At 41.2% G+C, this 72,089-nt stretch overlaps 2 protein-coding genes across 2 annotated transcripts; one reads left to right on the top strand and one right to left on the bottom strand.

Annotated features, from left to right (window-relative positions):
• The first annotated feature begins 42,427 nt into the window (after positions 1-42,427).
• LOC111887399 (40S ribosomal protein S5) lies at positions 42,428-43,203 on the top strand. The gene has a single exon (XM_023883572.3). The coding sequence runs from the start codon at positions 42,629-42,631 to the stop codon at positions 43,097-43,099; it is 471 nt and encodes a 156-aa protein (XP_023739340.1). The 5' UTR covers positions 42,428-42,628; the 3' UTR covers positions 43,100-43,203.
• A 22,140-nt stretch (positions 43,204-65,343) lies between these two features.
• Positions 65,344-67,033, bottom strand: LOC111887381 (uncharacterized). The gene is made up of 2 exons (XM_023883552.2): positions 67,023-67,033; positions 65,344-65,880 (listed from the first exon to the last, which is right to left on the bottom strand). The coding sequence occupies exons 1-2, from the start codon at positions 67,031-67,033 to the stop codon at positions 65,355-65,357; spliced, it is 537 nt and encodes a 178-aa protein (XP_023739320.1). The 3' UTR covers positions 65,344-65,354.
• Between the last annotated feature and the right edge of the window lie 5,056 nt (positions 67,034-72,089).

The following is a 72,089-nucleotide window of genomic DNA, read 5'->3' as shown; positions in this document are numbered from 1 at the left end:
GAGTAGGGTCAGTCAGGGGTTGACTTTGACCTTGTCTTTGACCAAGGGTTGACCAGTGGTTCCAGGGGTATTTTGGTAATTGTTGTTTATTGGTTGAGTTTAGTGCATTGGTGGCTGTCCAGAGGTGGAGATCGTATCAGTGATCGGAGCAGCTGGAGCTATCTGTTCAGTCGGCAGTTTCGAGGTGAGTTATCCTCACTATATCGCTAGGGTTTATGGCACCAAGGCCGACCCTTTTATCGTATGGAAATCCGGGTAGTTGTCATTTGTTATGATATGGGCCGGAAGGCATTATATGTTGCAGGCCGGAAGGCATTACATGTTATGGGCCGGAAGGCATTGCTATGTGGACCGGAAGGTCATGGCCTGGAAAGGCGTATGTATGCATTTAGTATGTTGACTGATTCGTAGGGTAATGTTATGCTAGTGACCGGCTAGACCGGTATCTTGTTTAGAGTAATGCTATGATATGTGATCTGTTGATCGATTGTTGTCTGTGAACTGCTATATGATTATGTGTTATGATTGCTAGATCTGGAGTGTGACCCGATATGTAGGGTCGTTCTATGATTTGTTATGTTATGTATGCATTTTATGCTATGGGCCGGAAGGCAATATGTTATGGGCCGGAAGGCAATATGTTATGGGCCGGAAGGCAATATGTTATGGGCCGGAAGGCAATATGTTTGGACCGGAAGGTCGTGGCCTGGAAGGGCGTATATGTGGTTGGTATTTTGGGGGTATCTCACTAAGCTTTCGGGCTTACAGTTGTGGTTTTTATGTTTCAGGTTCTCAGGAGTCTGTGGCAAGGCACAGGCGTGATCGTACCGTTCCTCGCGTTGATGATTTATGATATGAACCTGGGAAAATACTCTGTTAAATAATGTATTGGAAACCTTTTGTAACAACGTTATTAAAATGAGTGGTTTTTCGAAAAGTTTTAATTGTTTTGAAATTTTGGACGTTACAAGTTGGTATCAGAGCCTTGGTTTGAGTGAATTGGGGGAACATTCGTGTGACTCCAGTCTCAAATCGAGGAGGATTTTAAAAAAGAGAAATTAAAATAGTTTTCAAATTAAGTAAAAGGAGAACGCGGAGGTACGATCAGCCGGAGCCAGTAAGTAACCCCAAGATACCATACATGATATTTGTTTTATTGAGCTTGATAGAACAGCATGCTAGAGCTAGGCTAGGAATCTTCAGGAATTCATGATAATGTTGCCTGATTTGTGATGCCTGTAGCCTAGGGTCCCTTATGGGAGATTCTCAGTGTTCCTCTAGTGGTGAGGGTTGATAGTCGTTATGCATGTTCTCTAGGGTATTGTGGTAGTACTTCATACAAATATGGGTAGGTGTGGAAGGTAGTATGGGACCGTACTACTGAAAGCACAGGACCCATACGCGTATCAGGGAAACCATGATCTCTAGGATTGGGTTGCGAGGGTTGGATCATAGGATTGTGGGAAGTGTCTGAGATTGGTATGGTGTCTTCGGTATGGAGATTTCGAGGCATGATGATAGTGAATCCGGATCAGGATCGGGCGCTGGAGAGCGAGTTCTGGGTGGATCGGTGCCGTCTGAGGTTATCGATCAGACGAGCACGAGCGAGTTGGATGCGAGGATTCGCGAGATCCTGCGTGATGGGGTTGCTGCACTGTTCCGCGCTGAGTTGCCGGAATTGTTCGGGTCGATCAAGACCGCCATGATTGAGTATTTTGATGAGCGATATGCGGCTCTCGCAGAGACGGCTGCCGCGACGGCTACAGCGGCTGTAGCAGCGGCAAGGGGAGGAGCTAGTCGGGGTTTTCAGTATCGGGACTTCTATTATACGAAGCCTCCCACATTCGACGGGGTTCAGGACCCGATTGTTGCTATGAGATGGTTATCAGACGTGGAGGGATGTTTCTCCACGAGTTTATGCCCTGCTGATCAGAGGGTGAGGTGTACTCTGAACCTATTGAGGCTCGGGGCGAAGGATTGGTGGAGATTGACCACGGGGTCATATTCCGATGCACAGAGGGCTGCGGTTTCATGGGATCAGTTCAGAGAGATGTTCAGTACTCGCTATGTTCCGCGAGATGAGAAGGAGAGATTGGCTCGGGAGTTCCTTGAGCTGAAGTAGGATTCGGAGTCGGTGACTGAGATCACCAGGATCTTTACTGAGAGGGCGATGTTTTGCCCTGAGTTCGCTTCGGAGCAGGCTCAGATGTCCCGATATCTGAGTGTGCTCAAGGGGGATATCAGACAGTTCGTGTCTGCGCAGAGGTGCGAGACCTTGTTGGAGTTGCAGGAGGCCGCCATGCGGCGTGAGTTAGAGGTTGAGTTGCAGTTGCGTGAGTTGAGGCAGGCTTCGATGCAGTCGCGCCGGCGCCGAAACGGTCCAGGACCGTTGATGCTAGAGTGGGGGATCGGAGCGGCCACACCTGTGGGAAGTGTGGGAGGGGTCACACCGGAGTTTGTTGGTCCGGTGGTGCATGCCGCAAGTGCGGAAACGAGGGGCACTATGCGCGGGATTGTCGGCAGTCAGTGCCGGTTCGGGATTTGAGGATTTGTTATCATTGTCGGCAGGTTGGACATTTGAGGGTCAACTGACCACAGCTTTCTGCAGGACCGGTGCAGGCTCTAGCACCGGCCACCTTGAGGAGTTCAGGAGGAGGACAGGATGGAGCGGAGCCCAAGGGCTCAGGGTCGTGCGTATCAGCTTGCGGCAGAGGGAGTCGGAGCAGTGCCGGAGGCAGTTGCGGGTATGTTGCCTTCTTGATGTCTTGTTATCTTGCGTTTATTGTGGCGTATTGTTTGTGCTGGTATCTTGTGTGGATTTCGATGCGGTATTCGTTGTTTCGCGGGTTTGGCATGGTTATGGATTGGTGTTTCGGGTTTTCGTTTTGGTATCCGTTGTTCCCTGAAGGTTGGTATGGTTATAGTTTGGTGGTTGTTAGTCAGTACTTTAAGTGGGGGAGAATTGGAGAATTCTCCGGGAGATCGATGAGTATGTGAGGGTGCTTAGCTATTGGGATTCAACAGTGTTCTGTCAGCTCAGAGAATAGGCTGACGAGGGCGAGTGTCGGGTATGCGGGGCGGGATACAGACCTAGGGCATTTGATTGTGGAGGCCTGGGAGCAGGCCGGGATCAAGTTTGAGTAAGTAACCGGGGTTATGTGATCAGAGTATTTGTATGCTTGATGTACGTGATGGGTTGTACTGCATTAATCCCACTGTATTTATGTTGTGCATGTTTCTAGAGTTGGAACCGGAAGGTTCCCAGAGTTAGAACCTGAGGGTTCACAGAGTTTGGGTGTACGGACCCACAGAGATATAGCCTCGAGTGACTAGTTTGTGTTATGAGAGTCGGTCTAGTCATGCTGGGGACTCTGATGGTATTGTTGGATCAGTTTGAGATTTCGGATTTTGTATGTTGCAGTGTGATTATATTGGAAGGTCTGGCCCCGGGTTAGTGATTGTGTTTAGTTGAGGTAGTGATTTTGTGGAGTGGAGAGAGTGCATGGGCTTGAGAGCCCCTGCAATGAGAGCCAGAGTATGTGAATAGCGGTTATGCAAAAAGGGTGGTGTCGCTTGGGGCGAGCACCGTGGCACCGGTTGGAGTGGCATTATGGCCAAGAGGGTTCCTTGGAAAAGGAAAAGAGAAAGGTGTGTAACTCCGAGGGGGAGTGCAAGTTCACGAAAGTGAAAGCTGCAAAGCAGAGTTATGGTTAGAGTATTTTGAGTATGGTTTTGAGCATCGTGTTCGCGGCAGTGAAGTAGGAACTCATCCGGTTTGGGATGTCTGTTGAGGCTCAGAAGGGATGCAGGGGGAGAGAGAATCTTGAATTCTTAGTGTGATTCTGATCAGGGTATAGGGTGGATATTAGTGGTTCATCCTGGGAGATGTTCGAGGATATCGTCAGTGTATCGGGTCTTCCAACCTGTGGGTGTTGGGGGCTAGTTCAGCAGGTGTATGTGATTGCAAGAGGAGAACTCGTGAGAGTTGTTCTGAGAGTGAGAATGGGTCTCTCAATCGGTCCGGTATGGGCAAAGTGGGCTTTGGATCGGGGATCCGGTGGTTCATGGTTTCCTAACCCTTATGGGTCGAGTGATTGTTGAGGTTTAGAGTAGAGTTCCATCTTGGGTAATTCTCGGTTACAGAGAGTGATGGGCAGTACAGAGATCGTGCTTCAGTCGACAGAGCAGATTCAGCAGGTTAGACAGAGGTTATTGACCGCCCAGAGCCGACAGGAAAGTTATGCAGACAGATGCCGGTCCGAGCTTGAGTTTCAGGTCGGCGACTTCGTACTCCTGAAGGTCTCTCCTTGGAAAGGAGTGATTCGATTCAGGAAGAGGGGCAAGTTGGGGCCCCGGTATATTGGGCCTTTTCATATGATTGCGGGGGTAGGCCGAGTGGCCTACCGTTTGGAGTTGCCAACGGATTTGAGACAAATCCACGACATTTTTTAGGTGTCGCAATTGAGAAAGTGTATAGCCGATGAGTCGGCAGTGGTCCCATTAGAAGACATTCAGGTGGATGCAAGCCTGAATTATGCCGAGAGACCAGTGGTCATCAGAGATCGGAAGATCGAGGTTCTGAGGAATAAGGAGATACCTCTGGTGTTAGTTGAGTGGCAGCACCGGATGGGATCGGAAATGACCTGGGAGCCGGAGCGTGAGATGTGGGAGCAGCATCCGGAGCTATTTTCAGAGTGAGACTTCGAGGGCGAAGTCTAGTCCTAGTGGGGGAGAGTTGTAACAGCCCGGAATTCCAGATATTGCTATAATTATGATTTTGGGTGTTTTAAGAGGGGACTCGGCGAGTTGGAGCTCAGACTCGCCGAGTAGGATCGCGGATCTGGTCGCGGGTTCGCGACAGGACTCGACGAGTCCAGATATGGACTCGGCGAGTCCACGCTGTTTAGCGAAACCCGAACTGTCCAGGTTTGGGGACATATATAAGGGGCCTTATGGCCGTCATTGATCACCCTAGTCCTGTGAGTGAAGCCCTAATTCGATTGTGAGCATCTGGAGCAAGGTAGAAGGCCATCATTGATCTTGGAAGTGTTATTTTGCAAGGAGGAGGAGGCTTGGTCAAGGGAACAACAGGAGAAGCCATATTCTGAGGGTTGGGGACACAGAGCGACATTATTCTGGTAATATTTCGAATTGTTCCCTTCTATGTTGATGTGTATATGGATTTAGGGTTTATTGAACCCTTTTGTGGCTAGATTGAGTGTTTCCTTGGTCCCCCATGCGATTGGAACCCTATATTGGGACCCTTGGAAGTCCAGAATGTCCCATGCCTGAGTTTTTCGGGAATCAATGGAGGTTTTGGATTGGAATCCTTATGCCTTAGGTCAAAATGTAAATTATGAGTCATGGAGTGTATTATGAGCACCGAAATGAGGACTTTACGTGATGAACCAGTCTAGGAAGGCCAGACCTATGAATTGTCGGAGCAGATCTGACCTTAGAAAGCAGTTTGAGCGGTTGCATGGCATGGACTCGCCGAGTCCGATGAACAGACTCGGCGAGTAGCTTGAAGATTAACTGGGACTCGCCGAGTTGTTCTTCAGAATCGGCGAGTTGAGTCGGGGTGGCCCCGCGATTCTTCCAGGAGGAACTCGTCGAGTCAAGGGGGATACTCGACGTGTAAAAAGGGAATCTAAGAGAATCGGTGAGTTGATGGCGAGTGGACTCAGAGTTGTTGAACTCGGCGAGTTAGATCGCGGATTGAGTGAAGTTCTGAGTATGGGGACTCGGCGAGTCATAGGGTTGACTCGGCGAGTAGGGTCAGTCAGGGGTTGACTTTGACCTTGTCTTTGACCAAGGGTTGACCAGTGGTTCCAGGGGTATTTTGGTAATTGTTGTTTATTGGTTGAGTTTATTGCATTGGTGGCTGTCCAGAGGTGGAGATCGTATCAGTGATCGGAGCAGCTGGAGCTATCTGTTCAGTCGGCAGTTTCGAGGTGAGTTATCCTCACTATATCGCTAGGGTTTATGGCACCAAGGCCGACCCTTTTATCGTATGGAAATCCGGGTAGTTGTCATTTGTTATGATATGGGCCGGAAGGCATTATATGTTGCAGGCCGGAAGGCATTACATGTTATGGGCCGGAAGGCATTGCTATGTGGACCGGAAGGTCATGGCCTGGAAAGGCGTATGTATGCATTTAGTATGTTGACTGATTCGTAGGGTAATGTTATGCTAGTGACCGGCTAGACCGGTATCTTGTTTAGAGTAATGCTATGATATGTGATCTGTTGATCGATTGTTGTCTGTGAACTGCTATATGATTATGTGTTATAATTGCTAGATCTGGAGTGTGACCCGATATGTAGGGTCGTTCTATGATTTGTTATGTTATGTATGCATTTTATGCTATGGGCCGGAAGGCAATATGTTATGGGCCGGAAGGCAATATGTTATGGGCCGGAAGGCAATATGTTATGGGCCGGAAGGCAATATGTTTGGACCGGAAGGTCGTGGCCTGGAAGGGCGTATATGTGGTTGGTATTTTGGGGGTATCTCACTAAGCTTTCGGGCTTACAGTTGTGGTTTTTATGTTTCAGGTTCTCAGGAGTCTGTGGCAAGGCACAGGCGTGATCGTACCGTTCCTCGCGTTGATGATTTATGATATGAACCTGGGAAAATACTCTGTTAAATAATGTATTGGAAACCTTTTGTAACAACGTTATTAAAATGAGTGGTTTTTCGAAAAGTTTTAATTGTTTTGAAATTTTGGACGTTACAAGTTGGTATCAGAGCCTTGGTTTGAGTGAATTGGGGGAACATTCGTGTGACTCCAGTCTAAAATCGAGGAGGATTTTAAAAAAGAGAAATTAAAATAGTTTTCAAATTAAGTAAAAGGAGAACGCGGAGGTACGATCAGCCGGAGCCAGTAAGTAACCCCAAGATACCATACATGATATTTGTTTTATTGAGCTTGATAGAACAGCATGCTAGAGCTAGGCTAGGAATCTTCAGGAATTCATGATAATGTTGCCTGATTTGTGATGCCTGTAGCCTAGGGTCCCTTATGGGAGATTCTCAGTGTTCCTCTAGTGGTGAGGGTTGATAGTCGTTATGCATGTTCTCTAGGGTATTGTGGTAGTACTTCATACAAATATGGGTAGGTGTGGAAGGTAGTATGGGACCGTACTACTGAAAGCACAGGACCCATACGCGTATCAGGGAAACCATGATCTCTAGGATTGGGTTGCGAGGGTTGGATCATAGGATTGTGGGAAGTGTCTGAGATTGGTATGGTGTCTTCGGTATGGAGATTTCGAGGCATGATGATAGTGAATCCAGATCAGGATCGGGCGCTGGAGAGCGAGTTCTGGGTGGATCGGTGCCGTCTGAGGTTATCGATCAGACGAGCACGAGCGAGTTGGATGCGAGGATTCGCGAGATCCTGCGTGATGGGGTTGCTGCACTGTTCCGCGCTGAGTTGCCGGAATTGTTCGGGTCGATCAAGACCGCCATGATTGAGTATTTTGATGAGCGATATGCGGCTCTCGCAGAGACGGCTGCCGCGACGGCTACAGCGGCTGTAGCAGCGGCAAGGGGAGGAGCTAGTCGGGGTTTTCAGTATCGGGACTTCTATTATACGAAGCCTCCCACATTCGACGGGGTTCAGGACCCGATTGTTGCTATGAGATGGTTATCAGACGTGGAGGGATGTTTCTCCACAAGTTTATGCCCTGCTGATCAGAGGGTGAGGTGTACTCTGAACCTATTGAGGCTCGGGGCGAAGGATTGGTGGAGATTGACCACGGGGTCATATTTCGATGCACAGAGGGCTGCGGTTTCATGGGATCAGTTCAGAGAGATGTTCAGTACTCGCTATGTTCCGCGAGATGAGAAGGAGAGATTGGCTCGGGAGTTCCTTGAGCTGAAGTAGGATTCGGAGTCGGTGACTGAGATCACCAGGATCTTTACTGAGAGGGCGATGTTTTGCCCTGAGTTCGCTTCGGAGCAGGCTCAGATGTCCCGATATCTGAGTGTGCTCAAGGGGGATATCAGACAGTTCGTGTCTGCGCAGAGGTGCGAGACCTTGTTGGAGTTGCAGGAGGCCGCCATGCGGCGTGAGTTAGAGGTTGAGTTGCAGTTGCGTGAGTTGAGGCAGGCTCCGATGCAGTCGCGCCGGCGCCGAAACGGTCCAGGACCGTTGATGCTAGAGTGGGGGATCGGAGCGGCCACACCTGTGGGAAGTGTGGGAGGGGTCACACCGGAGTTTGTTGGTCCGGTGGTGCATGCCGCAAGTGCGGAAACGAGGGGCACTATGCGCGGGATTGTCGGCAGTCAGTGCCGGTTCGGGATTTGAGGATTTGTTATCATTGTCGGCAGGTTGGACATTTGAGGGTCAACTGACCACAGCTTTCTGCAGGACCGGTGCAGGCTCTAGCACCGGCCACCTTGAGGAGTTCAGGAGGAGGACAGGATGGAGCGGAGCCCAAGGGCTCAGGGTCGTGCGTATCAGCTTGCGGCAGAGGGAGTCGGAGCAGTGCCGGAGGCAGTTGCGGGTATGTTGCCTTCTTGATGTCTTGTTATCTTGCGTTTATTGTGGCGTATTGTTTGTGCTGGTATCTTGTGTGGATTTCGATGCGGTATTCGTTGTTTCGCGGGTTTGGCATGGTTATGGATTGGTGTTTCGGGTTTTCGTTTTGGTATCCGTTGTTCCCTGAAGGTTGGTATGGTTATAGTTTGGTGGTTGTTAGTCAGTACTTTAAGTGGGGGAGAATTGGAGAATTCTCTGGGAGATCGATGAGTATGTGAGGGTGCTTAGCTATTGGGATTCAACAGTGTTCTGTCAGCTCAGAGAATAGGCTGACGAGGGCGAGTGTCGGGTATGCGGGGCGGGATACAGACCTAGGGCATTTGATTGTGGAGGCCTGGGAGCAGGCCGAGATCAAGTTTGAGTAAGTAATCGGGGTTATGTGATCAGAGTATTTGTATGCTTGATGTACGTGATGGGTTGTACTGCATTAATCCCACTGTATTTATGTTGTGCATGTTTCTAGAGTTGGAACCGGAAGGTTCCCAGAGTTAGAACCTGAGGGTTCACAGAGTTTGGGTGTACGGACCCACAGAGATATAGCCTTGAGTGGCTAGTGTGTGTTATGAGAGTCGGTCTAGTCATGCTGGGGACTCTGATGGTATTGTTGGATCAGTTTGAGATTTCGGATTTTGTATGTTGCAGTGTGATTATATTGGAAGGTCTGGCCCCGGGTTAGTGATTGTGTTTAGTTGAGGTAGTGATTTTGTGGAGTGGAGAGAGTGCATGGGCTTGAGAGCCCCTGCAATGAGAGCCAGAGTATGTGAATAGCGGTTACGCAAAAAGGGTGGTGTCGCTTGGGGCGAGCACCGTGGCACCGGTTGGAGTGGCATTATGGCCAAGAGGGTTCCTTGGAAAAGGAAAAGAGAAAGGTGTGTAACTCCGAGGGGGAGTGCAAGTTCACGAAAGTGAAAGCTGCAAAGCAGAGTTATGGTTAGAGTATTTCGAGTATGATTTTGAGCATCGTGTTCGCGGCAGTGAAGTAGGAACTCATCCGGTTTGGGTTGTCTGTTGAGACTCAGAAGGGATGCAGGGGGAGAGAGAATCTTGAATTCTCAGTGTGATTCTGATCAGGGTATATGGTGGATATTAGTGGTTCATCCTGGGAGATGTTCGAGGATATCATCAGTGTATCGGGTCTTCCAACCTGTGGGTGTTGGGGGCTAGTTCAGCAGGTGTATGTGATTGCAAGAGGAGAACTCGTGAGAGTTGCTCTGAGAGTGAGAATGGGTCTCTCAGTCGGTCCGGTATGGGCAAAGTGGGCTTTGGATCGGGGATCCGGTGGTTCATGGTTTCCTAACCCTTATGGGTCGAGTGATTGTTGAGGTTTAGAGTAGAGTTCCATCTTGGGTAATTCTCGGTTACAGAGAGTGATGGGCAGTACAGAGATCGTGCTTCAGTCGACAGAGCAGATTCAGCAGGTTAGACAGAGGTTATTGACCGCCCAGAGCCGACAGGAAAGTTATGCAGACAGACGCCGGTCCGAGCTTGAGTTTCAGGTCGGCGACTTCGTACTCCTGAAGGTCTCTCCTTGGAAAGGAGTGATTCGATTCAGGAAGAGGGGCAAGTTGGGGCCCCGGTATATTGGGCCTTTTCATATGATTGCGGGGGTAGGCCGAGTGGCCTACCGTTTGGAGTTGCCAACGGATTTGAGACAAATCCATGACATTTTTCAGGTGTCGCAATTGAGAAAGTGTATAGCCGATGAGTCGGCAGTGGTCCCATTAGAAGACATTCAGGTGGATGCGAGCCTGAATTATGTCGAGAGACCAGTGGTCATCAGAGATCGGAAGATCGAGGTTCTGAGGAATAAGGAGATACCTCTGGTGTTAGTTCAGTGGCAGCACCGGATGGGATCGGGAATGACCTGGGAGCCGGAGCGTGAGATGTGGGAGCAGCATCCGGAGCTATTTTCAGAGTGAGACTTCGAGGGCGAAGTCTAGTCCTAGTGGGGGAGAGTTGTAACAGCCCGGAATTCCAGATATTGCTATAATTATGATTTTGGGTGTTTTAAGAGGGGACTCGGCGAGTTGGAGCTCAGACTCGCCGAGTAGGATCGCGGATCTGGTCGCGGGTTCGCGACTGGACTCGACGAGTCCGGATATGGACTCGGCGAGTCCACGCTGTTTAGCGAAACCCTAACTGTCCAGGTTTGGGGACATATATAAGGGGCCTTATGGCCGTCATTGATCACCCTAGTCCTGTGAGTGAAGCCCTAATTCGATTGTGAGCATCTGGAGCAAGGTAGAAGGCCATCATTGATCTTGGAAGTGTTGTTTTGCAAGGAGGAGGAGGCTTGGTCAAGGGAACAACAGGAGAAGCCATATTCTGAGGGTTGGGGACACAGAGCAACATTATTCTGGTAATATTTCGAATTGTTCCCTTCTATGTTGATGTGTATATGGATTTAGGGTTTATTGAACCCTTTTGTGGCTAGATTGAGTGTTTCCTTGGTCCCCCATGCGATTGGAACCCTATATTGGGACCCTTGGAAGTCCAGAATGTCCCATGCCTGAGTTTTTCGGGAATCAATGGAGGTTTTGGATTGGAATCCTTATGCCTTAGGTCAAAATGTAAATTATGAGTCATGGAGTGTATTATGAGCACCGAAATGAGGACTTTACGTGATGAACCAGTCTAGGAAGGCCAGACCTATGAATTGTCGGAGCAGATCTGACCTTAGAAAGCAGTTTGAGCGGTTGCATGGCATGGACTCGCCGAGTCCGATGAACAGACTCGGCGAGTAGCTTGAAGATTAACTGGGACTCGCCGAGTTGTTCTTCAGAATCGGCGAGTTGAGTCGGGGTGGCCCCGCGATTCTTCCAGGAGGAACTCGTCGAGTCAAGGGGGATACTCGACGTGTAGAAAGGGAATCTAAGAGAATCGGTGAGTTGATGGCGAGTGGACTCAGAGTTGTTGAACTCGGCGAGTCTTGGGGTGACTCGGCGAGTTAGATCGCGGATTGAGTGAAGTTCTGAGTATGGGGACTCGGCGAGTCATAGGGTTGACTCGGCGAGTAGGGTCAGTCAGGGGTTGACTTTGACCTTGTCTTTGACCAAGGGTTGACCAGTGGTTCCAGGGGTATTTTGGTAATTGTTGTTTATTGGTTGAGTTTAGTGCATTGGTGGCTGTCCAGAGGTGGAGATCGTATCAGTGATCGGAGCAGCTGGAGCTATCTGTTCAGTCGGCAGTTTCGAGGTGAGTTATCCTCACTATATCGCTAGGGTTTATGGCACCAAGGCCGACCCTTTTATCGTATGGAAATCCGGGTAGTTGTCATTTGTTATGATATGGGCCGGAAGGCATTATATGTTGCAGGCCGGAAGGCATTACATGTTATGGGCCGGAAGGCATTGCTATGTGGACCGGAAGGTCATGGCCTGGAAAGGCGTATGTATGCATTTAGTATGTTGACTGATTCGTAGGGTAATGTTATGCTAGTGACCGGCTAGACCGGTATCTTGTTTAGAGTAATGCTATGATATGTGATCTGTTGATCGATTGTTCTCTGTGAACTGCTATATGATTATGTGTTATGATTGCTAGATCTGGAGTGTGACCCGATATGTAGGGTCGTTCTATGATTTGTTATGTTATGTATGCATTTTATGCTATGGGCCGGAAGGCAATATGTTTGGACCGGAAGGTCGTGGCCTGGAAGGGCGTATATGTGGTTGGTATTTTGGGGGTATCTCACTAAGCTTTCGGGCTTACAGTTGTGGTTTTTATGTTTCAGGTTCTCAGGAGTCTGTGGCAAGGCACAGGCGTGATCGTACCGTTCCTCGCGTTGATGATTTATGATATGAACCTGGGAAAATACTCTGTTAAATAATGTATTGGAAACCTTTTGTAACAACGTTATTAAAATGAGTGGTTTTTCGAAAAGTTTTAATTGTTTTGAAATTTTGGACGTTACAAGTTGGTATCAGAGCCTTGGTTTGAGTGAATTGGGGGAACATTCGTGTGACTCCAGTCTCAAATCGAGGAGGATTTTAAAAAAGAGAAATTAAAATAGTTTTCAAATTAAGTAAAAGGAGAACGCGGAGGTACGATCAGCCGGAGCCAGTAAGTAACCCCAAGATACCATACATGATATTTGTTTTATTGAGCTTGATAGAACAGCATGCTAGAGCTAGGCTAGGAATCTTCAGGAATTCATGATAATGTTGCCTGATTTGTGATGCCTGTAGCCTAGGGTCCCTTATGGGAGATTCTCAGTGTTCCTCTAGTGGTGAGGGTTGATAGTCGTTATGCATGTTCTCTAGGGTATTGTGGTAGTACTTCATACAAATATGGGTAGGTGTGGAAGGTAGTATGGGACCGTACTACTGAAAGCACAGGACCCATACGCGTATCAGGGAAACCATGATCTCTAGGATTGGGTTGCGAGGGTTGGATCATAGGATTGTAGGAAGTGTCTGAGATTGGTATGGTGTCTTCGGTATGGAGATTTCGAGGCATGATGATAGTGAATCCGGATCAGGATCGGGCGCTGGAGAGCGAGTTCTGGGTGGATCGGTGCCGTCTGAGGTTATCGATCAGACGAGCACGAGCGAGTTGGATGCGAGGATTCGCGAGATCCTGCGTGATGGGGTTGCTGCACTGTTCCGCGCTGAGTTGCCGGAATTGTTCGGGTCGATCAAGACCGCCATGATTGAGTATTTTGATGAGCGATATGCGGCTCTCGCAGAGACGGCTACAGCGGCTGTAGCAGCGGCAAGGGGAGGAGCTAGTCGGGGTTTTCAGTATCGGGACTTCTATTATACGAAGCCTCCCACATTCGACGGGGTTCAGGACCCGATTGTTGCTATGAGATGGTTATCAGACGTGGAGGGGTGTTTCTCCACGAGTTTATGCCCTGCTGATCAGAGGGTGAGGTGTACTCTGAACCTATTGAGGCTCGGGGCGAAGGATTGGTGGAGATTGACCACGGGGTCATATTCCGATGCACAGAGGGCTGCGGTTTCATGGGATCAGTTCAGAGAGATGTTCAGTACTCGCTATGTTCCGCGAGATGAGAAGGAGAGATTGGCTCGGGAGTTCCTTGAGCTGAAGTAGGATTCGGAGTCGGTGACTGAGATCACCAGGATCTTTACTGAGAGGGCGATGTTTTGCCCTGAGTTCGCTTCGGAGCAGGCTCAGATGTCCCGATATCTGAGTGTGCTCAAGGGGGATATCAGACAGTTCGTGTCTGCGCAGAGGTGCGAGACCTTGTTGGAGTTGCAGGAGGCCGCCATGCGGCGTGAGTTAGAGGTTGAGTTGCAGTTGCGTGAGTTGAGGCAGGCTCCGATGCAGTCGCGCCGGCGCCGAAACGGTCCAGGACCGTTGATGTTAGAGTGGGGGATCGGAGTGGCCACACTTGTGGGAAGTGTGGGAGGGGTCACACCGGAGTTTGTTGGTCCGGTGGTGCATGCCGCAAGTGCGGAAACGAGGGGCACTATGCGCGGGATTGTCGGCAGTCAGTGCCGGTTCGGGATTTGAGGATTTGTTATCATTGTCGGCAGGTTGGACATTTGAGGGTCAACTGACCACAGCTTTCTGCAGGACCGGTGCAGGCTCTAGCACCGGCCACCTTGAGGAGTTCAGGAGGAGGACAGGATGGAGCGGAGCCCAAGGGCTCAGGGTCGTGCGTATCAGCTTGCGGCAGAGGGAGTCGGAGCAGTGCCGGAGGCAGTTGCGGGTATGTTGCCTTCTTGATGTCTTGTTATCTTGCGTTTATTGTGGCGTATTGTTTGTGCTGGTATCTTGTGTGGATTTCGATGCGGTATTCGTTGTTTCGCGGGTTTGGCATGGTTATGGATTGGTGTTTCGGGTTTTCGTTTTGGTATCCGTTGTTCCCTGAAGGTTGGTATGGTTATAGTTTGGTGGTTGTTAGTCAGTACTTTAAGTGGGGGAGAATTGGAGAATTCTCCGGGAGATCGATGAGTATGTGAGGGTGCTTAGCTATTGGGATTCAACAGTGTTCTGTCAGCTCAGAGAATAGGCTGACGAGGGCGAGTGTCGGGTATGCAGGGCGGGATACAGACCTAGGGCATTTGATTGTGGAGGCCTGGGAGCAGGCCGGGATCAAGTTTGAGTAAGTAATCGGTGTTATGTGATCAGAGTATTTGTATGCTTGATGTACGTGATGGGTTGTACTGCATTAATCCCACTGTATTTATGTTGTGCATGTTTCTAGAGTTGGAACCGGAAGGTTCCCAGAGTTAGAACCTGAGGGTTCACAGAGTTTGGGTGTACGGACCCACAGAGATATAGCCTCGAGTGGCTAGTGTGTGTTATGAGAGTCGGTCCAGTCATGCTGGGGACTCTGATGGTATTGTTGGATCAGTTTGAGATTTCGGATTTTGTATGTTGCAGTGTGATTACATTGGAAGGTTTGGCCCCGGGTTAGTGATTGTGTTTAGTTGAGGTAGTGATTTTGTGGAGTGGAGAGAGTGCATGGGCTTGAGAGCCCCTGCAATGAGAGCCAGAGTATGTGAATAGCGGTTACGCAAAAAGGGTGGTGTCGCTTGGGGCGAGCACCGTGGCACCGGTTGGAGTGGCATTATGGCCAAGAGGGTTCCTTGGAAAAGGAAAAGAGAAAGGTGTGTAACTCCGAGGGGGAGTGCAAGTTCACGAAAGTGAAAGCTGCAAAGCAGAGTTATGGTTAGAGTATTTCGAGTATGGTTTTGAGCATCGTGTTCGCGGCAGTGAAGTAGGAACTCATCCAGTTTGGGATGTCTGTTGAGGCTCAGAAGGGATGCAGGGGGAGAGAGAATCTTGAATTCTCAGTGTGATTCTGATCAGGGTATAGGGTGGATATTAGTGGTTCATCCTGGGAGATGTTCGAGGATATCATCAGTGTATCGGGTCTTCCAACCTGTGGGTGTTGGGGGCTAGTTCAGCAGGTGTATGTGATTGCAAGAGGAGAACTCGTGAGAGTTGCTCTGAGAGTGAGAATGGGTCTCTCAGTCGGTCCGGTATGGGCAAAGTGGGCTTTGGATCGGGGATCCGGTGGTTCATGGTTTCCTAACCCTTATGGGTCGAGTGATTGTTGAGGTTTAGAGTAGAGTTCCATCTTGGGTAATTCTCGGTTACAGAGAGTGATGGGCAGTACAGAGATCGTGCTTCAGTCGACAGAGCAGATTCAGCAGGTTAGACAGAGGTTATTGACCGCCCAGAGCCGACAGGAAAGTTATGCAGACAGACGCCGGTCCGAGCTTGAGTTTCAGGTCGGCGACTTCGTACTCCTGAAGGTCTCTCCTTGGAAAGGAGTGATTCGATTCAGGAAGAGGGGCAAGTTGGGGCCCCGGTATATTGGGCCTTTTCATATGATTGCGGGGGTAGGCCGAGTGGCCTACCGTTTGGAGTTGCCAACGGATTTGAGACAAATCCATGACATTTTTCAGGTGTCGCAATTGAGAAAGTGTATAGCCGATGAGTCGGCAGTGGTCCCATTAGAAGACATTCAGGTGGATGCGAGCCTGAATTATGCCGAGAGACCAGTGGTCATCAGAGATCGGAAGATCGAGGTTCTGAGGAATAAGGAGATACCTCTGGTGTTAGTTCAGTGGCAGCACCGGATGGGATCGGAAATGACCTGGGAGCCGGAGCGTGAGATGTGGGAGCAGCATCCGGAGCTATTTTCAGAGTGAGACTTCGAGGGCGAAGTCTAGTCCTAGTGGGATAGAGTTGTAACAGCCCGGAATTCCAGATATTGCTATAATTATGATTTTGGGTGTTTTAAGAGGGGACTCGGCGAGTTGGAGCTCAGACTCGCCGAGTAGGATCGCGGATCTGGTCGCGAGTTCGCGACTGGACTCGACGAGTCCGGATATGGACTCGGCGAGTCCACGCTGTTTAGCGAAACCCTAACTGTCCAGGTTTGGGGACATATATAAGGGGCCTTATGGCCGTCATTGATCACCCTAGTCCTGTGAGTGAAGCCCTAATTCAATTGTGAGCATCTGGAGCAAGGTAGAAGGCCATCATTGATCTTGGAAGTGTTATTTTGCAAGGAGGAGGAGGCTTGGTCAAGGGAACAACAGGAGAAGCCATATTCTGAGGGTTGGGGACACAGAGCAACATTATTCTGGTAATATTTCGAATTGTTCCCTTCTATGTTGATGTGTATATGGATTTAGGGTTTATTGAACCCTTTTGTGGCTAGATTGAGTGTTTCCTTGGTCCCCCATGCGATTGGAACCCTATATTGGGACCCTTGGAAGTCCAGAATGTCCCATGCCTGAGTTTTTCGGGAATCAATGGAGGTTTTGGATTGGAATCCTTATGCCTTAGGTCAAAATGTAAATTATGAGTCATGGAGTGTATTATGAGCACCGAAATGAGGACTTTACGTGATGAACCAGTCTAGGAAGGCCAGACCTATGAATTGTCGGAGCAGATCTGACCTTAGAAAGCAGTTTGAGCGGTTGCATGGCATGGACTCGCCGAGTCCGATGAACAGACTCGGCGAGTAGCTTGAAGATTAACTGGGACTCGCCGAGTTGTTCTTCAGAATCGGCGAGTTGAGTCGGGGTGGCCCCGCGATTCTTCCAGGAGGAACTCGTCGAGTCAAGGGGGATACTCGACGTGTAGAAAGGGAATCTAAGAGAATCGGTGAGTTGATGGCGAGTGGACTCAGAGTTGTTGAACTCGGCGAGTCTTGGGGTGACTCGGCGAGTTAGATCGCGGATTGAGTGAAGTTCTGAGTATGGGGACTCGGCGAGTCATAGGGTTGACTCGGCGAGTAGGGTCAGTCAGGGGTTGACTTTGACCTTGTCTTTGACCAAGGGTTGACCAGTGGTTCCAGGGGTATTTTGGTAATTGTTGTTTATTGGTTGAGTTTAGTGCATTGGTGGCTGTCCAGAGGTGGAGATCGTATCAGTGATCGGAGCAGCTGGAGCTATCTGTTCAGTCGGCAGTTTCGAGGTGAGTTATCCTCACTATATCGCTAGGGTTTATGGCACCAAGGCCGACCCTTTTATCGTATGGAAATCCGGGTAGTTGTCATTTGTTATGATATGGGCCGGAAGGCATTATATGTTGCAGGCCGGAAGGCATTACATGTTATGGGCCGGAAGGCATTGCTATGTGGACCGGAAGGTCATGGCCTGGAAAGGCGTATGTATGCATTTAGTATGTTGACTGATTCGTAGGGTAATGTTATGCTAGTGACCGGCTAGACCGGTATCTTGTTTAGAGTAATGCTATGATATGTGATCTGTTGATCGATTGTTGTCTGTGAACTGCTATATGATTATGTGTTATGATTGCTAGATCTGGAGTGTGACCCGATATGTAGGGTCGTTCTATGATTTGTTATGTTATGTATGCATTTTATGCTATGGGCCGGAAGGCAATATGTGATGGGCCGGAAGGCAATATGTTATGGGCCGGAAGGCAATATGTTATGGGCCGGAAGGCAATATGTTTGGACCGGAAGGTCGTGGCCTGGAAGGGCGTATATGTGGTTGGTATTTTGGGGGTATCTCACTAAGCTTTCGGGCTTACAGTTGTGGTTTTTATGTTTCAGGTTCTCAGGAGTCTGTGGCAAGGCAAAGGCGTGATCATACCGTTCCTCGCGTTGATGTTTTATGATATGTGATGAGATTAAAACAACTTTTAATCTATGAAGATCGATTAGATCTTGAACAAGTATATGAATATGAAACTGCAAGAACACAATATTAATAACAAGGCAGAATGCAACAATAAGAACAAACAGCTTGAATCAAACGTGTCGAATGATTAAATAAAATCCTTAGAAGAGCTCGATTAAGAACATCAACTGTAAAGGATTGGAAGATTACAAGAAAGCAATATCGTAAAACTCTGGAATGCTAAAACAGAAATCTTGAATCTTAACCTAATATGCATGCAAGTGATAACTATATACTATACATAAAAGGCTCTCGGTTGGACAGGCCCAAACCGGAGAATACAAGGCTAATCTACGAGCCCAAAAGACGCAACATAAAACAGAACTTCAGCCCAACAATCTCCCCCTTTGCATCAATTTGGAGCGAGACCTTCACTTCTTACTTGGGCCGGTGGCTGAAGCTGGTACCTTCTTCTTCACGGTACTAAACAGACACTTGGTTATGGAAAGGATGGTCTGTCTAAACCGGATGTACCAATTGATCATATCTTCAAAGTACTTGATGTCATCAGCCGAATTGTCCTTACACCGCTTGACGATTGATAAGATGTGTTCCAAGCAGGTAGTGGTGTAGAGGTGCTTGTCAGCTAACGCGAACAGACATTTATGTCCTTCGGCTCTGGTGAACATCACAGAGTTTCGCCTCGAATCTATCTTGCCCATTTTCATCGTGTTTAGATCACTGGCCGATCCCACAGGCTTGACTTTCGGTTTCTTCTTAAACACTGTGGCAACCTCCTGATCCATTAGGGCCACCTCCATGATATAGCATGCCAGCATCCTTTTGACATGGTCTAAGATGGGACCATATTCGGCTTCGTTTGTCAGCAAGATGTTGTACAAGACTATCCAATCATGAGGGTTCAGATTGGGCAGATCCGCCAGAGAGATCATGTGAGTAGTTCTTGCAGATCCTTGGATAAGCTTGAACTTGACGTTTATGAATCTCCCCACGGCAAACGGCTTCATCACCCGAACACTGACAATCTTCTGGGCGCTCCATGTAAGGTATTGAGGGCGAGCGGCCTCCAGGTAGAAGTCAATGAGCTCCCTGTCAAGCTCATCGTTCGGATGCGGGACTTCGAAAATGTTGGAGAAGGCGTGGAAGATGAACGCCTTTCAAGTCAGCGGCATATCGAATTGCGAATCGACCGAGTTGTTGCAGTCGAATGATATCACCGGCTCGAGCCATAGTATGCTTGGAGTCTCTATGGCCTCTTTTATCAGACGATCCCTGGTCCAGGCAGGGAAGAGCAGCTTTCGGCTCTCAAGGAGATCGTTGGCTTCTTTTTGTTTACGTTCGGCTTCTTCAGCTTCACGTGCCACACGACTGACATCGTTATCAGTGTTGCGACTGTTCTTTCTCTTTAACATGTCCGCAATAGTCTCCTTGTCTTCATCTTCATCTTCATCTTCATCTCCTCCCTCTGCAATGTTTTTGCCCTTGTCCTTCACACCCGAACCCGAGGCATGACCAGTTGGGGTTGGTTCGGTTGTGTGAGTTGCTTTTGAGGAAGGAGGTGGTTTCGATCCTTTCTTCTCATCTCCCCCTTGTTTCGGAATGGACACGAAACTGGGTAGGCCTTCAATTTTACTCAAGAGGTCCATGGTCGGAGAGAGTTTCTCAGCGAGGGTACGCCTCACTGAGTGATTGAGGATGGGGTCGTGTGCTTCCAGGATGTTGGATAGAGCGGCGTGGACATCCGAAACACATGTCTTGATGATTTCCCTCTCGGATCGAAGAGCCTCCAGTTGTTGTTCGGAGTTGGAAAGTTGGGTGCTCTTGACCTTAAGGGCAGTAGTCTTACTCGCCAGGACGTCCATCAGTGAATTTTCAGCCGCAAGATCCTCTTGTAGCTTTGCCAAGCGGGCATCGATGGAGGCACGGAGTGCCGAGTTGTCGTCGCTAAGGTTTTGTCTGAGGGTAGCGAACGAGGATAACTCCGTCGTTACAAACTGGGCCAATTGATTAACAAGTGGTTCCAGAGTTGTTTTGGTGGCTTCGGCGCTTTCCTGCATAGACTGCAGCAGGATTGTAGCATCATGGAATAGTTTATCGACTTTTTCGGTCGCAGCCTCACAAGCTCGGGTGGAGGCGTCTATCGCAGCAGTTGCTGAGGCCATTGAATCATGTTGAGCCCTAGAGAAGGCATCAACTATCCTCTGAAGGGCAGCTTCAGATAAGGATGACTGCTGGTTGGAAGAGGAGGCGAGAAGTTGATCAACCTTCTCGTTAAGCTCGCGGAGATGCTTCTTTGTGACAGGAGCATCATCCTCCTCATCACTCTGAACTTGAAACGGACTATAGTAGACCGAATCAAAGTTCAGGTGATCACCACCAAGGTATTGATCATCGCCATCGGAGGCGTCTTCTGGAGATTGAGGTGGTGGTGGTGAAGCTGGGGGTGTTATGGGTTTGGTTGGTTCAGGTTGAGTGGGTGGGGGGTTAGTTTCGGGTGGTGGTGGTGTATGGGTTTCGGTTTGTGGAGGTTCGGTTACAGGTGGGGTTTCGGTAGATGTGGTGAATATGGGTGGTGGTATAGGGAATGAGGTTGGTGGTATAGTAGGGTTTATGGTGGGAATGGAAATAGGAATTGTGGGTGGAGGGGAAGGAACTGGGGATTGGTGAAGTTCCATCTCCGGGGTTGGGGACCGAGGGGGAGTGTTGCCTCTTTGTGGAGATTCGTCTCCTTGTGATCCCTCAGAGTCCGAACTCCCACCTTCGGATTCACTGGAGGTTGAGGGAAGGACGAGCTTTCGCTTCGGTTGGGTCTTCCTCCTTTTCGGTTGTGGGGAGGAAGCAGCCTTCGGTTGTTTGCGTTTCTTGGGAGTAGGTTTTGGGGCTTTGGATGGTTTCTTCCCCTTGTCTGCCTTCTTACCCCTGGCCACCGTTTTGTCGGCATCATGAATTGATCGCAGCATGTCCGGTGTCAGTTCCCTCGGACCAGATGGCCCTAACTCCTTGATCGCCTTGATCATACTGCTGTCTGATGGCACACTTCCATACATCGACTCCGGGATAGAGCCAATGAAGGAGAACTTCGATGCATCGGATACGATGATCTTCTTGGTATGGAACGTACCAACAGAAGACATCGGTGCACCGTCAGCAGTTGGGACCTCAAACCTGTCCATGGCCCATCTTGTGATCAAGATCCAGAACCGGGCCAGCGACACTTCAGAGTGTCGAGAAGTGGAAGAAAGGCTCTGAATCAGTTGTTGCCAAAGGACAAACCCATAATCGAGGTTGATCCCGTTGTACACCCCATACATGATTGACAGGAAAAGACGACTGGCCCCGTCCGATCCTGAGCTCCTCTCAGACAGTCCCTTGAAGAGAACTGTAAATAACCCATTCCACAGGGGCGGTAGGCATGACTTCTTGAACCTGGCGACAGAGGTAAGAACTTCCGTGTAGCCCATGTTGTAGAACATGCTATATAACATTCCAACCGGAATCGTCTCTGGGTTAATACGTGATGGGTCTGCAGCAAACCCAAGCATGGTGCAGAAGCGGGGACGAGAAATCGACGTTTTGTGTTCCGCCACTTCGAAAAATATCCTGTCGACGCCCTTGTCGTAGTGGGCCGTCGCATAGACCTGAGATAGAGCCACCATTGGCACCGTTTCAATTCTGGACAATGCCGGAGCTAGCTGGGAGTACTTGAGGCATTCGATAACCGGTGACATATAGGGATCATAGGCTAGTGGGTTCAGATCAATGACAAGGCATTGTTGAGGTCTGATGGGAAGAATTTGAGAAGTGGCATGAACGGATGAAGATTCAGCCATTGTTGCAGGTGTGGAGAAGAAGATGACCGGGAGAGAGTTTTGGGAGTAATTCTGCTTTGGGAATTATGGGGGCAGTAAAGAGGTAAAAGGTGGTGTGGATGGCTTTTTATAGTAGGTAACAGGAGAGAGAAAGATCGTTTCAAATCTCTTATTGAAATACGGAAGGGTTTTTGAGTGACTGATTGGTGACAGTTGGGACGTGCGATGATCACGTAGGAGAGAGAGTGTCAGATTCCTAGGATCACGCCGCCCAATATGCGCCGGTTCAGAGAGAGGAACCGTTTCCATTTCCACACGCGCCATTAATGCCAGATGGATGACGCTTCAATACTGCACACGCGTCCAATAGTGTCAGAAAAAGCGCGGCCTCTTCAAATTCACGCGCCCGCCTTTTTACCGTCGTTTGAATATCTATCCTTTGAACTCCCGCCGTGTCAGCAACCTTTTGAACTTATCCCATTTTTAAACGCCATCTTTTGAATAAAACACCCACGTGGATTATTGGTAACCACAACTTCATTATTAACCATCCATTAATTATCCAGCCTGTAAAATAATTAGTAACAGAATTTTTGAAAATCTAGGATTTTCGTGCAAAGAGTGTAAAAAAAATAAAGAAATAAAGCAACTCTTTTTAGGATAATCTGTGATGTCAAGAATGACACGAAACTGATGATCCCGGGCACGAATCTCTTCCTTCAAGGTCAAGAGAGACCTCAAAGTGTTAGTGTGGAATCCCGTTGAATTACGATCAAACATTCATTAATAAATGTTGAAAGGCTTCTATTAAAAAGGCAAATTAAGGGTGGTTTCGCTTTGATTCAACATTTCAATTCTTGATATAAGAACGAACATGAACAAAGTACTTGTGAGACCAGTGTAGTCTGTTGAACAAGTAGGTTGGGATGAATTTTGTAGTGGCTTGGATTAATATGAATTCTCAGATAAAAATTTAAAACTGGATCCCTTGGGAAGAAATGTTATGGTGTGTAACAATTTCATTGGAATCACTAAAAAAATTGAGAACTCATGAAGGTACATTCGTCAATTCATTGGTGAAAACTTGATCAAGTTAATTGGTCACCTTCAATTCGTTGGTGTTGAATTTTGGGTTTCACTCAGCGCGTAGTGGCACGAAGCTAAGATCATAAACACAGATGTTGTGTAACCATAAACCTCAGTGGTAGTTGCTGAGAGTCTCAAGGGTTACAGTGATGATACGAATGTTATGGAGAAGTATAATGGGGATGGTGAAAGAAGACATAGTACCTCTGCTGCGAACATAAGGACCAAGCAGGAGACTCTAAACTCATGTGAGAAAAGAGTGAGGTAGCTCATGATTAGAATAAATGAGTTAGCCTTATTGGGAAGACAAGGTTTGTGTATACCAGGTCATGAAGGCTATTATTCAAAATCTTATGAGGCTTGGGACACATACAGCAGCATGCTTCTAGGGACACTTAAGTAAGTTATCAAATATATCCCCATAAACGAATGAGCACACAAAACAAAAAATTAAAATATTTTTGGAGTTTTTGAAATTGAGAAGAAAAAAAAATTAAAAATTAAAATTAAAAATAAGACGTAAAAAAAAATTATAAAAGAGTTAAAAGAAAAGAAGAGAAAAAAAAATACGATAAAAAAAACTTTGCAAAAAAAATGGAAAAACCGAACTCGAGCGTTCGGTTGGTTTCGGTTGATGAAAATTTTGAAAAACCGAACCCGAGCGTTCGGTTGGTTTCGGTTGAGGAAAATTTTGAAAAACCGAACCCGAACCTTCGGTTGGTTTCGGTTCAGAAAAATTTTGAAAAACTGAACCCGAACCTTCGGTTGGTTTCGGTTCACTAAAATTTTGGAAAACCGCACCCGAACCTTCGGTTGGTTTCGGTTCAGAAAAATTTTGAGAAACCGAACCCGAACCTTCTGGAGGTTTCGGTTTTAAAAAAATTTTTAAGAAACCAAGAAGTTTAGATATACAACAAGGAGAAACTACCTTTGAAGTAATGAGCGAGTGAAATGGTTGAACCGAACCCGAACGTTCGGTTGGATTCGCTGCTTACGTTTTAGATCGAGAGGTAGTGTGAGGAACTGACTCTGATTCCATCATACCTAGCCCTTGCAAAATTTTATTGAATGATGCTTCTGGAAGAGCTTTGGTGAAGACGTCAGCCAGTTGATCAGTGGTTCTTACGAAGTGAACTTCGACATTTCCATCTTCCACATGATCTTTGATGAAGTGATACCTCAGTGCTATGTGTTTGGTTTTAGAGTGTTGCACCGGGTTATGACAGATCCTAATTGCACTTTCAGAGTCACAATATAGAGGGATCTTCTTCATATTGAGTCCATAGTCTCGAAGTTGACTCTGGATCCAAATCACTTGTGATGTGCAGGATGCAGCAGCAATGTATTCCGCTTCAGCAGTAGACAGCGACACACATGTTTGTTTCTTGGATTGCCAGCTGACCAACTTCCCATCAAGAAATTGACAGCCACCAGTTGTGCTTTTGTGGTCGAGTCCACAGCCTCCAAGGTCAGCATCAGAATAGGCTTGAACGAAGAAGCCAGAGTTGGATGGATACCATAGACCTAAGGAGGTGGTTCGCTTGAGATAGCGTAGGATGTTCTTCACTGCCAGCATGTGAGGTTCGCGTGGGTTAGCCTGAAATCGAGCACAATAACATACAGAAAACATGATATCAGGCCTGCTAGCAGTTAGATACATCAGTGAGCCTATCATTTGACGATAGAGCGTGATGTCGACAGCCGGTTTATCCAGTGAAGGGGTAAGTTTGGTGCCGAATGCCATAGGGACTTTGACTTTTGAGTCTCCCATCATGCCAAACTTTGCTAGGAGAGTCTTTGTGTAAGCTTCCTGATTGATAAAGATGCCTTCGGGTCCCTGTCTTATATTTAAACCAAGGAAAAAATTAATAGGACCCATTGAGCTCATTTCAAACTTAGTTTCCATCAACTTTCTGAATTCAGCTGTTAAGCTGGGATTCGTAGAGCCAAAGATGATGTCATCGACATAAATTTGAACTATCATAAGGTGGTTACCTTCCTTTTTGCGAAAGAAGGTTGGGTCAACCGAACCTTGTTTGAATTTGGACATCTTTAAAAATTTTGTAAGCGTTTCATACCAGGCTCTCGGAGCTTGTTTGAGGCCGTACACAGCTTTATCCAGAATGTAGCAATGATTTGGATACTTTTCGTTCACGAACCCAGGAGGTTGCTCCACATACACAGTTTCTTCAAGTTCTCCATTGAGAAATGCGCACTTGACGTCCATTTGGAAGACCTCAAAGTTTTTGTGAGCAGCATAGGCCAGAAATATTCTAACCGATTCTAGCCTAGCTACTGGAGCGAACGTCTCTTCGTAATCTATCCCTTCCTCCTGACAGTATCCTTTGACAACCAGACGAGCCTTGTTCCTTATAACATTACCTTCCTTGTCCATTTTGTTTCTAAAAACCCATTTGAGACCAACAACTGAAGCATCCGGAGGAGTTGGAATGAGGCGCCAGACTTTGTTCCTTTCAAACTCGTTTAGTTCGTCTTGCATTGCTTGAACCCAATCAGAGTGATCGAGGGCAGTGTTCACTGTCTTCGGTTCAACTTTTGATACAAATGAGTTAAACATACAAAACTCAACCTTTGAGAATAAGGATGTATGTTTTGCCTTCAGTTGAGATCGGGTCAGAACCTTCTCAGATACATCACCAACTACTTGAGAGATAGGATGATCTCTGGTCCATTTGGTAAGAGGAGGGTAATTCGGATCGAAGGTTGGATCTAGTTCAGCGTTGATCATCTCTTCAGGCTCAGATTGGTTATCGAAATCAAGTGTCATATCATCGTGCTCCCCCTCAATTGATGAGTCTTGAGAAACATGAGGTTCAGGGGTTGCTTGTAGTGCTGGATTTTCAGGCATTGAAGCACCTTCGTTTGGAGGGGCACCTTCGGTTGGAGAGTTACCTTCGGTTGATGAAGGACCTTTGGTTGAAGTAGTAGAGCTTGGCTCCCCCTGGACTTGTGAGCTAGGCTCCCCCTCGACAAGAGAACTTGGCTCCCCCTCGACTGAAGCATTGTTGGGTGGAGATTCATCAGTAGGCGATTCTCCTTCATGCATTCTTCTTGCAGCATCTTCGACAATCTGCTTCATATGATCTATTTTGTTGTCGGCTGCACCTGCTTCTGAGAGAGAAGATTTTTCCGGTTCGTCAAAGAGATCCAGAAAATTCTCGTACATATTGGCGATTGAGACTGTGACTTGACCAGTTTGAGGAAAGATTTCCCTGGCAGTGTCATCTATGGCCTGCAGCTTTTTGACATAGTTATCGTCGAAGGTCACATAGTATGTCTCTTCAATCCTTCTTGATCGTTTGTTTAGGACCCTGTACGCCTTTGAAGTGAGTGAGTAACCCAGAAAGATTCCCTCGTCGGCCTTGACGTCAAACTTGTTGCGGTGTTCTTTAGAGTTAAAGATGAAACACCTTGAGCCAAAAACGTGGAAAAATTTCACATTGGGCTTCCTGTTGTTTAATATCTCATATGGTGTGAGTGTGAATCGCTTGTTGAGATAGGACCTGTTTTGTGTATAACAAGCAGCAGAAATAGCGTCAGCCCAAAAATAAAGAGGTAAGGAAGCGAAACTTAACATAGTTCGGGCAGCTTCACTCAGAGATCGGTTTCGTCTTTCGACTATTCCGTTCTGCTGTGGTGTGTAGGGAGCTGAGAAATTATGGTTAATTCCCTTTTCTGCAAGAAACTCTTCAAACTCCCTGTTCTTGAATTCGAGACCATTGTCGCTCCTAATGTTGCGAACGACCTTCTTGAGCTGAACTAATTTGCTTGATAAACACTTTCAGCTTTTGAGTTGCTTCAGATTTGAGCTTTAGAAAGAACACCCATGTAAATCGAGAGAAGTCATCAACGATAACAAGAATGTACTTGCTACCACCGATGCTTTCAATAGATGAAGGACCACACAAATCGATATGAAGCAATTCGAGTGGTTTAACAACTTTTGTGTTAATTATGGATGGGTGACTTTGACGACTCTGCTTTCCCATTTCACATGCAGCACATAAATGCTCTCTGTCAAACTTGAGCAATGGAAGACCCCTAACATGACCTCCAGTGACAAGTCGGTTGATATCCTTGAAATTGAGATGAGAGAGTCTTCTGTGCCACAACCAGCTTTCGTTGGATTGAGCTTTTGATAGCAGACATATTGCTGGGTTTCCTTTGATGGGTTTCATGTTCAACGGAAACATTTCACCCTTTCGCTCTGACTTCAGAATCACTTTCTTTGTCTTTTTCTCTATGATTTCAGAACCTTCATCATCGAATAAAACTTTGAGACCTGTACCTCCAACAAGTTGAGATACACTGATGAGGTTGTGTTGAAGTCCTTCCACATAGGCCACCTTCCTTATGGTAAAATCACCATTCGTTATCATCCCATATCCCTTTATGGTGCCGAAAGAGTTATTTCCAAACTTAACGTTGCCACCATTTGCAAGAGATCTGTATTCCCTGAGTTCCTCTTTCCTTCCTGTCATGTGACGCGAGCAGCCACTGTCGATGTACCATTCTTCGTCAAACTGCTCGTCACTTATAACCTGCAAAAATTAAGCAGATTTAGGAACCCAAAGTTTCTTGGGTCCATGTGAGGTTTTCATGGGAACAGGAATAGTTAGAGAGATGTCAACAAGATATGTTCTTTTAATTAAAGTTGTTTCATCTTTCCTTTTAATGGTGAATACTTTTATTTTGTTAGGATTGGGTTTGTTCGCTTTGGACTCAGGTTTGGATTCATCGACCTTCTGCTTTCCCTTCTGTTCAGCAGATGGACGAGGTTTTTGAGAATCAACGGAATTAGCGTTAGAGCAAGATGGAGATAAACGAGAAGAATTAGGAAGAGAGGATTTGGATTTGGATGGTGATGTCTTCCTTGCTGATGACTCTAGGTGACCTTTTTGCTTTTGATCGTTGGTGGGTTTAACCTTTGAGTCTTGTTCTCGTCTGACTTCAGAGTCGAACCTCTGAGTTCGGTTGGAGTTGTTCTTGGAACCGAACCTTTGGTTTCGGTTGAAATCCTTTTCAGAACCGAACCTTTGCTTTCGGTTGGTATTTTCATGCGAACCGAACCTTGGCTTTCGGTTGGTATCTTCTTGTGAACCGAACCTTTGGTTTCGGTTGTTGGAATTATCAGGCTTTCTTACAGACTTATTTTCATACTTCAGATTCTTGTCCTTGTGCGAATAGTATGCATTCTGGGAGTGCCAGAATTGTTTTCTTTCAGAAAGGTTTTTCCTGTATCTTAGGTTCCTTTCGATCTTTTTATCCCTCATCTGTTTAGGTTGATGATGAACGTTCGCTTTCGCTTTTGATGTCACCTTGGCTTGTTCCTTTTGAACTTTAGGAGTTTTTCTTTGAGCCGAGGAAGCAGCGGGAATATCTGAGGAAGATTCAGTTTGCCCTGAGGAAGTGGAAGGAGTATCTGATGAAGTTTCACTTCGAGCTGTTGGCGTTGAAGGAATGTCTTCTTTTGCTGAACGATCAACCTCTTGAGGAGTATCTTTTGCACCACTTGTGCTTGGTTCACTGAAATTATCAGGCTTGTTCAAGGGTTCAGGTATGTATCTCCCTTTCTTCATCCAAGAGGTTCTTTCAGATAGGCCAACGGTTTCGTTTCCATTGTCAATAGGAGCTTCCCAAAAGAACTCATCACAGCCATCAGCATTGTCTTCGTTAATAATAGCCGTGAGTTCAGCTGTTTGATATTCGGTTACTCCAGTCACTTTGTATACCTGATTCGGAGTGGTTCTGACCTTTTGATACACAACAGCCTTTTCTACTAATTTTGGGGACTTTTGTTGGGACAATCTAGCGAATTCCACAGAATTTTCAGAAATAAGATTTTTGTGGTTTTTAGATTCGCTTTTAACAAATTCTGAGCAGTCAACCGTATCATCTACAGAAATTTCACTCATGTTTTCGTCCTCGTTAAGCTCAGATGCATTTTCAACATCGATTTTATTTTCTGAGCTTACTTTGGCATTTAGAGAATCAAACTTTTGTATGGTTTCGGTTCTCAGTTTAAGTCTGTCATTTTCGTCCAAAAGATTTTTGAGCATGTCCTTATGGTCTTTGGATTTAATGAAGGACTCAATTTTGTCCAGTCCAATTTGATAAGTTGGGTTGACATCATCAGACGAAATCACACTCTCACAATTGTAAGCTTCGGCATCGATTTCATCCTCCTTAAATTCAAGGAATGGTAAAATCATACGGTGGATCTTTTTGCCTATCTCACAGTCCAAGTGAAGCTGAGTAATATTGGAATATAAACGTTTAGCTATTAAACAAAAAACATTTCGTTGTTTTAACAATTTCAAATTGTCTCTCTGCAAATAAATGTTTTCGTCTTTGACTTTAATTAATTCCGACTCTTTTAACTCAATCCACATACGCCGCTCCTCACTCTTCGACGCCACCCTGCTTAATTGATCAGTCAGGTTAGAATTGGTGACTCGAGTTTGAGTTAAGCTACTATCTAAATGAGAAATTCTTGTGTTAACGTTTTTTAGTTCTTTCTCATATGAGGATGATGGTACTTTAAATGAAATAAAAACAGATTGTACCTTCTTTATCAGTTCATCAAGCTCATTGAACTGTTGGCTGAGTGGTTTGGCCGTGAAGCACATATCTTCATGCACCTTCGGTCCATTGCTTCCTCCATCGGTATTGTATCCCCTCATCTGAGATGCGCTAGACACCATGAAGCATTTTCCACCACTGCTTTCCTCCTTAGCCATATAAGCCTTTCCATGAGTAGGCTTCCTCACTTCTTTGTCTTCTGAGTCAGTAGACCAAACTTCGGTGCTACCGAACTCATCGTCATTAACCGAACCCTGCACAATAAGAGCATTAATAGAAGGGTTAGAGGTAGACTTTTTCTTTCTCAATTCATCCAATCTCTTCTGCAGCACGGTCCTCATCCTTTCCGTCATCCTTTTCAGCCATCTTTTTAAGAACACAGTCCTTAGCATAGTGATTCTTGCCACCACAGTAGAAACAGCTTACTCCGGAATCACCATCTGCCTTCGGTTCCTTCTTGGACTCCTCAGCCTTCGGTTCATTGTTCGCCTTTTCAGAGCTGTAACTCCCCTGCCAGTTTCGGTTTTTGTTGTTGGGGAATCTCTTCTTTATGAACCTCTTAGGATTGGATACCATCATGGCATAATCCTCAGTTGAGAGGTCATATTCTTCTAAATTGAGCTCTTCATCCTCCATCACAGCTTTACTTTTAGATAGGAGGGCCAACGAACCAAGACTGGAGACAACATTTTTCTCTTGAACCACAATCTTTTCTTGGGACTTTAGAATACCCACCAGTTTCGCCAAAGAATATGATTTAAACTGTTCATGGGCTTTGACTGTGGAAACAACTGCTCTCCATTCAGATCGCAGTTCGTTCAAGAAAGTAACCTTTTGTTCGATGAGCTTCCTTTCAATGTCGTGTTTGATCATCTTGCTGAGAAGATGATTGAAGCGATCAAACGTCTGGGTCACAGTTTCTTCTGCCCCTTGCCTGAATTCACCAAATTCAGATAGAAGCAAGGTTTGGATGGAATGTTCAAGATCTTCGTCTGTTGAATACAGTTCGCGAAGTCTATCCCACACTTCCTTCGCCGTAGTGCATGAGCTGACCAGTCTGAATGTGTCGGACTGAAGGGCGAATCTGATCAACCTTAGTGCCTTAATATTGCACTGGAATTTGTCTTTTTCATCTTGCGCAATATTCGTCACGTCCTTAAGCAGATCGTTGTATTCTTTTTGCGTCTTAATAACTCTGGATGTCGCGGAATGAGAAAACGGTCCATTGATGATAGCTTCCCATATAAGAAAACCATTGTCTTCCGATCCAATCACATAGTCTTCAAAATGATGTGCCCATACTTCATAGTCATGGGTGTACAAGATTGGAATCTTTGTCGTCGAACCGATGCTGTTGGAAATATTAATAGAGTTTGATTGCGTTGCGTCCATAATGATCGAAATAACCTGTTCAAAGATCAGACTTGTAATAAAGCAGATTAGGGCAAAACAATAAATACTAAGATACGTCAATTAAGATGACGGCTCAATAAATATCGATGATTGCGGAAAACCCTAATGGAAATCTTTTTCACAGAAAAGATGTGTATCGATTACACAGCCTCCTGCTCTGATACCAATTGATGAGATTAAAACAACTTTTAATCTATGAAGATCGATTAGATCTTGAACAAGTATATGAATATGAAACTGCAAGAACACAATATTAATAACAAGGCAGAATGCAACAATAAGAACAAACAGCTTGAATCAAACGTGTCGAATGATTAAATAAAATCCTTAGAAGAGCTCGATTAAGAACATCAACTGTAAAGGATTGGAAGATTACAAGAAAGCAATATCGTAAAACTCTGGAATGCTAAAACAGAAATCTTGAATCTTAACCTAATATGCATGCAAGTGATAACTTATATACTATACATAAAAGGCTCTCGGTTGGACAGGCCCAAACCGGAGAATACAAGGCTAATCTACGAGCCCAAAAGACGCAACATAAAACAGAACTTCAGCCCAACAATATGAACCTGGGAAAATACTCTGTTAAATAATGTATTGGAAACCTTTTGTAACAACGTTATTAAAATGAGTGGTTTTTCGAAAAGTTTTAATTGTTTTGAAATTTTGGACGTTACATGAAGCGAATGTACCACTGGATCATATCATCAAAGTACTTCTTGTCATCAGCTGAGTTTTGCTTGCAACGATGAATAATCCCTAAGACATGTTCCAGACATGCAGTGGTGTAGAGATGTTTGTCTGCCAAAGCGAACAAGCATTTTTGGCCTTCGTTTCTGGTAAACATAACAGAATTTCTCTTCGGGTCTATCTTCCCCATCTGCATCATATTTAGATCACTTGCTGAGCCAACAGGAGAAATAGTAGGCTTTTTCTTGAGGATACTAGCGATCTCCTGATCCATCTTGGCAACTTCCATGATGTAGCAGACAAGCATCCTCTTGAAGTGGTCAATGATCGGACCATATTCTGCTTCGTTTGTAAGAAGGATGTTGTGCAAAATTATCCAATCATGTGGATTTAAATTGGGAAGATCAGCAAGCGAAATGGCATGTTTGGTCTTGGCAGAACCTCTCAGCACCTTGAACTGAACGTTCGTGAAGTTTCCTTCCCGATACGGTTTAAGGACCCGAACATTGATTATCTTCTGAGCGCTCCATGTTTGATACTATGGTTGAGCAGCCCTTAGATAGAATTCAACCAAATCCCTGTCAACCTTAGGATGAGGATGAGGGATATCTTCAACGTTGTCAAATGCATGGAAGATGAAGGCCTTTCGGGTCACTGGCATGTCGAGCTGAGAATCGACAGAATTGATACGATCAAGTGAGATCACCAGTTCGAGCCACATGATGCTTGGGGTTTCAATTGCTTCTTTCAGTAACTTCTCAAGAGTCCAAGGAGGAAAAAGGGTTTTCCTACTCTCAAGAAGGTCGTGAGCCTCTTTCTGTTTTCTTTCAGCTTCTTCAGCCTCTCTAGCAACCCGAGCGCTCATATCAGCATCCTTATCTCGACCTTGCTTTTTCAAGAGATCAGCAATCGTCTCTTTCTCGTCGTCACTATCTTCAGCAATTTGTTTCCCTTTGTCTTTTACACCCGAACCTGAGGCTTGGCCTGTTGGAGGAGGTTCGGTTGTTTTTGTTGTTGTAGAAGTGGGAGGCGGTTGAGCTACATTCTCTCCCCCTTGTTTCGGAATGGACACAAACTCAAGGAGCCCTTCAAGTTTGTTCAGGAGAGAAAGAGTAGGAGCAAGCTTTTCCGTGAGAGTACGCCTCACTGAATAGTTTAATATTGGATCATGTGCTTCTAGGATGTTTGAAATGGCTGCGTGGACATCCGAAACACATGAAGACACAATCTCTCGTTCAGATCGAAGAGAGTCAGTCTCCTTTTGAGAATTGGAGAGTTGAAGACTCTTGACCTTAAGAGCAGTTGTCTTTCTAGCAAGAGCGTCCATGAGAGAGTTCTTGGCAGTGAGATCTTCTTGAAGCTTGGTGAGGCGCTCCTCAATTGTCACCTTAAACGCTGAGTTGTCGTCGGTGAGAGTTTGACGAAGAGTGGTGAAGGACGTCAGTTCAGAGGCAACTGAGGTAGCCAGCTTGTTGACGATGGGGTCAACCGTCGTTTTAGTGGCTTCGGCAGTTTCCTGTAAAGACTGCAAAAGAGAGGAGGCATCAGTAAATAGTTTTTCGACTTTTTCGGTCGTAGCCGCACAGGCTTTGGTGGATGCATCAATTGCGGCAGTAGCTGAGCTCAGAGAAACTTCATGATCTTTGGAAAAAGCATCAACAATCTTCTGAATGGCAGCTTCAGAAATGGTAGACTGTGATGAAGAAGAGGAGGCAATGAGTGAATCAATCTTCACATGAAGCTCCTTTAGATGCTTCTTGGTGATGGGAGCATCATCATCGTTATCACTTTGCACCTGATAAGAACTGTAATAGACCGAATCAAATGTCATGTCCTCCCCACCAAGAAATGGTTCTTCGTCCTCTGCTGGCTGAGGTGAGGGTGGAGGCTCGGTAGTAGGAGTGGGTTCGGGTTGTGATGTAGGTGCAGTAGTGGGAGTGGGTTCGGGTGCTTTAGTAGGAGCCCCCGTATCAGATACGTTGGTTCTTACTCCAGTTGTTGTTGTGGTAGCTTCTTTAAAAATGGGAGGGGGTACTGGGATAGAAGTTGGAGGTGTTTGAGTGGTGGAGGTTATGGGGGAGTGGAAATAGGAATGGTGACTGGTGGAGAAGAGATAGGTGAACTGGAAAAATGTACTTCTGGGGTAGGCGATCGTGGAGGAGTGTTACCACGAGGAGACTCGTCAGAGTCTGAATTTTCTTCCTCAGATTCGCTTGAGGAGGAAGCTAATATCAGCTTTCTCCTGGGTTGGGTTTTTCTCTTCTTCAGTGGAGGAGAGTGAGCAGCCTTGGTAGGTTTTCGTTTCTTGGGAGAAGGGCCTTTCGCTCCTTTGCCAACCTGTTTGTCTTTGCCTTTTTCATTCTTCTTTCCCCTTGGAGCAGGCTTGTCAGCTTCGTGAATGGATTTGATCATCTCAGGAGTGATCTCTCTAGGACCAGAGCGACGAAACTCCTTTTAGGTTCGGATGATATGGCTTTCAGCAGGAACGTCTCCAAACATCGACTCAGGGATGGAGCCAATGAATTGAAATTTTGATGCATCGGAGACTATGATCTTCGTGGTATGGAAAGTACCAATCGAAGATAGTGGAGAACCAGCAACAATAGGGACGCGATACTTGTCCATCACCCATTTTGTGACCAACGTCCAGAATCGAGCGTAGGAGATTTCGGAATGTCGAGATGTGGATGCAAGGCTCTGGATCAGTTGTTGCCATAAGACCGACCCATAATCCAGGTTGATACCATTGTAAACCCCATACAGAATCGTGATGAACAGACGACTCGCTCCATCCGACCCGGCACTGCGTTCATATAACCCCTTTAACAACACAATAAATAAACTGTTCCACTGAGGAGGCAGGCATGATTTCTTGAACTTGGTGACCGTTGTCAGCACCTCAGTATATCCCATATTGTAGAACATAGAAAACAGGTGCCCTACTGGAATGGATTCAGGGTTAACCCTAGATGAATCAGGTTCAAACCCTAAAAGTGAGCAAAATCTTTTCTTGGAGATTGACGTCTTGTGATCAAGAATGTCGAAGAAAATCCTATCGACAGACTTGTCATAATGAGCAGTGGCGAAAATTTGGGATAAACTCTCCATAGGAACAGCTTCAGCTTTGGTGAGAGCAGGAGCAAGCGGCGAGTATTTGAGGCATTCGAGGATCGGAAACATGAAGGCATCATAAACCTGGGGAGTAAGATCGATGATCAAACTCTGTTGAGGACGAATCGGCAGGATGTGGGAAGTGGCATGAACAGATGATGAATCCGCCATTGAAGTGAAGAAGTTGGGAGAGATGATGAACAGTGGAATTCTCAAAGGTTTTCTTGCTCTCTGAAGTTTGGGTGCAGTAAAGAGGTAAACAATGGTTGAAGTTACCTTTTATACTGTGGGTAAAGGAGAGAGAAGAATCTGTTCCAAAATCTTTGAAGGAAATACGAAGGGTTTTTCGGAGGTTATTGATGCGTGACAGTTGGTATCCCCGATGATTACGCAGGATTGAGAAAAATGTCCCAATTCACACGCCTTCCCATCAGGCGTCGTTTTAAACGAAACGGTTCCACTTCGCATGCTTGTCATTCAAGCGTCGTTTGAAAATCAAATCGATTGGACTCCCGCCTGAGTCAACATCTTATCCTTTTAGAGTGAACGTCATCTTAAAGCAGAATGACTACGTGTAATAATGTAAGCCACACGTCTTTTATAGCTTCAAATCCCATTAAAAAAATGGCTTGTAACTAATGAAACCAGAATTTTGGAAAATCAGAAAGATTTTCGTGCTAGTGTGTAAAAGAAAAGGAAATAAAGCAACACATATGAGGGAATTGTGATGTCAGTAAAGACACGAAACAATGGATCCCGGGAACGAATCTCTTCCTTCAAAGTCAAGACAGACTTTAAAGTGTTTGTGTGGTTTCCCGTTGAATAACGATCAGACACTTATTGAGAAGTGTTGAAAGGCTTCTTGTAATCAGGCTAATTTGGGTGGCTTTCGCTTCAGTTCAGAATTACTGATCTTAGAAATCGAACGAAGTACTTGTGAGACCAATGTAGTCTGTTGAACAAGTAGGTTTGAAATAATTTAAGTGGCAATGTCAAATAGTTTATGTAAAATCTCAAAAAAAAAATTAAAACTGGATTCCAAGGGAAGAAATGTTATGGGAATTAACAATTTCATAGGAATCACACAAAAGGAAATTAGAGATTTCACTTTCCATCCCCATGGATAAGTCCGTCAATTCGTTAGTGAAAGCTAGAGCAAAGTTGATTGTTCAACGTCAATGCATAATAAGTATTGAATTGTGGGTTTCACTTAGCACGTAGTGGCATGAAGATAAGATCATGAACATAGAAGTTGTGTAACCATAAACTTCAGTGGTAATATCTGAGAGTCTCAAGGGTTACGTTTATGAAGCGAATGAGATGGAGAAAAGTAGTGTAGATGGTGTAAAGAGACCAAAGTACCTCTGCTATTAAAATAAGGACCAAGCAGAAAACTCTTATCTCACGTGAGAAGAGAGTAAGGTAGATCATGATTAGAATAAATATAAAAGCCTAATCGGGAAGACAAGGTTTGTATATACCAAGTCAATAAGGCTATTATTCTGAATCGGGTGAGGCTTTGGACACATACAGCAGCATGCTTCTAGGGACACTTAACTAATGAAAGAATTTGCCCACAAATATCCACAAAAAAATATTAACAAACACAAAGAAAATTGTTTTTGGAGTTTTCGATTTAAAGAAAGATAAATTAAAATTAAAATAATAAAATAAAGATAAAAAAAATGGAGACAAAAAAATTTTGGAACCGAACCCGAACGTTCGGTCTATTTCGGTTGCAAAAAAAAATTGAGAAAGAAAAGAGTTTTGAAATTAAAAAAAACTTTGAATATAAGAGAGATGAAATTTGAAAAAGATACAAAAGGTTTATATCCAAAGAAACTACCTTTGAGTGATAGGCGAAGATAAGATAATAGGACCGAACCCGAGCGTTCGGTTCATTTCGGCACACACGTGAACCGAACCCGAACGTTCGGTTCATTACGCTTCCAACTTTTAGTTTTGAGAGGTAGTTTTTGATACTGATTCCGATTCCATCATTCCTAGCCCTTGTAGAATTTTATTGAAAGATGCTTCAGGAAGAGCTTTGGTGAAGATATCGGCCAGTTGATCAGTGGTTCGAACAAAGTGAATTTCGACGTTTCCATCTTCCACATGATCCTTTATAAAGTGATACCTCAGTGCAATATGCTTGGTCTTGGAGTGTTGCAATGGGTTAGGACAGATCCTAATTGCACTTTCTGAATCGCAATATTGTGGAATCTTTTTCATATTGAGTCCATAGTCCCAGAGCTGGCTTTGGATCCAAATCACTTGAGATGTACAGGAGGCAGCTCTGATGTACTCTGCTTCGGCTGTAGACAGAGAAACACATGTCTGTTTCTTTGATTGCTAGCTAACCAACTTCCCATCTAGGAATTGGCATCCTCCAATGGTGCTTTTTCTGTCTAAACCACATCCTCCAAGGTCTGCATCTGAGTAGGCTTAAACGAAGAAACCTGATTTTGATGGATACCATAGACCGAGGGAAGTGGTTCGTTTCAGATACCGGAGTATGTTTTTCACTGCAAGCATATGTGGCTCACGAGGATTCGCCTGAAACCTAGCACAATAACATACAGAAAACATTATATCAGGCCTGCTAACAGTGAGGCACATTAAAGACCCACTCATCTGGCGGTATAGCGTAATATCGACTGCCGGTTTTTCCAAGGATGGTGTGAGCTTGGTGCCGAACGCCATTGGAACTTTGACCTTTGAGTCTCCCATCATGCCAAATTTAGTAAGAAGAGTCTTGGTGTATGCTTCCTGGTTGATAAAGATGCCTTCGGGTTCCTGTCTAATATTTAAACCAAGGAAAAAGTTAATCGGACCCATTGAGCTCATTTCAAATTTAGTCTCCATCAGCTTTCTGAATTCAGGTGTTAAGCTAGGATTCGTTGAGCCAAAGATGATATCATCGACATAGATTTGAACTATCATAAGGTGGTTACCTTCCTTCTTACGAAAGAAGGTTGGGTCAACCGAACCTTGTTTGAATTTTGACATCTTTAAGAACTTGGTTAGCGTTTCATACCATGCCCTAGGTGCTTGTTTCAGACCGTAAACCGCTTTGTCCAGAATATAACAGTGATTTGGGAACTTTTCATTGACAAAACCAGGAGGTTGCTCCACGTAACCGTTTCTTCAAGTTCTCCATTCAGAAAGGCACATTTCACGTCCATTTGGTAGACCTCGAAGTTCTTGTGTGCAGCATAGGCCAGAAATATTCGAACAGATTCCAGCCTAGCTACCGGAGCAAAAGTTTCTTCGTAATCAATTCCTTCTTCCTGGCAGTATCCTTTCACCACGAGACGAGCTTTATTTCGAATTACATTGCCTTCCTTGTCCATTTTGTTTCTGAATACCCATTTGAGACCAACAATTGAGGCATCTTTAGGAGTTGGAATGAGGCACCATACCTTGTTTCTTTCGAATTCGTTGAGTTCATCTTGCATAGATTGAACCTAGTCAGAATGATCAAGAGCAGTATTTACTATCTTCGGTTCAACTTTTGATAAGAAATAATTATACATGCAGAACTCTACTTTGGAGAACAGAGATGATTGCTTTGCCTTCAGTTGAGATCGGGTCAGGACCTTTTCAGAGACATTACCCACTATCTGAGATACAGGATGATCTCTGGTCCATTTAACAAGAGGAGGGTAATTTGGATCATAGGATGGATCCAATTCAGCATTGACCATTTCTTCTAATTCAGATTGACTATCGTCATCATAGAACATACTGGAGTTCTCCCCCACGACTGATGAGCTTTCAGGTGTAGCTGGACTTTCTGGTGCTATAGGACTTTTGGGTGTAGTTGAGCTTTCGGGTGCTGTTGAGCTTTCGGGTGCTACTGGAATAGAATTCTCCCCCTCAAATTGTGAGCTCGGCTGTTTTGAAGAAAGTGGATTCTCCCCCTCAACTGAAGCGCCTTGCTGAGGAGGTTCGTTTGGAACTTGTTCTCCTTCACCCATTCGTTTGGCGGCATCTTCGACAATTTGCTTCAGATGGTCAACTTTGTTGTCTGCTGCCTTGGCTTCCGAGAGAGTAGCTTTCTCAGGTTCATCGAATAATTCCACAAACTAATCGAACAGGTTAGCAATCGAGGCCGTGACTTGACCTGTTTGAGAGAAAATCTCTCCAATTGCTTCTTCAGTAGCCTTTAGCTTTTTGACGTAGTTATCATCGAAAGTCACATAATATGTTTCTTCGATCTTCCTAGAACGCTTATTTAAGACCCGGTATGCTTTTGAAGTAAGAAATATCCCAGAAAAATTCCTTCATCAACTTTAACGTCAAACTTGTTACGATGTTCTTTAGAGCTGAAGATGAAGCATCGTGAACCGAATACATGGAAGAATTTTACGTTCGGCTTCCTGTTATTGATGATCTCATAAGGAGTAAGAGAGAAACGTTTGTTGAGATAAGACCTGTTCTGTGTAAAACATGTTGCAGCAATACCATCAGCCCAAAATATAAAGGAAGAGAAGCAAAAATTAGCATCGTTCGGGCCGCCTCACACAAGGATCGGTTTCATCTTTCGACAATTCCGTTCTGTTGAGGTGTGTAGGGGGCTAAGAAGTTGTGACTGGTTCCTTTTTCTGCCAAAAAGTCTTCAAATTCTCTGTTCTTGAACTCTAGTCCATTGTCGCTCCTGATGTTGCGAACGACTTTTCTCAGTTGCACTTCAACCTGCTTAATAAACGTCTTTAGCTTAGGAGTAGCCTCAGATTTGTGCTTCAGAAAGAACACCCATGTAAAACGAGAGAAATCATCAACGATAACAAGAATATACTTGCTACCGCCAATGCTTTCGATTGATGATGGACCACACAAGTCAATGTGAAGCAACTCAAGTGGTTCAACAACTTTCGTGTTTATGATGGATGGGTGACTTTGACGACTTTGTTTCCCCATTTCACATGCAGCACACAAGTGTTCTCGATCAAACTTGAGCAATGGGAGACCTCTAACATGACCTCCTGTGACAAGCTTGTTGATGTCTATGAAGTTGAGATGTGAGAGCCTTCGGTGCCACAACCAGCTTTCGTCAGAATGAGCTTTGGATAAAAGACATATAGCTGGATTTCCTTTGATTGGTTTGAGATTGAGAGGAAACATTTCGCCTTTGCGTTCTGATTTGAGAATCACCCTTTCTGATTTCTTCTCTATGATTTTTGAACCTTCATCGTCAAATGAAACTTTGAGACCGGTACATCCTACCAGTTGAGACACACTGATGAGATTATGTTGTAGCCCTTCAACGTACGCCACCTTTCTAATTGTGAAGTCTCCATTGGTTATCATCCCATAACCCTTTATCGTTCCATAAGAGTTGTTGCCGAACTTCACATTTCCACCATTTTGAAGAGATTGAAACTCTCTTAGCTCTTCCTTCCTTCCTGTCATGTGACGTGAGCAGCCACTGTCAATGTACCATTCTTCGTCGAACTGCTCGTCACTTATAACCTGCAAAAATTAAGCAGATTTAGGAACCCAAAGTTTCTTGGGTCCACGTGAGCCTTTCACAGGAACAGGAATAGTAAGAGAAACATCAACAAGATATGTTTTTTTATTAATGTTGTTTCATCTTTCCTCTATAGTGAAAACTTTGATTTTGTTAGGGTTAGTTACAAACGTTTTGGTTTCAGATTTTGGTGTTTGGGTATTAGTCTGCTTTCGGTCTTCCTGGACTGAGGGAATCTTCGATTTTCCTTTCAAGTTCGTTGATGATTTAGAGTTTTGTGTAGGAACAGAATTGGGTTTAGAAGAGAATTGAGAACGAGAAGAATTAGAATGAGAATTTCTTCTGACTTGTGGTTCGAAATGACCCTTTTGTTTATGGTCATTGGAGGGACCGAACCTGGACCTTCGGTAGCTTTTGCCTTCGTGACCGAACTTATCCTTTCGGTTGTTGTTGCTCTCGGGACCGAATCTGTCCTTTCGGTTGCTTTTGCTTTCAGGACCGAACCTAACCTTTCAATTCTATTCCTCATGCGGCACGAAAGCCTTTTTCTCTGACTTTGAATTTCTATCATGATAAGAGAAATGAGTGTTTTGAGAGCGCCAAAACTACTTTCGCACAGAGAGATTCTTTTTGTATCTTAGGTTTCTTTGCTTCTTTGATTTTTCACTTGTTTCGACTGTCTGTGGATGTTAGCCTTTTGTTTCAGCTTCTTGTCAGCCGGTTCACTTTTCACAGATGATGTTTCGCTTGTGGAAGTGACTTCTTCTACAGGTATTTCTTTTGTGCCACTAGTGCTTGGTACGTCAAAGTTGTCAGGCTTATTTAGCGGCTCTGGTACATATCTTCCTTCAGTTTTCCATGACGTTTGCTTTGACAGACCAACTGTTTCGTCGGCATTATCTATAGGAGCAGACCAGAAGAACTCATCACAGCCATCTGCGTTATCTTCGTTCACAATGGCAGTAAGTTCAGCTGTTTGATGTTCTGTTACTCCTGTGACTTTATACACCTGATTTGGAGTAGTTCTTACCTTTTGGTACACAACAGCCTTTTCTTCAAGAATCGGGGACTTATTTTGGGACAAGCGAGCAAACTCCACAGAATTTTCAGAAATCAGATTTTTGTGGTTTTCGGGTTCGCTCTTGACAAACTCAGAACAGTCGACTACATCCTCTACAGAAATTTCACTCATATCATCGTCCTCATTAAGTTCAGATGCGTTTTCAACATCAATTTTATTTTCTGAACTTAAATTGGCACTCAATGAGTCGAATTTTTGTATGGTTTCGGTCCTTAGTTTCAGTTTATCGTTTTCATCCAAAAGATTTTTCAACATGTCCTTATGGTCTTTGGACTTTATAAAAGATTCTATTTTATCCAGACCATACATATAAGTAGGATTCACATCATCAGACGAAACAACACTTTCACAGTTGTATGCTTCAGCATCGATTTCATCCTCCTTAAACTCAAGGAAGGGTAAAATCATTCGATGTATTTTCTTCCCTATTTCACAATTCAGATGCAGTTGAGTAATCTTAGCATAAAGAATTTTAGCAATCAAACAAAAAATATTTCTTTGTTTTAAAAGTTTCAAATTGTCTCTTTGTAAATAAATGTTTTCATCCTTAGACTTAATCAGCTCCGACTCCTTTTGCTCAATCCACATCCTTCGCTCCTCACTCTTGGATGACACCCTGCTTAATTGGTCGGTTAGGTTAGAATTGGTGACCCGTGTTTGAGTTAAACAACTATCCAGATTTGAGATTCTTGAATTTAAGTTATTTAATTCCTTTTCATATGATTTTTGTGGAACTTTGAACGAGATAAAAAGAGATTGTACCTTCTTGATCAATTCATCAAGTTCATTGATCTGCACACTGAGAGGTTTTGCTGTGAAACATAAGTCCTCTCGCTCCTTGGTGTCCTCATTTCCACCATCTGTATTGTATCCCCTCATGTGAGATACGTCAGTCACCATCAAACACTTTCCGCTGCTTTCACCACCTCTTGCCACATACGCCTTTCCATGAGAAGGCTTTCTCACCTCATCATCTTCTGAAGTAAGATCATAGTCCTCCAGGTTCAGAACCAGCAGCTTTGTTCCTCACACCCGGATTCTAGTTTGAGTAAGAATCGTAAGCAATGGAGGTCGTCGCACCTATTGTTGAAGAAGGGAAGGCTCGCAGCGAGGTCCTACTCTTTAACCGCTGGACTTACGACGACGTTTAGGTTCCTGATCTTTCTGTGGTGGATTACATCACTGCTACTGCATCAAAGCACCCAATCTACATGCCTCACACAGCTGGAAGGTACCAACCAAGGAGGTTCAAGAAGGCTCAATGCCCAATCATTGAACGATTAACCAACTCTCTCATGATGCACAGGAGAAACAATGGTAAAAATATTATGGCTGTGCGCATTGTCAAACACGCAATGGAAATCATCCATCTTTTAACCGATGCTAATCCCATTCAAGTCATCGTTGATGCTGTCATCAACAATGGACCAAGAGAAGATGCAACAAGAATCGGTTCTGCTGGTTTTGTGAGGCGTCAAGTTGTTGATATCTCACCACTAAGACATGTGAATCAAGCTATCTATCTTCTTACCACCGGTGCATGCGAGAGTGCTTTCAGAAATGTCAAGACCATTGCTGAGTGTCTTGCTGATGAGCTCATCAATGCTACTAAGGGATCTTCAAACAGCTATGCGATTAAGAAGAAAGATGAGATTGAGAGAGTTGCTAAGGCCAATCGTTGAGGAAGTATTATCATCATCACCATACTCCTTCTGGTTAGTGTTATTCACATTTTTATCAGGGAAAAAACTATGAAAACAAGTGTTTAATCATGGATCTTGCATTAGATTTTATGTAATTTTTTTTGCTTCATGCTTTAATCAATTGCTATATGTTAGAGGTTTTGCAAAAAAAAAACGCATCTTCATCTTCTACTACATTCTTGCTTTTGGACAAGAGGGCCATGGACCCCAAGTTTGAGACCACATTCTTCTCTTGCATCACTATCTTTTCTTGGGATTTCAGAATTCCCACCAGTTTCGCCAGCGAATATGACTTGAACTGCTCGTGAGCTTTAACTGTAGACACAACAGCTCTCCATTCAGATCTTAAGCCATTCAAAAAGGTGACCTTCTGTTCAATCAACTTCCTTTCGATATCGTGTTTGATCATCTTGCTAAGAAGATGATTGAAGCGATCAAACGTCTGAGTGACGGACTCATCGAAATTTTGTTTAAATTCTCCAAACTCAGACAAAAGCGAGGTCTGAATAGAGTGCTCCAAATCTTCATCTGTGGAATACAGCTCTCGCAACCGATCCTAGATTTCTTTAGCGGTACTGCAGGAACTCACCAACCTAAACGTGTCAGATTGAAGAGCAAATCGGATCAGTCTTAATGCTTTGATATTGCACTGAAACTTCTCTTTTTCGTCTTGAGCAACGTCTTTTACATCTTTTAACAGATCATTATACTCTTTCTGAGTTTTAATGATTCTGGATGTTCCTGAGTGAGCAAATGGTCCAGACACAATAGCTTCCCATATAAGATACCCATTGTCTTCAGATCCGATGACATAGTCTTCAAAATGATGCACCCAAACTTCGTAATCCTGGGTGTAAAGAATAGGAATCTTTGTTGTTGATCCAATACTGTTTGAGATGTTGATAGGATAAGATTGAGAATCGTCCATGCTTGATCGTTTTACTTGTTTGAAAGATCAGACTTGTAATATGTAATATTAGGGCAAAACGAATAAATACTGAGATACGTCAATTATGGAGTGACGACTCAATAAATATCAGTTAATGCGGAATAAACCTTAATCACTTCTTTCACAGAAGAGATGTGTATGAATTACACAGCCTCCTGCTCTGATACCAATTGATGAGTTTATAAAACTCTTGATCGATTAGATCTTATAACAGGCAAATCAAGAAAGTAATAACAATAAGATAAAAACACAAGAATGGATCTGAATGAGTCGAATGATTTGATTAACTCAATCCTCAGCAGAGCTCGACGAAGAACTTCCGCTGTAGAGGATTCTAGGGTTACAAAAGATAAGAACGTAAACGCTTATAAAAATCTCTGTCAAATCTTACGATAAAGAATGCATGCAAGCATCTATATATAATAACCCTACAAAGAACTCACGGATGGATAGGCCCATACCGGAGACAAAACTGGACTAGCTAACGAGCCCAAAGACGCAACACTAACTGGACCTAACAATTTAATTAGTATTGATCAAGAATTAATTTATAATTAATTAAGTGATCAAAAGGAACTAATTAAATATGGACTCTTATATATATGGAATGGGCCAAGTTCATTTAGGTTGGGCTAAGCTTTCATGGATAGTCCATGGAGTGTTTAACCCATGGATCCTAGGAAATGAAAGGTCATAGGTATTAGGGTTTAACCCTAATCCTCCACACTATATAAAGATGTCCTTGGTTGGTGAAATTAGCACTAGTGTGGTACACTAAGAAGGGCTAGCCAATTTCACTAGAAAGAACCAAGTATCCATATTCTCTAAAGTCTTCCAAGGTGTTTTGGTGATTTGTGATTCCATTTGAGGCTTCCACACTATTGGGGCTAAGCTCTTAAAGCTACATTAAAAGGTATGTCATCTACCTAGTACTTTGTAGTATAAGAACTTCATAATATGCTACTTAGGATTAAAGCCTTGGAAAGTTCTTATTTGCATGTATTATAGAGAAAACATAGATCCAAGGTTTATAGGGTTGCATGTACACCATAGGAGTGTTAGAATGCTCAAAAACCAACAGTGGTATCAGAGCCTAGGCTTGTTTTCTTGCTATACTTGCAAAAGTAGCTGAAAAATCGAGTTTTGATGCTGTCTGCCCAGTAGACTCGCCGAGTCCATGAATGGACTCACCGAGTCCAAGGAAAAATGCATCCAACTCGCCGAGTTGGTTTGTGCACTCGACGAGTTGGACCCCCAGACAGCATAAATTCGACTTTTTTGGCTGGAATTGGACTAGGAACATTACCCTAAGATGTTTTTGGACTTATAAACTTGTTTTTGATGTGGTAATGTTCATGCTAATCCAATTTCAAAGATAATTGTCAATAGATTCATGTTTTGTATTACTTTAAGGTTTAGACTAATTACATGAAAAAGTTTGATTTGAATTATCTTGTTCTTATGAGTTGCTTAGATTAATAGAAAAGTTGAGTGAAATAGTTGTTTTCAATCCAAATTAATCTAAGAGTTGATTCTAAAATGTCTTTTTGTAACTTGTCCTCAAGTTATATGAAAAGTCACATTTAAGTTTCATAAAACTCATAAAAGTTGGCAAAGGTTACAAAAATGAAGAGTCTAGTTCTAATTAAATGGTTTTATGACTCCATAACTTGTCCTCAAGTTATGGAGGACCAAGAGTCTCTTCATTAAATAATAAATAAATAAATAAAAGTGTAACCTTAATTAATTCCATAAGTTATAAAATAAAGAAAAGTTAATTCTTTTATTAGTTTAACGTCTTCCATAACTTGTCCTCAAGTTTTGGAATTTGAAAAGTTTTCACTTATGAATACTTTAATTCCAAGTTAGCCCATAGAATTTTAAAGAGTTAAAATTCAACCCTTATACTTTATAATATTATAAGTTAATAATATATATATATATATATATATATATATATATATATATATATATATATGTGTGTGTGTGTATAAGAGTAAAGTCAGTCTTACCGCTAGTACGTCTCATTCACGAAGTCGGTCTATAAGGTGGGTATAAGGTTGTTGCCTATAAAATGGCAACTTATTGGGTATCCACTCTCACCCACCGCTTGCTTGACTGGTGGAGGGTCGTTAGCCGAACGGGTTTGACAGGACTATAATTCTCCCTTCATTAAAAGTATTAATGATAAATACTAAGTAACTTAACTCTTAATAATACCCAATCTTAGTTACTTAGGAAAATGTGAATAAGGTGCTAATCCATGAAATTACACTTTGCACTTTGTTTAAGTCGGTTAGTGGAGCGTGTGTAGTTAACCGGCACACTAACTCGTATTTAACAAGGTAGGCAAAGGGTAACTTAACGTTTATCATAGTATCGATGGAGCGTGTGTGGTTAACCGGCACATCGATTGAGGGGTAAACACTTAAGGGTACCAAGTAATTTGCATGGTTACTTCACACCTTGTTTTGTGATCCTCGGCATCCCAGTCACAAAACCTGAAGGGCACACTCGAGATTGAAACATGCCATTGAACAGTTCAATGAATCTCAAAGATCTAGGAGTTTCAAAACCAATTAAAAACCTAATTATTATTTCGTTTTTCATGATGGAAATTGGTGAATCGTCATTCACCTACCTTCAAATATTTTATAGCTTGGATTACGGCATCCCTCTTCTAAGTTATAAAATAGTTTGTTGGGTCCTAGCCTTAATATTTCATATTGGGTGTCATATTAAGGACTTTAAATCAACTATCTTGAATATCTCCCAAAAACATGTCTGGTTTAGACATTTATGATCTTCCCAAATCTCTTGAAACAAGCTTTCCTAAATGAAGATGATGTCCCTTGGAAATCATACTTCTTTCACCTCCTCCAATTATTCTCCCTAACCCACAAGTTCTTGAAAAGTTTAAGGTCACTCAAGCCCTATTGGCAAGGCAAGGTCTAGGTGTGGTCACATCTTGGAGGTGTAGTCACATATTGACAAGCCGGGAGAGTTGGGTGTCAAAGTCTAGAGAAAGTTGGTGGTTCAATCACTTTCTAAGTCACATAGTGAGTTCCTTTAGGACACCTATGAAACAGACTATGACAAGACCCTTAATGATCTTATCTATTTGTTAAGATCAACTTCCTTAAAACTTGATGGACATTGACAATAGTGACACAGGAAATCCAGAAAAGCATTCTCTTCGCAATGGAAAGGGATCGGCCATAGTCAACTCGGTTGACCAAATGGTAAAGAGAAAAGCTAAGTCTGTGATAGTCCCGTGTACCATTATCAAAGGGTCCATATGTTTATATTGCCAAAGAAAGTGGGCATTGATTGCGAAGCTGCCAAATTTACCTAAGGATGTTAAAGTCAATAAGTTTGACTCTACTTCAGGTAAAGTCCACTATCTAACTCTGCTAAGTTTCTATTCTGAGATTCTTGATACATGATGTGACTGGGTCACATGGTGATGTTTTAAGAATCAAAGAAAAGTGAAGAAACTTAAAGAAAGAATATGCTGAATCTGATGGCGTAGATGGATTTCCATCGCATAGTTTGAAGATCGGATTCTTGAGCTACTTCTTAGGAGTTATGAGATATTGCTTAGGAATAGATAACAACAAGTTTTCATATGGATTGTAAGGATAAGTTTTTCCGCATAGTTTTAAAATAAAAGAAAATTTTTGATTTTATTTATTTTAAAATATCCTTACAATGGCATCTGAGGAAAAAAAATTGTTGCTTATATGATTCCATTAATAGCAAGAGTGGAAATATGAAATTGATTCTTTCATTTGTGGTAATGTCTAAATTTACCAAATAAGGAAAGATTCTCATCACCCAAGTTTCAATTGGACCGGAACTTAGAATCATGCAAGTTGTATAGCATGATGAATGAGAACTTTCAAGTATTGGAAAATTAAGACTAATTACTTGTTCACATGGATGTGTGAGTGAAGTGAAGGACTAAGGGATCGAGTACACAGTCTTGTGCACTGATTAAGTCCAACACAAAAGATCGATAAGATTATTCTTCATAATTTACTATAGTTCAGTAAATATGGTTATACTTACAAGCTTAAGTGTAATTCTGAGACATTGGAAAAGGTTCCAATGTATGGTAGAGCGAATAAGAAGAATCAAATTAGGCAGAAGGATAAAAGTTTCTCAAATCTGAAAAGATGGGAGAGAGTACTTTCGTATCAGTTTTGTGATCATCTTAATGATTTAGAGACCTTATCACAATTCATCCTCTAAGAGCCTTCTTATAGCTAAGAAGAGGAAATTGAATTGTTGAAGTGGTTAAATCAAGAAGATGATTCATACTTCGTTCCAAAAACAATTCTTAGAGTTATACTCTAAGATTGTAACTTGAGTGACATGTCTTAAAGAAGGTTTAAAACACTTGTTAAATGTAAGAGTAAAAGTTTTCTACTCTTGTACATTTGAAATTGGTAAGTTGTGATATTTTGGATAAAACAAAGACCAACTAAGGCCAATTGTGTGAAGTGTTTGTCTTGATTAGAATCCGCACTATCTCTTGGATGTTTGACAAGGGAGTCTTATATGTCAAGAGGACAGTGGGAGTCTTAAAGGTCTTGAAAGTCTTAAGAACTAATCAAGAATAAACCTGAAGTTCTTCACTAGCACACGACTTGAGGTTTATAACATATCGTGTTGACATATTCTGTGCCCATTCCAGTTAAAGTTGGCTTTGCATATGAGTTCTTAGAGTTCTCAATTTGTTGCACAACAACTTGGAAGCAATGGCAGGCCCTTGAGCTGCCAGGTGGCAAGAAATTAAGATTGAGTTCAGTCCATATGAGTTTGGATTTGTCATTATCCTTGTCTTGCGACAATGGTTTTGATAATTCACATGGATAAGAACACATACACCATTAAATCTAAGTGTCATAAGGTTTCTCTCCGATTCATGAAAATGATGGTGAGGAAACACTTTCACTAAGTAGATTTTAGCTTAGATAGCAATTGTGATATTTGCATTCTCAAAGTCGTTAGTGGAGCGTGTGTGGTTTACCGGCACACTAACTTGGACTTGTGAGAAATGGAAAAAGGTCTAACCATTATGATTACGGCATCCCTCTTCATAATTGTTTAGACACACAAGTGTGCTATCTAAGGGAAGGTGTATGATTTTGATAAAGTTTTATCAAAACAATCTAGTATCAGAAATCTGAACTTTGGTAAGAAAGTCAGCTGATTTTTGAGTACATGTCAAAGCTAGTGGGAGCATAAGTGTTATGCGAATAATCATCATGTTAGTGGGAGCATGATAATTATGATAAAGGTTGCAAGTTAGCAATGTTAATTATAGAAAACAAAAGGTTTCAATTGGGAAAAGGTTGTTTTGCTATAATTAAGGGAGAGGAAATTATACTTCATCTCAAATCTATAAGCTTAGATCGTGAGGTTTTAATCATTTAGTCAAGGATATATATATATATATATATATATATATATATATATATATATATATATATATATATATATGTATATATATATATATATATGAATTTCATGTTGGAATGGCTCAACATAAGGAAATTCTGTATATGGGTCCATTATTTGAGTTCTAAAATTCGATTATGATTACGGCATCCCTTTTCATAATTTGAATTATGAGAACTTGGCAAATTGAAATGGTAATAGTATAGCAAAAGACTGGTTCAGTCTTTATGTGAGACATCATGAATTTTTTCCCATATGCTTCGGATATAGGATCGATTATATGTGCTATATTCATCCTTTCTAAAATTTTCCAAATGTCTGGGGCATTAAGAAGGGAAAAGGTTTAGAACTGGATATGACTAAAAGGATTAAACAATTGTCGGGGACAATCTAAGGTTTACCAAAGATTGGTTGCTCAAGGAAAGTTGGAAGTATAGTGATAATTCTGGAAGGACCATATTGACATAATCTGTAAGGAGGAAACTCTTGTTCAGAAGTGATAGTCAAAATGGAATCTGGAAATGTTTCAAAGTTAGAATTTTCAATATGTTTAAGATTAGGAAACTTAATGCAAAAAGGATGTTCCCAAGGAGCTGATCTCCTTTGGAATGGTCTGTAATGGTTGTTGTCAAGTCCTTCTGACTTTGTGCATAATCATTACAAGAGGTTCAATGCATATAAGTTTAGAATCTGACAGATTTCAGTAAATGGCATGAATTTGGCATTCTTGCATTTGCAGTAAGGATTTGGGAGTGTGAAAAGAGAATCATTGAAGTTATGTTCAATTGATCTAGTTCAAAAAGTAAAGATCATAGACAAACATAGTATGCATACTTGGTGTGTGGCATGACTAGTGTTTAGAAAACATAGTGTACATGCTTGGAGCATGGGACAACTATTGTTTTAAATTCAAGAATAAAGTTGATAGTTGAAACAGTATACAATGAATAATGTGTAATCATATGGTGATAAATAAAAGGTGTTTTATTTATGTTCATAGGTTTTGATACCATATTGGATTCAATTATTCTTGTGTTCCATTTTGCATGTTTTGACTTCCCGAATAAACTAGGTTATTCTTCCGGAATGACTAAGTTATTCAAACCATCCATAGTAGGTCATATGTTGGAAGTAGATATGAATTAAGACTGTCATGGGTTGGCTTGTAGAGGTCTAAGGTGTTGGACAAAGGGCTACACCACTCATGAGTGCTCATAAGTTCTGAGTATTGGATTCAACCCGCGCTCATTGGAATCACTTCATGGATTTTATCACGAGTGATCATGAGACGATAATATCTTATATTCTTCAAACCTAGAGATATGAGTTGTTACTATGAGTTGGTTGTACATTGATTACACGCAAACGCATTCGGTAATTCGGTGTTATAAAACGTGCCTTTGTGTATGATTCAACAAATAGTAGAACAAGCCATATGAGTCGAAGTTTATCCATTCCTTTTACCTTCGGGATAAAAGCGATATATGTGGGCCCCTCGATGATTTGATGATGACAAATGGAAGTGCTCGGCCGGGCCAGGACTGATTTGATTTGTTCAATTAGTCAGTTGTCATAAATCGGAAATTGGGAAACAAAAAATGGACAGAGAGAATGATTATAATCCATGTCTCAGTCCATATGATATCTAGAATGGAGGAATATATGATCCCTTATCTAATGGACAAGTTCGTTGACAAGATCAGAGTTCGACAGCGGCTTTAAGAGCTACGATTGCCAGTTAGGTTTGAAGTCATACGCAATAATAGTTTTAGACTTATCCAAGTGGGAGACTGTTGGATTAATGTCTAAGTCCATAACTATATTTGGTATGTACTTGACCCGACCCGGCATGGTCCATTTGGGTTGCACTTCACCGACACAATTTATATGGATAATCTTTTGAGAATAGTATGTTTATGATTAATATTAATATATTATAAGTTCTAATATATTAATATGGAATCATATTATTTAATTAGTATTGATCAAGAATTAATTTATAATTAATTAAGTGATCAAAAGGAACTAATTAAATATGGACTTTTATATATATGGAATGGGCCAAGTTCATTTAGGTTGGGCTAAGCTTTCATGGATAGTCCATGGAGTGTTTAACCCATGGATCCTAGGAAATGAAAGGTCATGGGTATTAGGGTTTAAATCTAATCCTCCACACTATATAAAGATGTCTTGGTTGGTGAAATTGGCACTAGTGTGGTACACTAAGAAGTGCTAGCCAATTTCACTAGAAAGAACCAAGTATCCATATTCTCTAAAGTCTTCCAAGGTGTTTTGGTGATTTGTGATTCCATTTGAGGCTTCCACACTATTGGGGCTAAGCTCTTAAAGCTTGAAGACATCAAGCTACATCAAAAGGTATGTCATCTAACTAGTACTTTGTAGTATAAGACCTTCATAATATGCTAGTTAGGATTAAAGCCTTGGAAAGTTCTTATTTGCATGTATTATAGAGAAAACATAGATCCAAGGTTTATAGGGTTGCATGTACACCATAGGAGTGTTAGAATGCTCAAAACCCAACACTAACAACCTATAAACATTTGTGTTTTATTAAGGTCATAATGTGATAAGAAATTCCCATACTAAACATTCTCCCTACGAGAGATTCTGGGAATCAAGGTTGACATTCACAACGAGTTGCTAGGCCACGTTATCCACATTAAAGTTATGTGATCACGTATACCCAATATAACTACCACAATGCGTTGTGATTCATTGGTATAGTTAGATCCTGAAATTGTTCCATGTTATAGCACCTTATTATGTTCTGTTCTATTTTGTTCTGTTCTGTTCTATTTTGTTATGTTCTGTTTTGTGTGTGCTTCATTGTATTAGAAGTAATGATTAGTATTCTCTTAAACTATACCTATAATAGTTTACTAATGCTCTAACTGGACTGTTACTGAAAAGACTCATTTATCTACAAAGTTATGCTTATACTTTAAAAATGGAGTTTTGTATAACTATAAAGTAACATAACCTTTAAAAGAGTTTTGAAATGTAAAGACGACTTATAAATGACATAAGTAACATTTTGGAGAATGTTTAACAACAAATAATTACACAATTATCATTGTGTTCAACTTGCATTCCCCCCTTAAAACAATTAAAATAGTTAAAAGATTCATTACGGGGTATGAATTCACCTGAGGTGGGTGATTCAAACGGGTATGCGCGTACGGATGAGAAGTTCCACGAATGAATTTCTGAGACACAATAAGTCCTAAATGATATTTAAGGACACATAATGACATGAATATAGTGTTTATAAACAACTATATGAAAGGAAACACCTTCCGGGACTAGGAAACACCTTAACCAAGTGTAGGAATCACATGTGATTCAACCTAGGAGGGTATAAAGGCACTTATATGAGTTTACTACCATGAGTTCATGGCCCAAGGGAGTTTACGGCCGTAAACTCATGGTTACTCATGGGTTATTGCTAGTTTGAAGTCTAGGGAATTATTTAGGGACATTAGCTCTAGCCTAGGGTGAGAAATACCACCTTCTTTGGAGTTTTTGAGGTGTTCACGGCCCAAATGAGTTTACTACCATAAACTCATGGCCAAATATGTTTATGAGGGTCTTAAAGGTCATAAGGAAGTATTCTAAATTCATGCCTAAGCCCTTGAAAGTGTTTGGGGCATCAAAACACCTCTATCTTGAGTTTACGGCCCATGGACCATTTGGTCATGTGTTTGCGGCCGTAAACACTTATGGGTGTTGTTATTTTGGTTGTTTTGGCTCCTAGACACATCATGGTAAAGGGATATGCTTGTCTCTTGGCTTGTGGAAGGCATTTAGGGCATTTTGGCACCCTAAAATGGAGTTCACGACCCAAGAACTTCCTAGGCCGTGAACTCACTTTTGGTCCTTGATTTTAATTGATTTTGATGCCTAAACATGTCAAGGTTTGTCCCATGTTTGGTTTCCAAGGTCTAGGGGGCATTGGGCACACTTTGGCCCTTAAAATGGAGTTTACTCCCCAAGGTGTTCTTGGGCGGTAAACTCACAGATCATGGTGTTTTCCTATGATTTCTAGTGTATTAAGCATATATAAAGCTTTAAAACAACACTAGATAGAAGTACTCACTTTCCGGAACAAAAGTCCGAAGATCCTTGAGGGAGAATTTGGCTTTTCTCTAGTTGGAATTGTAACTAATGAATAATTTGGTTCAGAGTTCTATATATAGTCCTGGGATTTTTGGCAGAAAATATTTTATTCCCGAAAAGAACTCTAATATCATAGAGTTCTGGAATAACAGAGTTGCACAAGACCCAAGTGCAACCTCTCTCCTAATATCTCCTTAAGTGTAAATCCTGAATTGCTCAAACTTATCCCAAAAGTTTGAAAGTTAGTAGCAACAGACTTGGTTTCTATTGAAGTGGAAATTTTTGGGTTGTCACAGAGATCCAATCCATGACCCCGATCAGATCCTCCTTTCCAGTGAAAGTTGATGGCTTGCAAGTCAGAAAATCCTTGTACTTGCATCCATTCCTCTCGACTTCGTCATCTTGGTTGTTTTGTCGAACTATTGGTGGGTTGACTTGACCAACAGTCCCACTGTAGTTTCCTTCCTCAGTCTGCCCTTCGTTCAACTCGGGCTGTTCGATCTGAATGGTCGCTTCCTCTCAATTTTGCTGGAGCAAACGCCTGGTGTCCTCCATTTGACGATCCAACATTTCCTGGATCATCGCTTGCACTCCGGCCATCGTTATTGGCTCAGCAGTGGCTACCACAACCGGTATTTGCTCAATCACTGGGGGTTGATCTCGGTTCCCATTTGCATTCGTGTTTCCACTATGGGTCCTTACCATTTTGATCTATACACCGAATAAGGTGAATCTAGATCTTTATTTAGGATTGACGTTTAAATCATCCTTATCACTCCGAAACGTTTATATGCTAGTTCTAATATCGTAGTTAAACGCTTAGAATCCTAAACACATAAGGTTTCCAGATCCGGTCAGCAACAGACCATAGGTCCAAACAAATAACAGCATATCAGGCACAAATATTTAGCACATAAAAGCATTTTAGGCACAATTCCTAAAATAATCTAGTGCTCACACCTCACAATCATCGCTTAGCATTCTAAGTTTAAGTCTAGAAATAAATCCATATTCCTAGTTCTCTTAAACTAATGCTCTGATACCAACTGTGACATCCCCATTTTCACGGCCAGAAAAGACCGATTTTGTTTATGCTTTATAAAAATCAGAGTATCTCTTTTAATAAAAATATTGCGGAATTTGTTCCTAGAAAAACACGATAAATACGTTATCAAAACATTTTCGAAGAAACGTATTTCATTTATGTTAAAACGTTTGGGATGTCATCGTCAATACAGAAACATAAGCATAAACAGAACTTACAATTATTTACACTAGTGATCTACATCTCTTTAAATCTCTCAGTGTAATGTCACTTCATATCAACACCTGTGATATAAATAAACTGAGTGGTTCAGGTTGGGAAACCTGGTGAGCACATAGGGTTTTCAACCCACAATAATATAATTATTATTTTTATACATCAAACAATCAACCCAATTACTCATTCCCGTTATCCTCACATTACGTCCCTAAAACATCTAACACAAGGGACCTAGTCTAACGATTATCATTGGGATGGACACTACTGCTAAGGGGATTCCTTGGCAATGAAAGTCCTAAAGGCAACCATATGGGGGATGGAGTACACCTAGTGAGCACACAGTTCACACAGTTCGAATAAACACCTACAGGTTGCGAGCCTGCAAGTGTTCCACTGGACTGTCTAGAATAGTCCGTGGTCGTCATCTATACTCCGCTAGATGACTGGATCATCAAGAACATCTATAACGAGGCCTCTCATTATTTTATTTTTTCACGCAGCAACTATTACATCTACCCATGTTTTACCCAACACATTTTGTACATATAAAATACATATACAGTTTAAATCATTGAAAACATGTATAAAACGTTCATCCAACATAGATAGCAAGTATACAGATAATATACACACACAGCACGTAATTTATATAAAATACTTCATATCTATGTGTAAGCTGAAAGTAACTATGCACTCAACTGAAAGGTGGTGACTCAGCACTCGGACAGCGCTTCGATACTCTCAAAACGATTTTCCTTCGATAAAACCTAGTACCAATACCACTAGGGTTTAGTCTAACGATAACCGCGACAAATTAATTAGTCTCGCTATTATTATTATTATATAATCGTTAATAATACTCAATATAACTCATAATAATAACCCAAATAATTATTTTAAGGGCCTAATAACATTCCTATAATTATTTGAAAGCTATATTAAAAATTGCGTAAGCGTAGCACACTTATAACGAATTTTATCAAAAACCGGAACTTAATTGGAGCAGCGTTTCGAAACCGAAAGGCTCTTTTTCTCGGGACTCCGGGAGCCTCGGGGCTTCCTTAGGGTGCTAGGGGATCACCTAGGCTTAGGGGAGGGTTAAAACCCTTAGAGAGAGAAAGAATTTTAGTGAGAGAAAGAAATTGTTGTGAAAAACTCGGAATGGCTCGCATGCTATTTATAGCCCCAGCAGCCTCGGACTATGCTGCGCGTCCAGCAGCTACGCTGGGCATAGTCTCGGATAAGAAGGCCAGCCTCGGTCCAGCTGTCTCGCATCTTCGTCGGATGGATAAGGCACGAGGGTACGTGGGGCGTACTCACCTCGGACGCTGGGCGTAAAGCGAAGGCTACGTGGCATGATCCGAAGCGCGTTTCTTCATCAGCGATGGGCGGCCCAGATGTTGCCACGTCACCAGCTCCTCACCAGGCTTCGCAAATTCGACTAAAATCTTTAAAAATTTGTAACTTTCTCATACAAACTCCGTTTTCGACGTTCTTTATATCCACGCGAAGGTGGGAACGTACTCTACAACTTTCACTTAGACCTCGTCGGCTAATTTTGACTCTATTTTAAATTTTATATTATTAACAGGCCGGGACAGGATTGGTCCGTTAAATCCTCATAACTTCTTCATCCGACGTCTGTTTTTGCCCATCTTTTTCTCGTTACGCTAATCTTAACAAGATCTTCGATTCTCGTTTAGGTCGTGTCGGCTAAAAACCGCTCGATCTAACATTCGAATTTCGAGTTGTACACTGCTAATCCGAAACTTCGAAAAATCATAACTTCTTCATATGAAGTCATATTTAGGCGTTCTTTTTATCGTTGTTCTTAGTTTAACGTATTCTACAACTTTTGTTTAGATCGCTAAGGCTAATTCTCACTCTATCATAAATTCACTATTTACACTTCCCGGTGTCGTGCCGGTTCCGACGTGAAACTTCGACGGGTCATAACTTCTTCGTTATAACTCGGATTTCGGCGTTCTTTATATGTACGGAAACCTTGTGACATATTCTACAACTTGGTTAAGATTATTTATTCTAAATAATCTTTTGTCGAAAAGTCGTTTTCGACCCCTATTGCCTCTAATTGATTAGCCCGGATTTGCGGGCGTTACAGATCTGGTTATTTGAGATGTGTTCTATCTAAGCTTGTACTGAGAAAAACTAACAAAATCTAGTATAATCTCTTTCATCTAAATTAGTTAAACAAAACAAGCTCTTTGAATTAACCCTAACTTTTTACTGTTCAATTAAACAAGCTCTTAATTAAATCAGAAAAATTGCATTAAGATCTGTGTAAAATTCCCAACAATACCTAATACTTCTGACAAGCTCGGAAGCATAAAGGTATGATTTTTTTCTAGTTTATACTAGAGTTAAATACCAAACACGGAATCAATCTAATACTTGTTACTTACAAATTGACAAGAATAATTACATATTCTATTAACTGATTAACTGGAATGATAAAACCCTGGCTAGGTGATCAGACTAACAAGAATTTAAAACCAATCATTAAGCTCAAAACGGAAAAATCTAGATAGAAACACAAAACAAAAACCAGATCTGAAAACTAATCACATGAAAAGTATTAGTCTATGTAGAACTGAAAACTAAAGTTTAGCCAGACATGGCTAAAAACGAAACTACACTAGGTAAAAGAAACATTACTGATAAATCTAGATAAATTAAATGAATGAGATAAATCGTAGTCTTCAGATCTCCAAAAGTCGTTGAAATGTATCAGAAATCGACTTTAGAAAGGGTATTATGTCGTCTGGAATTGTCTAACCCTCGAATATGATAATGAGGGTCGTATTTATATGCGAGACGGAAACTTCCGGAAAAAGAAACCGAAAAATGTGATCATAGGTTTTCATAAAAATGCATATCAGGCAGATTTAATGTTGTACATTGCTTTTCTAAGCCTTTTGGACAAACATGTGATCGCAGGTTTAGAGATATGCGATTGCAGGTTTTTGAATTTTTTCCAAGATTGCATCTGAATGAAGTAAGAAGCCAAATTTGAAGCTTCTAAAGTTAAGACAAGAAAATGTGATCGTAGGTTGACTATATACAATCGTATATTTGGTCTTTTCTACTCAGATGGCCTCTAGATGACTTATTTCAACCCTAGGAAACTTGGTGGCAAAAATACGATCGCATATACTGGAAATGCGATCGTAGATTTGGGTTCCTGGCTCGTTTCATACTTGATTCTTCAGTTTAAGCATGCTTTGTTATTCCTTAGCATCATTCTTTAGTTCCAGCTCCATTTAAGCTCCAAACATGCATCTAGCTGGTCCCAACGTACTGCTCCACTTAAAATATCTGAAAATAACACCAAAAATGCTAGTGGTACGAGAATTCTGATAAAAGACATGAGTTTAACATTATTTAAACAAATGACATGAAAATTTACAAAATATGATGCTAAATGATAACAAAAACTACCCTAAAATATGCATAGAATGACACTTATCAGTCTCTTCAAAATGACTGAACACATGCTTATATAGCATATACAAAGAATATGTACAAAAGTATCTCATACGGTATAGACACATATAAAGGCATATAAAAGGTCATCAAACATCTAGCCTCCACTTTACCACAATACAAGTTCCAAGTAGTTAAGTAGATCCTTCCCAAGCACAACTAGCTTCTTTATAGGTTTGAATTTGAGTGTTTGACCAAGATAACCTCTAGCTTATCATTTTCACACAATTAACCCTTCAATTATTATAATTTGCACAAAAAATGTCTAAATTACCAAATATTCATCAATCAATGTTAAGATTGAATTAGGATATTTATTCTAACCCCTCTTCAAACTTAAAATTTGTTATAAAATTCATTTATTTAAAGGATCAAACCAATATTCTTACACAAATAATCATGTTGACTAAAGATCAATGATTATGTAAGAATATATATATATATATATATATATATATATATATATATATATATATATATATATATATATATATATATATATATATAGTCTGTTAATTCAGTTTTATACCTAAATCAAAAGGCAACTTTAAATCCAAATCAAAAACCAACTTTAAAATCCACATACCTCACAAGAAACTATTGCAAAATACTTATACTTATATCAGTATAGGACATTAAAAAAATTTCCTAATTTTTCCTTTTCCAAGAAATAAGATATCCTCCTAAATATACACAGTATATACACATTCCACCAATACAAGATTGACATAGGTCACACAAAAAAATGTTACCATATATATGCCTTTCGCCACATGTTTTTTTCCAACTCAATTGTGACCAAATGGCTTGTCATTATAGGTATCATACGACCACATTGACATTTAGCGTCCATAGCACATGAAAAATTATGGTCGTATAAAAAAAGTGTGGCTAATTGGTACCAATATTTCTTATTGTAATCAAGCATTTTGTCCATTAGGTGTGACCATAAACGCTTTCAAGACACACACATGCTTATTTATAGTGACTATCTTCATCTAACGACCACATGAATTTATTATTATTGTTTCTTTTGCTATTATTTAGTCACAAAAAAACTGTTTACTAAGTCTTTAATCACATCAATTTGAGAAAACTATGACAAAATATTGTTGTAATCAAACATTTTATCTTATAAATATGGCTACAAACTCTTTCTAGACACACATGTGTTTTTGATAGTGACTATTGTTCATCTAATGGTCACATTAATATATTGTTAGGGGTTGTTTAATAGTTGCTAACAGGGTTAGAACTGATTGAATTAGAAGTTGACTGAGTTAGAAGTTCTGAATGAGTTAACTTCTGACTGAAACTTGCTGTTTGATTTTGCATGTGTTTGGCTGTGCAAAATGACTATATTACCTTCAAAAAATATTTTTTTATAATAATTCTTTTATAATTTACGATTGAATTTATAAATGATCATGCTATACGCAACACAATTATGTAAAATCAAGATAGAGGATAAAAAAATAAATTATTGCACATTATAAATGTTTTTATGAATACAAAGTTCTTGGCGTATGTGAAGTTTCCATAACAAAGCAATTCCAACCTTGTGTGCCTAAAATGTAAAAACTCAAAAGCACAATTATGTAAAAATCTAGATTGAAGCCAATATGCACTGCAATCCAATTTTGTAATTTGTGCTCTCCATTTCTCTCATGCCTGATATATCCATATTTATTAAAATATTATTTAAGACATTGTTTTAAAGATAAATTAGAGTTTTTATTACCTTCATAAAACCCAGACTTGCTGTAACAACATTCACCTAGGAGAGGGGTTTTGTTATTATTATTTTTTTTGTCCATTCCCCCCTTTCCAATCCCATTCCAATTATCATTCTCACTCCTCAATGATCGAAAAGTAGTGCACAATTAGCTACAAACTCAACTATCAATTGATACTTATTTGATCGTCTTCGACAATGTAGTCAAGTAAAACTTATAAGAAAAGAAAAAACAAATTCAATAAAAATAAATTTCTGAAGAAATCAAGAGTGATTTTGAATTGGGGCAAATCCACGAACTAAAAATCTCCAAACAAATTGGCGTAAATCCACAAACTAAAACATTCTTGTATGTATGTATATATATATATATATATATATATATATATATATATATATATATATATATATATATTAGAGAAAAGGGATGGACAAGTTCATGAAGAGAAATCAGATAAAGAGGAAGAGACGATTGCATTTGCAGTTGTTTACCTGAGAAATTGAGACAAAGTGGGAGTTTCAGAGATGCATAGGCGATTGCAATGTGTTTAAGGAGTTTGGTCGGCGATTGCAGAAGTTCTGATGCGGAGGCGATGCGAGGGCAAGGGTGGAGTGGTGGTCGATTGAAAAAGGCGTGAATAGAGATGAAGGGTAAATAAGTGAAAGTTAAAGAAAGACCGAGTTAGGTTGGTTTTCTTGAAGGACCGAATCAACACAAAATTGAGGACCGGTTCCAAGGATGCAGAAGGCAAAACAAACAAGTTGATTGGGGATTGAGGACTGGGTCCAAACATTGGATCTAGTTAGAAGCAAATCAAACGACCCCTTAGTGTCGCGTTTTCTATTATTTAGTCATAAAAATGATTGTTTATTGAGTCTTTATTCACATCGATTTAAGAAAATCATGGAAAAATGTTATTATAATCAAACATTTTCACCGATTATTGTTGCTATAAACTCTTTCTAGACATAAATGCAGTTTTTTATAGTGACTATTCTTCTTCTAACGACCACATGAATTTACTGTGTGTGTCATTTGCTATTATTTAGTCATAAAAATGATTAATTATTGATTCTTTAATTATATTGATTTAAAAAATGTGGGAAGGTTGTTGTTGTTATAATAAAGTAATATGTCCACTAACTATTACTATAAACTCCTTCTAGACACACAATTGTTTTTTGATAGTGATTTTGATTGGATGTTGGAATTGATACCTGTAGCACAAAAATTGTAACACATAAATAAAATTAATTAAGGAATAAAAGTTGTTAAAATGTATATATGTAATGCATAAAGAAAATTAATTAAGGAATAACTCATTTTTCTCACATCTGACAATGTATTTTTGCCAAGCAACAAAAGTTTTATGTATATCCTAAACTGTTTTCACCTCACGGAATTATATTAGTAAAAATGTTGTTGCCTTTATGACTTCATCAACAAACACTTTATAACAATAATCTTGTAGTAGAACTCTATAAATGCTTTGTGTTTTTGGTGTTTTAACAATTAAAATCGCACTCTTAGATCCATCATATTTTTTTCTTATTTCCACGGTTTCCTAAAAAAACAACAAATTCATTAAGCTATAGTTGCATGCATGTAGGCATACTAAAGGTCATGCATGAATGGTTTGTTTAAATTATGTTATGATTATTGACTTGAAAACTCAACGTACTTTAAACTCTGATAACTAAAACCATGTTTTGATGAATTGGGACCATATTATTTTCTATAGATTGTTAAAAACTTAAAAGGCTTTTCTTATAAATAACATAACTTCCACTAGTCGTACGATGGGTGTTTCAGATGTGGTTCTCGATTGATAATAGGATTGACAAAAACGAACATGACACAATAACATGATATAAATATAAATGGAATTTAAGAAAAAGATTTTAATTTATATTGAATTAAATAGGTTGTCATGACATAACATAAAAAAAATATACATATGAAGACAATGTCAAAATTTCCAACTTGAAAATGATTCATTAATTTATATGTAAACTTTTTTTAACTATTTAGGTACATTTGGTACGGTCAAAACCAAAACTACCCATAAAGAAAAAAAATTTAGGTTTGATCATTTTATAATATGGAAGTTGTTTAATTGCATTGGTCAATACCTTATTTTTAGTTTTTACTTTTCATTCTCTTGTAGTCTTCTTCTCGACCACTTCCTACTCATGACCTTGTTTATTTGCATCCCTAGCTCCTATTATTTCCACTTTATCTTCTAAATTTACTGTGAGTTTCTCTTCTCCATCTCCCAAACTCCTATTCTTTCAATATGTTTAGTGTTTTAACCTAGCACGATACGATAAATTTTCAACGTCCTAACCCTAAACCTGAAAAGAGCTCGAGACAAAATGAACTGGTTGACTCAAAATGGTAGAAAAATTCAACCAATAAGGTTAGGGTGAAAGATCACTCAACCGATTTAATGTTTTAACTCGACACACAATTCAACATGCTTACTAGGTCTAATTACTAACACCTTTAATTATTTTCTTAAACAAAAACTTATATTACATTGTTACATTAAGATGATATTTATATAAACACAATAAAAAACTTATTTTCCTACTCATATCAAAAGTTGTCAATGTATAATTTATGGTTAATCTTTTTAGATGTTATATAAAATTGATTATTATTAAATTATATCGATCAATTTACTTTGACAAACCTATCGGAACGTACTTATTTTTTAGAACAAGTTCTATAAGAATGATCAATTATTTGATTACGTTGTTTCTTTTTCCTATATGTAGTTTTGTAATAGGAATCATAATTTTAGGAAGAACTTGAATGAGTGGATGCAACATCCGCGTAAGAACTGATTGTTCTTTTTCACTAGCATCTAGCTAAAAATATTTTTTGTTGTTTAAAAAAATATATTTGACAAAATTATCGTTAAATTATTAGTTTTTTATGTAATGGATAAAGAGATTATAAAGAAATTAAACAATGCATATGATAGTGTTTGTATTTTCTACATTTAAATATCATGACAAGTTTAAATATAGTTATTTTATTATTTAAATAATTATTTGTAAAGTTGTCTAATAATCACCTTATTGTATATCTATTAAATAACATAAATTAAAAAGTTACACAATAAAGTATAAAAAGTTACAAATTTCAGAATTTGAAAATTAAAGGGCAAGAGTTTGGAAATGATGAGATAAACATAACTATGTCTTTTTTGTATGATGAGGGTAAGCTTTTTCTGTAAGTGATTCTTATGTGAAATGATTATGTTTTTTCATATATACGTCTCTTAATTCTAGTCAATTACTTGCTTAAGAGTTTTACTATATAGAATATTAAATACTCACTATTGGTCCACTTTTACTATATAAGAGAAGTTTTATGTTTAAATAAGAGTTGCAAGTATTGGAGGTTTACCAAATGAGAATATAGAGGTAAGATTTCAACAATTGCAAAAAAGCGGGTTATTTCAAGCCGGTCAAATGCAAGTTTTTGAAGTAACATTTGACATGATAGATAAAACTTTAAGTTTTAGACATAACATGTTTTGATGTTTTCTAAAGCGCTATTTAAACTATAAATTTGTATACACTTATATATATATATATATATATATATATATATATATATATATATATATATATATATATATATATATATATATATATATATATATATATATATATATATATATATATATATATATATATATATATATATATATATATACGCCTAAGTTATTCTATTCAAAGTAATTATTATGTTATTGTATACATAAATATAGGACAATCAATTTTACTTATTTTAAGAAAGTGATTAATATATATTATTGAATTAAATATAATTGAAAAATATCATCTAATTTAATTAAAAAGGTATTTTAGTCAATTAATATAGATTTAATAAAGAAAAATTGCATATTTTACGGGATCATAGATTCAATTAATTTTAAAAATCCGATTTTACGAATTATAATTCTTTTAATTCGGACATTCTGACAAAATGTGTTTTTGAGTATATTCAAAAATAAAAATATTCTTGAACCATAAATAATAAAAATATTCTTGAACCTATTTATTGATCATGACTTTAAAAACTTCTCGTAGAATAACAAATTCTTGAACAATTAATTGAAGAATAAAAACAAAAAATACATTATTTTTTATAGAATACGGGTAACAATTGTTAAAAATTACATTTACTGTTAAAGAATAAAACTAAAAAAAAAACTTTCAAAACCGGAAAGAAAACATCAAAATCTAACAACGACACTACTACATTCTAAAATAATAATGTTGCTTAGAATCACTTTCAAATTTGTGGTCCATTCTTCAAGCATCAAATTCTATGAAAACAAAACCAAATTGTAGTTTAGATTCCAACAGAATTGGAATTCATGATTTCATTCCAACGGAATTGGAATTCTTGATTTCATTCCAACAGAATTGGAATTCATGGTTCCTTTTATCTTCTTCATGTCAATCTCAAGAATTGTACCACACGTTTATGTTTTTTTTCCCTTAGATCACAATGTACTCCATATTTATCAAAATTCACAACTATACAATAAGATCATCAAGAGAATTGATTTTTTTTTATCTATTTAACTAGTAAAACCCAATCAAAAGAAACATACCTAATTCTCTTTTCCTGCCAAAGAACACCACTAGAGATGGGTAAACTTCGTTCTTGCTTCTATATTTATAACACAGTCGATCTTTCACCTCGTAAAACTGCAGTTCATATTCCAGTTTTATGAAACATATATGTAACAAAACAAACACATATTCATGAATTTTATGAAATAAATGCGTAAACAACAAAAAATAAAAAGTTCATATTCTTTAATAAGTGATTTAACAATTTGAGCCCTAAAACTGTATAGCACCCTAAGCAATTTAACAATTTCCAATAAGAATTAGCAATTCAAATAATTTAACAAAGCAACATCAAACCGTGACATATTTTAAGAGACAATAACATATATGCAATACCCCATGGACAAAAATACCCTTCCAGCAATACATTGAATGCAGAAAGCAGAAAGCAAGTCCAAAAAAATACATTGAATAAGATACAAAATAACAAAATGATAAAAACTCAAACCTGAACACAGAAAGCTAGTCCCAAAAAATATTTTGTCAACACATCGAAGCCGAAAATTATCTCCCTCTGTTCCTAATTCCCGATTGCAAAACTGTCGTCCCCAAACTCAGAAGCCGGAAGAATTACCTGAGGTAGGTTAACTAGAGACTCATCAGAGCTGAGTTGCCGCCGGTCAAAGTCAATATCATCTCCACCTTCTTCACCATAATCTTTCTTTAACAACGGTTCGCCCTTCGGTGGTGATTTGAAATTTAATTTCCTCTTCTTCAATGGTAAGATGCTGCGTTTCGGAATCTGAGTTATAATTTGTTCAGAACTCGAAGCGGTCGGGTCATTTTCCGGTGAGCAACGCGCACTCTCATCGGAATCATCGCCTGATTCAGAGTCAACAAGATTGGAATTGGAATTGGAATAGTCACCTTCGTCATTCCTACTTTCGCTAATTTCATTATCATCCTCGACGGAGGCTTTTTTGCATCTTTTAATCGAGACGTACTCCTTGAAGATCTTAACTTTTCTTAATCCCGCTTTAAGTGTTGAATGCTCGTCTTTATCCCCCGATGAAGTTTCCAATGATTGATTTTGAGTTTGAGCAGCTCTAGGAAAAGCACCGATACCCTCTAGGATGCTAGAACTTTATCTGGTGGGAGATTGAGGAAGACACGCTTATTTATTTAGTCAATACCATGATTATAGAGATTATTTTTGGAATTTACTAAACAAATTACTAAATTACCCTTATTTATTTATTTATTTATTTAATTTTTTATTTAGTTTTGATTGACTCACATTTATGCATACGATAACACAATATTTAGTTTAAACAAATGAACCTAGCTCTCTCTCTCTTTCTCTCTCTCTCTCTCTCTCTCTCTCTATATATATATATATATATATATATATATATATATATACTTAAGGTGATATTTTTTTATAGTGTGGCGTCAGATGTAAGTCTTAGAACCATGACGAGATTTTTAGTGTAACATCCATTTAATTTCATAAAATTTAAACTTTTCAAAACAACTATTTTTGTATAGAAGTGTTTACAAAAACTGTTGTTCTCAAAACATTATTTAAAAATCAGAATCTCTTTCAACATATATTTTAAAACATTCACATTATTAGAGTTCCCTAAAATTCATAAGTCCAAAATGCGATGATGTGTACGGTCACATCTTCACATTGCCACAATCTATTGAAGTACCTGAAACTTTAAACCAAAATTATAAGCACGAAGCTTAGTGAGTTCCTCCAAAATACCAACACCCAAACAGATAACATATACAAATAACAACATGTATTGGATCCACAACTAAAAGACTAGATTACCCCTTGAGCCCACAGTATGACTCTGGTTTTCCTATCAGGCCCAAAACTCATATCTAGCTTGAAATCGAGCCCACAACATAAATTTGGCTTGCCCTTGGGCCCACAACTTATGTTTGGCTTACTCCCTCAGTCATTAGACTGGAATACCAATGAGTAGCCCTCAGTACGAGTCTAGCATACCACCCGGTCCTCAGCTCGTATCTGGGGTAACACTATAATTTTTCAAATAAATTTTTCATTTTTAAAACCAGATAACTCAATATCACATTTCCAAAAGAACCACAAAATGTATAAGTTGTCAAAACACAATTTAACAAATGTCTATTAAAATCCCAGAATCCCCAGAATCAAAATCTCTAACTGGTGTGTACAATCAAGTCGGCACTTTCCCGCGATCTTGAGAAGTACCTGAAACACATATTACACAACACAGTAAGCACGAAGCTTAGTGAGTTCCCCAAAATACCAGATGCAAATATTTAGCCTCTCATGGCTATGTCTCTAATAAGACCCTCCGGTCCATGTGTCTCAGTAAGGACCCTCCGGTCTCACGACTCGGGTTTGACCCTCCTGTACTAACCAATAAAGCACAAAATAATATACAACATAAGTCACAAAGACAAATGCATAATATCACATAACTCAGCATAAGAATATAAGACCCTCCGGTCATACTGTATCACCACTCAGGTAAGTATAGTGAGAAGACTCGTCTCGTAAGTAAAGCAAGTATGTCTCGTACTCGAACCACCGGTCTAGCCTCCACCTAACATATATTGTAATTTACTCTAATTAATAAACGACCCATGAAGATGTTAGGCTAAACCCTCTACAAATTCTCAGAAGGATAAAATATCATTTTACCCTTCCATGGCCTCCAAATTCCACAGTTTGACTAAACCCTAAAAGTCAACAAAAGTAAACACTAGCGTGTATGTTGGGCGTACAACACTTTACGTTGGGCATACTACTTCGCCATGCATGCATCGGGAAACTTCGATGTTGTGATGTGTGTATCTAGGAGTACGCTCAGCATACATCCCAGACTTATTTTTCCCACTCTCCTAGTCTTAATCCGTTAAGACCATAGCTATAATCTCATATCTGGATTCCCTAAAGGCTAATATTGCATAAAGTTTGTGACTTTAAGCCTTAGCATGGCTGAGCAAGTCTAGGGCTCATAAACTCTCACTCCTTACTCACAAAAGTTCTCATATATCATGCATGGGGAGATCTTGACGTCTAAGATCCCATTTTTATGAGTCCACTCAACTAGAGACACTTAAAGGGACAGGTATTATGCTCTGGAGTTCAACAAACTCATAAGGCTTCAAGCTTTGGGATATAAACCCTAAAATGAACCACAATATGCGCAAATCAAAACAATGAGAAAGCTTTGAGCTTGATACCTCCAAATGATGCACCAAACACAGGTGAACTCAGATCCAAAGCTTGGACTCCAATTCTACTCTCTTCAAAGCTCCTTTTTCACCCAAAGAATCCACAAATCACTCGAAAGCTTCAAATGGACACTCAAGCTAAGAAAACAAAAATTAGGGTTTTGAGGGGAGTTGAAGACTGGAAATGGTTGCTGGAAATGAGTCCATCATGTTCCTTAAATAGGGACACACCACACAATTAGGGTTTTCACTATGAGCCTAGTACGCCCAGCGTACCCTCTGGTACACCCAACATACTAGGTGGCCTCCGCATCCATAATACGCACGTGAGTACACTAAGCGTACACACATACCTTATTTCGGGCTAGTTTTGACAATACAATAAAAAGTAAGGGTTATCGATACATACCTTATTTCGGGCTGTTACAATTCTCCCACACTAGGATTAGACTTCGCCCTTGAAGTCATCCTCTGGAAACAACTCTGGATGCTACTCTCGCATCTCAGACTCTGGCTCCCAAGTTCACTCGGATCCTTTCCGATGTTGCCACTGAACCTGAACCAAAGGCGCCTCTTTATCCTCAAGTACTTCACCTTCCTATCCAAGATCGTTATCGGCTTCTCAATGTAGTTTAGGCGATCTTCAATGTGAATGTCCTCTAAATGGACCACTTCCGTCTCATCGGCTACACACTTCCTTAGTTGGGACACATGGAAGGTGTTATGAATATGGCTCAATTGCGCAGGCAGCTCTAGCCTGTAAGCTACCTTATCCACTTGTGTGATCACTCTGAATGGACCGATGTATCTAGGGCCTAGCTTGCCCCGCTTCCTGAATCGGATCACCCATTTCCACGGAGATACCTTCAGAAGGACAAAATCCCCGACCTTGACCTCTAGCTCTGAACGTCCCCGGTTTGCGTAACTCTTCTGATGACTCTGGGCCATTAGTAACGTCTGTCTGACCTGCTGGATCTGCTCTATCGTCTTGATCACTATCTCAGTGCTCCCCATCACTCTCTTCCCTATCTCTCCCCAACAGATGGGAGTCTGGCACCTCCTACCGTATAAAAGCTCAAAGGGAGGCATACCGATACTGGAGTGATGGTTTTTGTTGTATGAAAACTCAGCCAAGGGCATATAAGTGTCCCAACTTCCACCGAAATCCATAACACATGCACGTAGCATGTCCTCGAGCGTCTGAATCGTCCGCTCGCTCTAGTCGTCTATCTATGGGTGATATGCGGTACTAAAATGCAACCTGGTACCAAGCTCCTCATAAAATTTCTTCCAGAACCATGAAGTGAAACACACATCTCGATCTGACACTATCGATGTTGGCACTCCATGTAGTGCCACCACCTCTCGAACATAGATCTCAGTCAATTTCTCCGCAGAAGGGCTCTCACAGATAGCCAGAAAGTGAGCACTCTTCGTCAATCGATCTTCAATCACCCATATCGCATCGACACCTTGGACGGTCATCAATAGTTTGGTGATAAAATCCATGGAAATCTGTTCCCGCTTCTATAGGAGAATCTTTAAAGGCTGCAACTGGCCATGAGAACGTTGATGCTCCACCTTAACCTGACGACAGGTCAAGCATCTCTCGACTACCCATGCCACATCTCTCTTCATACAAGGCTACCAATAATCCCTTTTTAAGTCTAAATACATCTTCCAAGCCCCGGATGGATCGAGAATCTCGACCTATGGGCCTCCTCCATCAGAATACGTCGAGCTCCACCCATATATGGCACCCATATCCGCCCACAGAAGGTCATAAACCCTCGACTATCCGTCTCAAACTCATAAATCTGCCCGATCACCCACTCTCTCTTACGGTTCTATGGTCTCACGGCCACCACCTGGGCCTCTCGGATGGTATCTAAGACTAGAGTCATCACCGTCATCCTTATGCACACGTCTCAGATTGGAGCACTCATTGCTCTATGACTCAGGGCATCGGCTACCACATTATCCTATCCAGGGCGATACAAGATCTCACAATCATAGTCTTTTACTACATCTAACCATCTCTCTGTCTCATATTCGGGTTGGGCTGATCTTGAGGGCGAACACCACCGCCCCTAGCTCCAAATCATAGGTGGGATACCTCGTCTCGTGAGGCTTCAGCTGCATCGATGAATATGTTATCACGTGTCCCCTCTGCATCAACACGACACCCATCCCTGATATCAATGCATCACAGTAGACAATGAAGTCTTCCACTCCCTCAGGGAGGGCTAACACTGGAGCTTCGCACAATCTCTAGCGAAGAGTCTCGAATGAAGCCTGCTGCTCGGGCCCCTAAACAAAAGTAACACCCTTCCTTGTCAATCTGGTGAGAGGAATGGAAATTTTGGAGAAATCTCTAATAAACCTCCGATAGTAGCCTGCCAGGCCCATTAAACTCCTGATATCGGATAGGGATCTCGGCACCTTCTATCGCATGACTGCCTCGATCTTGTCCAGGTCGACCAAAATCTCATTCTCATTAACAAGGTGTCCCAAGAATTAGACCACTCGTAACCAAAAATTACACTTGGAGAATTTGGCATAAAGCCTCTCCATCCTCAATACTCCAAGAATCTCCCGAAGATGCTCCCCGTGCTGTTCTCTAGACCTCGAGTACACCAAAATGTCGTTGATGAACATGATCACCGACCTGTCCAACATGAGCCTGCATGCCCGGTTCATGAGGTCCATGAACACTGCCGGTGTGTTGGTGAGCCCGAAAGGCATCACCACAAATCAATCTTGGAGAACCAATATGTAACATACACGTTTAGTTATCATGTATTGTAAATTATAAAAGTGGATAATATTATGAAATATTATGTAAATTTGAATGTTGAGTTCTAACAGATGGTTTTTACTAGAAATAAAGTAAAACTATGCTTAGAATCATTCAGAAAGTATTGGAAGTCTTATGAGATTCCAATAAAATTTCATATAGTGAAATTTAGCGAAAATATAAAATTTGGAATAAGTAAAATTTTATTATTTAAAGTTGTAGATAATTTCATTAAAAATATTTAGGCGAAAACATCATCTAAATCCGAGTTATAACGAAGAAGTTATGACCAATCGAAGATCCGTGACAAAATCGGCACGGCGCCGAATGATGTAAAAAGTGAGTTTTTGATAAACTACTGTTTAGCCTTGGTGATCTTAATTAAAGTCGTAGTATTTGTTAAACTGAGAATATTGATAAAAAGAACGCCAAAATCCGACTTCGTATGAGAAAGTTATGATTTTTTTAAGTTTCGGAATAGCAGTAGACAACTAAAAACTCGAAAAAAAAGATCGAGCGATATTTAGCCGACACAACCTAAACGAGAATTGAAGGTCTCGTCAATAGTAGTACAACGATAAAAAGTCTGACAAAAACAGACGTCGGATGAAGAAGTTATGATTTTTTAACGGATTTTCCTATCCCGGTCTGTTAAAAATAATAATATTAAAAATAAAGACAAAATTATCCAACGGAGTCTAAACGAAAGTTGTAGAATATATTCTCGCTTACGTGTGAATATAAAGAACGTCAAAAACGGAGCCCATATGCGAAAGTTATGGATTTTAGAAGTTTGCGGCTCAATTTCCGAGGAATCTCGCATGGATAAGGTCGAATCTCGCATGGATGGTCCGGAATTGGCCGCATCACCTTGTCCGAAGCTGTTGCGTCATCGAGTCGTGTTGCGTCTGAGGTGCGACGCATGTTGCAGCCGAGCCGATGACACCGCGCCTTCCAAGCCTCGCCCTTTTGTCGTGTGTAACGAGCCTCACATCGGTGCCAGCTGCCCTTCGCTCCTGCTGACACGCGCCTCTCCCTCTTTGCTTCAGATCCGACCCTCACAAGCTCGCCCCTATAAATAGAAGGCCTGCAAGATCTTCCGGCTACTTTTGGAATTTTTCCATTTTTCACCCTTTTTCTTATATTTTCACTATTTTGACATCCCTCAAAGCCCCGATATCAACTTTAGCACCCGAAACACGCCCCGAAGTGCCCGAAGACCCCGAGAAATTTATATTTTCGGTTTGAAGCCCTACCTTTCACAGAGCCCGGTTTTCA

This window comes from Lactuca sativa, chromosome 4 (assembly GCF_002870075.4).
Source record: "Lactuca sativa cultivar Salinas chromosome 4, Lsat_Salinas_v11, whole genome shotgun sequence".
NCBI classification, from domain to species: Eukaryota; Viridiplantae; Streptophyta; class Magnoliopsida; order Asterales; family Asteraceae; genus Lactuca; species Lactuca sativa.
The sequence above is the reverse complement of the archived record's forward strand: the minus strand, read 5'-3'. Positions and strand labels throughout refer to the sequence as shown.

Excerpts from the sequence above, each read along its gene's own strand:
- LOC111887399 (XM_023883572.3), top strand. The coding sequence starts at position 42,629 with ATGCCTCACACAGCTGGAAGGTACCAACCAAGGAGGTTCAAGAAGGCT.